Here is a 71,681-nt window from a genome sequence, read left to right on the forward strand (position 1 = left end):
ATATTTTTAATATCGTCATACACAATTCGAAAGTTTGTAATTGAATTTTGCTTATTTTTGTAAACATTTCACCAGTCTTATCATCATTAGCTATTAGGAATTTGACAGCACGTTTTGAACGTGTATGTGTATGTTGAAAAACGTAATTGTGTGATATATTTTTATGTATTTCTATGTAACTATTATTCAAATGTTAAAATGAAATTATACTGGTGTATTAAGGCACACAATGACGTTTCGATCTAGCAGTATATTGATACTTTAGTACACGTCTACGTTAATTATCGATTATTATTGTTATTTATGGATTAACATTCATTTCTTAAAAGACAACGAGGGCCAGCTATAGATGTTTATAAAAAGAATTTGATAATATGTACCTAAAACATACGTCTATGTTAAATGAAAAAACACCTTAATTAGCATACCTTCCAGTGGGGTTTTAATACAAATTGATGTAACAGGAACAATGAATCATCTGGTCGTATTGTTTAGGTTACAAAGAGTATAACACAAAAAAGTAATTTATCATACGATTAATCAACAACGAAAGATCATATTCTAAGTCATGACTTCACACAAACAACAAAATTCATTTCTGCATAAAGCAATATATCATCTGAAGACTGTAGTTTCACAGCTGTATGTTGTTCGTCAAATGGAGTACCTATTCTTGTTAAAAAGTCAATCGAGGCGATAAAGGTATGCAGTAAAGAAACAATATTTCACTACAGATCTGGCAAGGTATAGTATTCTGAATACACTAAAGTTTATGCATATGGATATTGTTAGTATCAACATACCGCCCAGTATATTTTACAGGTTAATTAGTGATACAGGAGAGACACGTGTCATTGTTTAGTGTACCTGACTTATGACAAATGCGTATAAATGAATATTTAAATGGTATGACACTTGTTCAGTTTGCATAACAACATTACAGCTTACCTTATATCCCATTCTTTCCTAATGTATTTAGAATATTCTTATTTATAGGCTGGGATCATTTACCGAGTATAATGCATCACAGAACATCAAGGTAAGATATCTCTACTTAGAACTTATATAAGCGGACAGATTTTTTTTCTGTGCTATATTTTATACTCTTTTGTAGCTTGCTTTGCTTTGGAATAGCTGTTTTAGCCAAGATTCTGTCCTTTGAATCTTATTAGTTCCGTTTACAAATTGAGTGAATATTCATATAAATGCATGTAGTTATACATTGTGATATTTTTACAGATATCTCTTTCTACATTTGGTTTGCCTGTATGATGTCACGATTGGATTTAGCATATTTAAAGAGAGAATACCGAACGGCGATAAAGTAGTTGACCCATGCGATAGCAATGAAATATGGACCGGATTGGGTCACCAAAACAAAGATGGTGGAGGACTTACAAACCCATTCGGTCAGGCTTTCAAGAACAATAACTTTGTAAGTAAGATGGCTACTACACAGTAACACAAAGGGGCATGTCAGTAAAATCCTTGTTCGAGAAATGAATCTAGATGAAGAAAAAATAATGATTTGGTTCTATTGTGTCTATTTCGAAGGTTGTTTTGAAATGTGCTCTTCTCTTGTAAGTTTTTGTACGATCATAACAATCCTCTCAGCAACGAAACGCTTGCAAATTTCGTCTGTTATATTTCATCAAAAGGTTGTTTCTAGTATTGGAGGTAAATCATAAATAAGAGTATTTAGCTGTGTAAAGAAAACTGGAAAAGACATTGATCAAGAGATTACGTAAATCAGGTTTGTTGGTTCTAAAGGTATGGAACAAGACTTTTTGCATGGAAGATTCGGACGGGGATGGAGCAACTAATGGAAGAGAGCTTGGAGATCCACTCTGTTTATGGAAATTTGGAACCAGTCCGATATTCCAACCCCTCGGCCATCCAGGTAAATTATTAACTAGTAAGGCTCAATAGAGGTTATTGAGGTCAAGCTGTAAAACTGACAAACAGTAAGACAGCAAACATTATCATGATTTAGTCTACACATGACCCACTAGGAAACAGATGACGTAACCGTATTATTTGAAAGTGTACGTAATTGCAGAATTACTATTGGCAATCATAATGGTTTCCATTGTTATATTTTGACATGGATATTGAGCAGAAATAATTTACGATAATCAACATTGATTTGAAAATGATTTTTTTTTGTCATGGAATCAGCTTCTAGATATCTGGAGAGAAAATATGAATAATTTTAGACAAATACACGAAGACGTCAAATTATACTGCGTGGGATTTATATCTAAGATGATTTTCCGAAGTTGATAAAAATGAATAAATAACCCTGTGTATTCAACATTATTTTCCTATGTAAGATGTCATTCTCGATACTCCAGGGGTAACAATCACTTTCGATCTCTCAAACATTTCATGGCAAAATTGGAGGCTTCGTGTGCGACACCTTGTGGATAAAACGAAAATGCTACTTTGATCTCCTGATGTACATTAAACGAATCTCGACGCGCTTAACGGTATATTGTACTAGCTTTCAAATTAGATATCGCTTCTTTGTCATCATCTCAGGAGCATACCAGTCTGTGGTTGGTCATTTTCTGTTCTCCTGAAACTCGCTCAAAGCCAAACAAATTACATCGCGTGTGCATTCGATTTTGCAAAGAAATGTACCAGGGGTGCAAGGATCGAAAGTGATCGTGACCTCTGGAGTATTGTGGATGGTAAGAATATAACAACACACAGTGTTTATAGCGGGATCATTAAAATTCGGGGCAGACTCAATTCAAGGACGTATAATATCAGGAAAATACACATAAGGTGTCATTAATAAGAATATACCATATAGACGAGTTCAAATCTTAACTTTGATGTAGTATTGTCCAACTAGAAAGAGCACATGTTCCGTAATTGATACTTTGTCCAAACATACATAATGTCAACTATTAACAGTAGTTGGTGTTTTTCTCATATGATGTAACACAACGCTTTAAACCACTTGTAAAACTGCAAAACATGGAGAAAAATCGGACTAGTGCTGGTTTCAACTTCGCCTTCTTTATGATTTATTAAATATCAAATCCTGCATCCAAGGCTTCATAAGCTTAGGATTTGATCTTAACCGCCATTACGTGGTCAGTATACTGTAACGAAGCGCAACAGAGAACGAGAGCATCAGGTACTGAAGATTGTTCGTTCATTCTTGTTCTCAGGCGTTTGTGAACCATGGAGCTCTCCCTTTTGTCGGCGGAAAAATGCAAATTGGCTCAACTGTGTCAACCTTCCTGTAGAATGTGAACATATTAGAATGCGAGGTAAGTAGACGGATGTACAGCCATATGAAGCAAATTCCGTTTAATTTCAAATTGACATTTCCCATTCCAATTTATTGAATCTTCCACCAATGTCTACATTTTACGAGGCTTTTTGAATAACGTGTCAATCTATTTTCACAGAAAGCAAAGTTTCAACACCTGTCACTTTCGAGCATTATTGCGACGAAAATGGTGTTGCCTTGATACCTAATGTAACTTTAAATTAACTCATTGCGGTGGTCATTACGTGTTGTCGATTTGATAGGACGTCTTAATACGATATAATCTTGATAAGTATGACAAAGTGTAGCGATCAATTCGCATGGCAACAGGACAAAAGTACATGGCATTTTGTTCTGTCCAGGTGTCCGAAACATGCAGCTTAGATTGCCACCGACAAATGTACCTGCACAAGAGACCACGTATGTGTGTGTGAACCTGGAGTTTCCGTCAGATAGGGATTATCACGTGATCGCAGACACAGCTTTCGTAAACAACAGCAATGTTCTGCACCATATGATGTTGCAGGGTTGCTCTCCTGGAGGTACTGTGTTGTACTGTGTTATGAAAATGATGTCAGTATGAGAAATATTCTTGTTTAAAAAGATCGATTTCAGTGCAAAGATTGTATCTACCTAGACACCCAAAGTTTACCTCAATCTCTGAATATAGCCTGAATACTCTTCATTCTTAATCAAAACGGATCCGTCAAACAACCCCATTTATCTAAAAAGTGAAGATGTACTCGGATCAGCTGTTGTTTGATCGCTACGATCATTAACATAATCAAACTTTGCATACAAAATTAATTTGATATCTAGGTGTGCACTTGACTTTATTTCTTGGGTCTAGCTTCAAAATGGAATTTTTTTTATCTCTGATTTGTTGAACCTTTAGCTTAGCAGGAGGAAGGAACCATGACAGCGTCGTTCATTTCTAAACAAAACAAAAAGAGATACATTTTCGTACAAAATGGCCGCCAAGCGCAGGCCTCTGATTGGACGAAATTTACACACCCTCCTATTTCCATGAAATTTGTTATATAGATGTAACTTTGACGATACAAACTACTTAAGGAGGACCAGGTGGTATTCGGTGTCGGCTGTTGAGAGGATCCGGTTTTGATCGATGTATATGTGCTGTGTGACTCGACGTATACAATTGTTACGCCTGTTTCTGATCAGACAAATTAGCTGACCTAGAGAGACGATTAGTTTCAATATGTGGGTTTTTATCAAATTTGCTATGTAGTCCCTCGAACACTACCATTAATCGCTTTAACATAATGATCACTGAGCGAGGTACTAATGTGGATTAATGTTGATATTGACCGATTCCGATAAATTTCTTTATGTTGCGGAGGCGTTTGGGGCACTTATGTAACGGCCCCGTTACAATCAGAACTTGTTTCCTATTATCCTGATATTTTGCAACTGAAAGGTAAAATCTGCTTTACGTTTTGTTTGTCATGGTAAAGTGCAATATCTTTTTGTTTCTATAGTAACTGCCGCTGCATTAGCACATCCTCTTGGTCAAGTTTATCCCTGCAGTATGTTGGCGGAACCTGAACTGTGTCCAGATTTAATCACTGGGTGGACCCCGGCCATCAGTGGAAACTGTCACCCTCTCGAAGCGGGATACAAAATCGGGCGGACAGGTTCTCGGTATGCTGTTCTACAGGTAATTCATTACTTACAACCATATGGATATAACCATTGTTTCTCTAAATCATAAAGAATAAACATTCGGTGAAGCAAACATGCAAACGATACACATGAAAGCCAAATCAAGAATGATTGATCTCTGGATCTTTTCCATTAAAACACAATATTTGATGGAAGAATATCCTCAAACCATGCTATATAACACCTCACAAAGACAGTTTCCCAGCAAACTATATGATAAACATAACAATTTCGATTTCCTTGTGAATTTTCCATTTCTACATAGTGAAATTCTGTTTCCAAAGAGCTAAATTACACCTCAAACGGTGAGCTTTCCATTAAGATATATGATAAAAGTAATGATTTCGAGCTCCTTGCTGTGAATTTTCCATTTCTATGCAGTAAACGTTTTGCTTCCACTGTCTACGGTGTTAAGAGAAATTTATCGACAACTGACAAATAAACAAAGGAGAAAGATGTAATGCCGTATCATGATTTCATAAGGAAATGAGTACAATTTTGTATACCTGCCGTTCATTGTTATTTATATTAATTACTTTGATTGGCCAAATGGCGAGTGTTGCCGATGAAGCTGAAGATGCTTTACCTTCCGGGATAAATATAAACTTCACATATCTGACAACAGTTAAGAATCGTTTACCTATCACACTTGTTGGCCCAGATTGAAGCGCACAAAGGAACACATTCTGGGAGTATCCAGGAAAGCCCACGTGGTCGGGCAGGTCACCCCTAACCTCTTCACGTCCGTTCAAGAACCGGACTCCGTACGTCTTGGTGAAAGGCGAATACATTACCGCCCAACCACCCTCTGGATTACCCGGTTTTAATCCTCTCGACCTTTTCAATGGTTGCTGTGAAATCTTTCTTTTGATAAACTTTTGCCCCTGTTTCATCGTCATTTAATTAGGATTCTGTCAACAAGCCGGTATTTTCTATTTAATAATGCATTACTTCATCATTTAGTTGAATGCTTCTCGCGATAAGTAGACCATGTTTATATATTTTATGATGACAGGTGATGTGGAACAATCCTACCATGTCAGCTGGTGAAATGGATAGTTCCGGGATGATTCTGTTCTACACATCAAGACTGAGACCTTACAACATTGGAACTCTTCAAGTGGGAACTAAAAGTATTCTTATTCCTCCAGGGGAAAAGGGGTTTGACATAGAATCAAAGTGCGATTCAAGTTGTACCAGACAGCAACTCTCAAGACCCATCTTTATCCTAAATGGGTACAACCATATGCATTATGCAGGTATGAAATTTATTTGCGTATCTTTCAACAAAAACAAGTATTTATTTGATTGAAATTAATGTTTGCGGGTAGTGATCTAAATCGGATCACAAATTAATATGGGAGTTTTAACTTTCGTTTCTCTAATCTTTAATATAAATACTTAACTCTTTTGGTTGATACAAAACTAAAGTGAAAGATTTATTTTAAATTCTTTGATCTCGCAGTTTTTTGTTTTTGTTTTTGTTTTTGTTTTTTTTGTATTTTTCTTACTTATCTTGAAGGTTTAATGTGTTTCTGACAAAATATTTAATGTAGATCCCATATCACATTAAGTATGTATTTCCGATCTGTCATGTTGTCTCTAATAAGTTTCTGTTTATATTTTGGCTGCAAAATTACATTACAGTTCTATTTCTTTTTTCTTTCCTTTTTTCCTGAAAGTGCAAATATTCGTTCGCGGTTTTACCAAACGCATGATGCTAAAGCCATATTCCCTTTGGTTTTCGTTACATTTTCAAGATCCCTTTTTATGATCGATCTATTCTGTTCTTGAAAATTTTGAAGAGTAGAAATATTTTTTACAGTATATTCATACTATTTATGAACAAATAGGAGTTTGGGTCATTACTCCCCTTGAGAGTTTAGATTCTCAAGAATAAGTCATTAAACTATCGACCACAGAAAATCAATGAAGGCATGGAGATTTTCACGGAGACATACAATTTTTTACTGCGCTAACATATATTCTATTCATCATAAATCAATAGATTCCGTGCATTAACAGAAAAGGTCGTGTAAATAAACGGGTTGATTTGAAGTTTAGATGTCACAGTACACTCTATATCTTGTCATGCACGTGATCAAGTTATAAACTGGTCAAAGTCATCGTGCTCGTATATATACATGTTACTTATCATAACTGATCCGAAAGGTTCGGGATAAATGTACGGTATTGTTATACCTACGGTATATATTTACTTATGTAATCTAGCGTATTGTGATGTCATTTTATATAATTATATGACGCATTCACAGATGGAAATTTAATGTAACAGTGTAGACCATAGGGATAAAGCGAGAACGATTTCGAGTTTCACGTAAAAATGTTTGTTTTCTAAAACATTTGCTTAAAAAACGAAACCGTGAATAAAAGAATCTTCAATTCATTTCCTTGCGATTTATGTAACTCTTATCTTATTTATTTATTTTGAGGATTTTTTAAATGAAAAAAAAAATTATTGGAAATTCTAAATTTCGTTTCATAAAACCATCCATTAAATGTTCTGTTCTGTAATATCCTACATATACTTAGAAGTTGCAGCATTCACAAGTATTCCCATTGTGTTTTTTTTTTTTTCGTATAATTTTTGACAGGTGCTGAGATGAGGATAGCCATGAGAAAGTTTAGGGAAGTTCAAGATCATACAATCACACAAGATATCGTTTACGACTACGACAATCCTGTCATACATACGTAGGTATAATCATCACAAATTCAAATGCGTTATAAAAAGGGTCATATCATTATCAGTTATGTTTTTTTTTCTTCTGAAATAGTAAAACTTAAAAATTAGGATATCATTTATTTACAGAATTTCAAATAACATATCATAATCTTATATCATTTTAATATGCAGTCCTTTCACTCCACCTACTTTAAATGTTCGCCTGTACTCAATATATGATCATAGTACATGTATTGAGTTTAACATAACAAGAGACCCTGTATAACAGATTGATTAATGGTTTTGTAAAATAAAACCATTGTAGAAATATTAGAAGTATAAAATATAGAAACCAGTTCACACGAATCAGAGAGTCAAACATTTTTAGTCACCACATCGCTACTCCAAATGACATTTGCGTCTATATTGAATTAATCAGAGGCCAAATTTGATCAAAATAATTTCTAAGACATTTGAATATACATACAAAGGGGACATTATAGTGTTACAGTGTAAAGGACACTGTCACAGCATATAACTATAAATTAGATTTTTCTTTTCCTTGCCAGAAGGTTTACAATTTAGGCGTTCCTGATTTGAAAACCTGTCTATTCTTTATTTAAAAATATTGATTTGATAGCCGTTGGTACCGTGGACATATGTAAGCTACATTCTTTACCATAACTGTATGCAATTATTGACAAAATGATATGTCAATTGACATCTCAATACTATAGCGTTAATATGGATTCTGGGTATATAAAAAATACTCGCCTTTGAACTTTTCCTGATATTGAAAGCAAGAATTAGGATACATGTAATATTTTCTCTGTCTGTCCCATATTCATTTAAGGTTACTATCACCAGTGGAAATTAAGCCTAGAGATGAAATCTTCACTTCCTGTTCCTATAATACAATGGTCCGGAACACCACGACGTCCTTTGGTCAGACACCGTCGGATGAAATGTGTCTGGGATTGCTTAGCTACTACCCTGCAGAGAATATGTCTCCCCGGCACTGTTTGTCAGAGATGGGGTTACCCCAGTGTGTTCTCAATGATCAAACTGCATTTATTGATAGGTGCCCGGTGGTCTCTTTCCCGTCCAGTCATGAGGCCACTAGCTTTATGCAGTTGGTAAGTCCAGAATACATAACTATCATTTAATTAAAGGGTCACTTAATTTAGTGTTGTGAGAGTATATACAAAGTAACGTTGCTTCAAATGGGAAAAGTCGGTTAAGAATGATAATAAATAATTCAAAAAACTTAATATGACTGTCTACTTGGTGGTAATAAAATAGACATTTCGCGCTTCAGCTTCTAGATGAGTCAGATCACACGCAAAAACTAAGAAAATGCAACATCTATAAAGTATATATTCGCCATGAATTTCCATTTTGTTCGCAGTTATTAAAACGCAATATAATACACAGCACTTAACTTATATTTATACACTGGCTGATAAAATCAATACTTACAAAAATATCTGTCTTCCGAAAGATAGAAGCTGCTCTAATGAAAATGTATTTATCACATAAGTATCATATCTTCAGTGTATGACCTTGAGTAAATTTGGTAGTCTGAAAGTTTCGATTGCTTCAATAGTGACGTCATAACTTCATGACATCATATACACTGTGACGTCACCTCATAAAGAAATGAACGTACATGACGATTGCCACTGATGAGTTTTGTAGTGTTTATTATATACAATTTTTCAAATAAATTTCGTCCCCATTTTTATTTCCCATGTTTTGCGTTTTTTACATCAACAAATATATTTTGCTGACGTAATATAATTCTGTTTACAGTTGGATGATAATTGCTTTCCTTTCCGATGCAATAGAGAGTGCATAGACGTCGTAAAGAGAATCAGGAAACATCCGTGTTTTATTGGGAAAGTGAAGGAATATACAATTACCCAAATAGAAAAAATCCACGGACTGGAATCTATAGCACGATTAAAGTCCTGTGACGTGGAGATCGCTAGACAAGAGGGACTCTGTAAAAAACCTGTGGGCACGTCATCGTGTTTCTGTAGCGATTTCCCGATGAGACGTGTTATATAGTCTGCATGCATAATTAACACACCTGCAATAATGACAAACGAAACGCGCATCAATAATCACTATTTGTGGGGATAGGATCTGATATCTGATAGAGGCACTGACAACTGTAGGAAACATGACTCTTTATTAAGGTTTAACTTCGAAGGAATGGGCGGCAACTGTATACCAGACCCAATGAATTATTACGTTACCAATAGTTTTCAGCGTTACACATCATGTATCGTGTAACTATACATAAAGTTTGTTGTAGCAGAGTTGGAATTCTATTGGTTTTGATGTTGAATATTGTTTTTTAAAAAAAATTTCTATCTGGTACAGTGTAATTTGGGGTGAACTTTGTCAATGTTTGCATGTTTTGATAAGCAAACTATCGTGTTCGTGTCCTTTTAATTGTAAATTTGTAACAGTGAAGTCTGAGGTGATTGATTTATCAAATAAAGCGGACGATATCAATTAATGACGATAGTGAACTGATAACAATATCGATATCTCCAAAACTATCTATTATATTGAAAATATACTTGTTTTTCGCTAAATTCATTAATCAATTATGCTACAAGACAATGAACACTTACATTACAGTTCAACATCAATTTATACTGAGCCAAATTTCGTAAACGGTTGATGTCTCTAAAAACTTAAAAACCAAAAAATACTATTTGCAGTTTACCTCTCCATAGAATAAAAACATCTAGGATATTCTTATGTTAGCCTTGGTGCAACCCTAATTGTAATAAATTGCTTATTGTAATATTTATTACATTAAGGTCAAATTTATTTCAATAAATCTAGAAATTAATATTTTCAGCTTTTGTTGTACAATGATAGCAAAATATATCATATACATTAATGTTTTCACAGAAAAAAATAGAAATTTATTTTCCAGGAAAATAAGCCAGCCCCGACATGCCATGTGTTACGATCACTTTCGCTCTCCGCCCCTCTGGAACATTTCCATGACAAAATTCCAGGTCCATGTGCGACACTTTTTGGAAAAGATGAAAAGACTAGTTTGATCCTTTGACGTACATCAAACGAATCTTGGGGTAGCATAACGGTATATTGTACTGGATTCGAAGTTGGATGTCGCTCATTTGTAATCTCCAAAGGGAGAGTATCAGTCTGTAATTGGTCGGATTTTTTTTCTTCCACTCTAGACCAACCAAATTACTTCACCTGTGCTTTAATGATCCTAGTCAGTGATTGGTAAGTTTTTTCCTCCTACACACCCGCTCTAGACCAATCAAATTACTTCACTTGTATCTTCAACTTTGCCAGGAAATGTTCAAAGGGTGCAAAGAGCAAAAGTGAGCCTAACCAAAGGAGTATCGAGAATGTTGTAAGCGTAGCCTCTGTAGTATGGAGGATGTAGTGAGCGTAACCCCTGGGTATAGAGGATGTAGAGAACGTAGCCCCTGGAGTATTGAGGATGTAGTGAGCGTAACCCCTGGGTATAGAGGATGTAGTGAGCGTTACCCCTGGGTATAGAGGATGTAGTGAGCGTAACCCCTAGATTATGGAGGATGCAGTGAGCGTAACCCCTTGAGTATGGAGGATGTAGGGAGCGTAACCCCTAGATTATGGAGGATGTAGGGAGCATAACCCCTAGATTATGGAGGATGTAGGGAGCGTAACCCCTAGATTATGGGGGATGTAGGGAGCGTAACCCCTAGAGTAGGGAAGATGTAGGGAGTGTAACCCATAGATTATAGAGGATGTAGGGAGCGTAACCCCTTGAGTATGGAGGATGTAGTGAGCGTGACCCCAGGAGTATGCAGGATGTAGATACATTTCATAACCTTAATGAAAATATTACTATTGAGCTGACGTCATGATACGTCATTTGTCATCCAAATGACATTCATATTGACAATAAATACAATTCGATCACCGTTCGATAGTTAAGTGATGTTTTGGTATCCAATCCATCTACACCCTCAGTTCAGAATATCATTTATGCATCATTGAAATTTATCGACTGTTGGTTTTAGATTGATGTCCTTCGTAAGTTTAACACAGTAAATGACCATTTGATGTCAGCCATCAAATGTAGTTACCATATGCGGTACACATCCTTTATAATCATGGCACATCGGTAATAAATCAAAAGGAATTAAAACACGGGATAATTGTTTCTGATATTACACCGGCTGTGGATATCGCCTTTCATTGCAAATCTAGAATTAGATAGAATAGAGGTAATTTATGAACTGAGATGCATCGCATTACATAGTATCTTCCTAGTAGGAGCCAGTGATGTTTAGGACGTAAATTGTTACCTTGACAGTGTATTACTGCTGTGTTACCTCCTGTTAACAACCAGAGTCTTTTTAGGAGGAAAGTCGTAATTCCAGGAGAGAGAGAGAGAGAGAGAGAGAGAGGAGAGAGAGAGAGAGAGAGAGAGAGAGAGAGAGAGAGAGAGAGAGAGAGAGAGAGAGAGAGAGAGAGAGAGAGAGAGAGAGAGAGAGAGAGAGCACCTATCTAGCCAGTACCTGCCCCATGTAGGTCTCGTTTTTTGGCTACTTGAGAAAAGCAATAAATCAACCTTATATTATATGGCATTTGAATCAAGACAGAGACATACACAAGAATATTATATTAACACTCTGCACTTTGGATCTGGAAAAAAAAAACAACCAACCAACCAAACAAACAAACATATCAAAATCTATGAGGCAGGTCATTCAAACTTTTCAAGCTTTTAAATTATACACAGTATGTATCGATAAGTATAAATGTCAAATTTCAAGACCTTATTAATATCAGAGACATATATAACACATATATACGTCTTTAGTAATATGCAAGTTAAACTGAGTGTCCATATATGGTCTGTAGCTCTGAGACGGCCTCCCCCTTCATAAATATCGGACTTGAGCAAGACGTCAACGTTGCTTTAATTTACAGATAACTAACATGTTGTGTAATTAAGTATGGCCTCGACAAAGTCAGAGAGACTATCTTAGTATAGCCCACACAATAGTGCAGAACCTTCTACACTGACGCAACATTTCTGAAACAGACTATAGATGGCTTCTCGATAGACAGCTTGCTGAACAATAACGGCTATAAATAGCACAGTCTTGTTTCCTAGTGTGTGCAAGTAGAGCTAGTTGTTAGTGTATGTGTGTGTAAAACTTAGTCGTATCAATAGTACGTGGCCATATTGTCAATATCATATGTTATGCTACATGTGGTAAACAGTCGAGGTACAACTGAATGGACCCGGCGATGACGGTGTACATGATGAACAACTACACACAAGAATCTGACAACCATTCACAGCAAGTCACCAACGACGACGACCGTAGTCTATACAAGGCAGCACAGCGGTTGGCTCTGCCAGACATTGGATTGATATGTGGCCCTCATATTCAAAAACTCATCAACACCAATGCGGCTGCTATCGGATGTCCTGACGATCACATCTTTCTCCCCTTCCTCACGTGCTGTGCAGGTAATTATTAGCATGATATAGAGTCGGATTTAACACAAGCCACATATGTACATTGTGATTATGTCATAATATATGTATATATCTAGATTTACCTGGCGATGTATATAGAAACTTTGGGGGAAATAAAAACATAACACGAGAAACGTACGTAGTTCCGGCTATCCTAATCATACAGAGGCCCTAACATATATATATATATATATATTGATAACAAAGAAGGAAAAAACGGACATTACTAAATACTTCTTGGCTACCATTGGACAATAAAACATGTACAGCTGTACTAGTACATGACTACTTACGCTATCACGTAAGTTCCGACGCCTCTCAGCTCCGCAGGAAATAGATGTAATGAAAATGCTAAAACAAGGCCTTACGACTTTACATATACTTTGTCATATATAGAGACAGCATTACAGATTACGCCTACAACAGTTGAAATTATGCTTTGTCGTAGAGCTGCAGTTACGAATATTTTTTTAAGTAGGGAGTATATATATATATACATGTATACAAACATGAATATATATCAACATACATGTATATACATACATTACTTACCATTTTACTCAATAATCAATAACGTTCCTGCCCCCGGACTTGAACCTGTAAAAATACCGTATTTGGTACAGTCAGTGCTATAAAATATAAGATAGGGTTCATACCTCGTTGACCGGGAGAGAGCTGTTTGGTCACAGAGAGATGGACTTTGGTCATCTGAATAGGAAACATACATTGAAGATTCTTTCTTCCTAACCTCTTGAATTACAGTGTTTGCCGTATCGCACTCTGTTTTCCCACAGTTCCTGTCCTTCGTTTCACTCTGCCAGCTTACCTTGATCTACTTATCGCAATATTGATTATCGATCGCGATCGAAGTATTGATAATTTAGACATCAGTATGCATTGTTATGTGTATTTAAGCATTAGATTACATTTACAATCAACGTGCATGTTTTTGTATTATACTGAAAAAAACACAACTTAAGATAAGTTTTGTTCATTTTGCCGCCATTGTTAGTCATCAAGTGGAAACCTATCTTGATAATTAACCCTTCACGTTTCTATATCCAAAATGATGAAGTTGTGACGTGCTGTCATAAATTGTTCCATAATCACACATTTTTCTGGTAGCATTGTCATGAAAATGTAAATAATCAATCTTATTGGTGTTGTTCATCTACCATATAATGGAATAAACTAAATTCCATAGAAAACAGATCAGTTCTGTATTTCTGTTTCTCTTGCAGCGTTGATGGGAAACAAGACGTGTATTAAAGTGAACGAGACATGGAATGAACCACCAATTTTATGGACCATGGTTGGGGCCGGCTCAGGATCCAAGAAGACGGCGGCCCTGAAGCTGATCATGGCGCCTCTGATAGAAATCCAACGGGAACAGAATCGCCAGTGGCAACTCTCCCGCCCTACCCCGTCTAATTATCCTAGTAGATCGTCAGCCCCTCAGATTCTAGCAGGAGCAATTGACATGCAGTCATTGGATGAAGTTCTGAACAAAAATGACGGCCAAATATTAAGTATTGTAGACAATTTGAAATGCTTACATAAATGTCTAGATATTGATTCTGAATGGTCACAGACGAAGGTGTTTGATCTCTATGACGGTGTGCCGAAATTCCAGGTTTGTTCGGGCGAAGTAAGCCTCCTGGAATCAACTTGTTTCAACCATACTGGCTTTGTGTCACCTGATTATGTTCTGAATATGTTCAGTAACAAGCTGATCGGGATGTCAAGTAGATGTTTAGTCTCATGTTCGCCAGACCATGAACTCCCGTCGATTTCGAGCTCACATCCTTTACCACTAGATACCCCTTCCTTCAAAGCGGTGTTTCAGACTCTACACACTTACCATTCACAACCAAGAAAGTACTCGTTCTCGACCGAGGCATGGAAGGAGTTGGCTCATTGCCATGACAACGAGTGGAGAAGCATGATGTCTCAATTAGATCTTGACCAGGACAAAAGGACAGTTATTGAGAAATCTTTAGGTCAAATAGTACGCCTTTCAGGTGTTCTCAAGGCTCTTGTGAATGCCTTTAGATTTTCTAAGCAACTTTCCGAGAACAAAGCGTTCCAATGGGATCTCACAATAGACAGGGACACGTTATGTCGGGCCATTGATCTGTGTAAGTACTTTGTTGACCAGAAACTCACGTTGATGCTCGGCTCCGGGGCTAGTTATGGTATGTGTAGTTATTCAGGAAGCAGTGGTAAAAGGGGAGTTAATGTGAAAGATGCTCTCCGTCAGCTTCAGCAACCGAAAGTACTCCATCAACAACTCAATCATGGTCAGCAACAACATATGCTTCTTCAGCAGCAACAACAACATCATCATCAACAGCAGCAGCAGCAACAGCAACAACAACAGCAGCAGCAGCAACAACAACAACAACAACAGAGATTACACCATTCAAACCAGATTATGAACTTGTCGGAAAACTCAAATTCGTCTGCGCCAGCACCTGAGGACTGGGTCGACCAGTCGCTCATTGATGAAGGGCAGGAGGAAACACAGACAGCTGATTTTGTCGTCATGGATAAACAGATGTTTGTATCAGTACACGCAAAACGAATCAAACGACTTTTAGAATGTTTCGATGACGGGAATGGTGTATCGGCCACAACCGCTTCGCAGAAATCCATTACTCCTCCCGTCAAAGTCCAAGGCACCAACAATCGTCACCCTGTATGGGCCTCCGCACTCTTCTTCCAGAAGTGTCAGGAACTGGGACTTGGTAGTGCTGAACAAGTGAAGCACCCAACGAACAGAAAATTTTATTGGCGTTTCAAAAGGAAGCCTATATCAGACATTGACGAAAAACTACAACAGCTGATAACATTCCTCCGTGTAGATATGACCTTATATTGTAAAATAGGCCCTCGGCCTCCCACAATTCCTCCCGTGTCCCCAATAATGCTCTTTCATACACCGATAGACGTTTCCGTTGACTACTCAGAGTGTCAAACTACTGACAATACCAGTGGTACGGACGCAACAAACGAACCTATGGAATCATTGCAAGACGAAATACAAATCGTGGTGAAGGATGAACCATTGTAGAGATTTTCGCTTGCATAATTGATACATTTTCATATCAGACAGTGCCATGATTCACACGCTGTTGAAAGAAATCAGATCATAAAACCAGTAAGTCATATTAAGGTTATGGAACGTTAATTTTGGCTAGAATTTTATTGTGGTTTTCAAACAATTAAACGTTTAGTTGATCACAACCTTTTGATTCGACGATTTTTTAACGGAACCGCCTCAGTGTCTTACTGTCATTTTTAAACGAATAAAATTCATTATCACTTACCACGATTTACCTTGTGCATTCTGCCATCTAAACCGGAAGTCAAAACACTGATTGTAGGTGTCGCAGTTCAGGGATATCTGTTATATACGAAATTAATCGCACTTCAAACGTTAACGTAGTACAAATGTAATTTTATATGTCACCACAGAACACAATACATCATGTCAATTGTACGCTGTCATATCAAAAATAGGGATCACCACAGTACACAATACATCCTGTCAGTTATACGTTGTCACTTCAAACAGGTCACTACATGCACAGCACGCAATTATTTCTGCGACTTGAAACTAATGTCGCCACCCTTTTTACATTTCACATGGAAGTCACCATAGTATACAAAATTTTCTTGTCACTTGTTATTTATGGAATGTCAATATTTAGACACCTCGAGGATGGTCCAATAGGTTAAACAATGATGTGAATATTTCGACACCTCGAGGATTAGCCAATATGTTAAACAATGATGTGAATATTAAGACACCTCGAGGATGGGCCAATATGTTAAACAATGATGTGAATATTTAGACACCTCAAGGATGGGCCAATATGTTAAACAATGATGTGAATATTAAGACACCTCGAGGATGGGCCAATATGTTAAATAATGATGTGAATATTTAGACACCTCGAGGATGGGCCAATATGTTAAACAATGATGTGAATATTTAGACACCTCAAGGATGGGCCAATATGTTAAAACAATGATGTGAATATTTAGACACCTCGAGGATGGTCCAATAGGTTAAACAATGATGTGAATATTTAGACACCTCGAGGATGGTCAAATAGGTTAAACAATGATGTGAATATTTAGACACCTCGAGGATGGGGCAATATGTTAAACAATGATGTGAATATTTAGACACCTCGAGGATGGGGCAATATGTTAAACAATGATGTGAATATTTAGACACCTCCAGGATGGGGCAATATGTTAAACAATGATGTGAATATTTAGACACCTCGAGGATGGGGCAATATGTTGAACAATGATGTGAATATTTAGACACCTCGAGGATGGTCAAATAGGTTAAACAATGATGTGAATATTTAGACACCTCGAGGATGGGGCAATATGTTAAAACAATGATGTGAATATTTAGACACCTCGAGGATGGTCCAATAGGTTAAACAATGATGTGAATATTTAGACACCTCGAGGATGGTCCAATAGGTTAAACAATGATGTGAATATTTAGACACCTCGAGGATGGTCCAATAGGTTAAACAATGATGTGAATATTTCGACACCTCGAGGATGGTCAAATAGGTTAAACAATGATGTGAATATTTCGACACCTCGAGGATGGGCCAATATGTTAAACAATGATGTAAATAGAGAGATCAAGTAGATTGTTTTGTTTATCAGGTGAATCTTTTGAATTCAATTTTGATAATCATTAATATTTTAAAATAAATTCGTACCTGATTGATATGTGTTAAATGCATGTTCCTGTTGATATTTGGTGCGATAGGAACATCAAAGCGATATAAATTAATAATTGAATATTAATTTTATTCAGTTTTCGAGTTATCCATCTTATTGAATTGGAAAATTCATTCAAATCAACGTTAAATATTCAAATTTATCAATAATTGAATATTAATGAACATTTATTTTTAATGCCATTAATACTGGAACGAGCCGTCCGCAAGGAGGTGTATATCAATCATTACCTATATTTACCTTATACGGAGCAGATAATTACCGAAAAATTATCTCTCCCCCGCCTCCCCTTTCCTCTTCATAGGTGTATGGTGTACGTAACACGTAACCAGTTTCACTGGAAGTCGCTATGTTTTTTCAGTGATTAACCCAATATGAGAATGTCCTTTTGCGCTTATCACCGCTACCGGCCTTATCAATATGTTCTGTTACGAAGCTTTTGTGTACTAGTATCTATCGATCATTCTGAACCAGTCCGATATTTGTTCCGACTGAAAATCCATCACACCATTACCTGTACAAATATATGGATCGGTTATAAACATCAATTAGTGCTTCGATAAAAACATAAATTGTACCTTTGAGTAGATAACCAGAGCGCATGCGAACTATTCCATCTGGAAACTGTTTCATATTATATCCATAATTTTATTTAGCAAATGATGAATTCATACAACGAAGCCATAGTTCAAGCTCTCAGTTACGTATCAGCTTTAATTTGAATTCTGATATGTGTTTGTACATGTGTACTTCCGGTGTGTGCAATCAATTTTCCTACCAATGTTTGCGTGTTCATTATTTGCTAATTGTATAGTGTTGAATGTCAATACAATGATGAATATGGTTTAGAATTATTTCAATACATCAGGTGTTTTAGACGAACTCATACGGACGGAGTTTCCCGACAGAACAGCAAGAATGTAATTTTACAATCAGGCTTAAATGTGATTAGCTGACGCTGTCGGTGATTCGTGAATGCCTATATTGTAAAAATCATCGGTGATATTTCATGCACCAAAGACCAGTTTGTGTACGAGCTAACTACAGCGTGATGGAGATGTGATTGGTCTTATTTGAAAAGAGATTACGTGTTCGGATATCTGTGCTTATTAACAAGCATTTGTTTATACGATACTGAAAAACGTCATGGCTGGAAGACAGGAAGGAAAAAGAGCGCTGTCCAGTCTTTTAAAAAACACTCGGTGTTATTTATGTCGGAATGATTTCACTGATCCTCGTGAACTGAACTGTTATCACGTCTTTTGTAAGTCCTGTCTGGACGGTTACATAAACACTGTCTGTCCTGAAGGGACTATAGAGTGTCCGCTGTGTGACGAGGCAACTCCCACACCACGGCGAGGGGCTGAAGGCCTCAAGAAAAATCTCTATCTCAATTTGTCCACTATTTCTGTGGGAATCATTTGTGATGTATGTAACAACGATCAAAACGCGATCGGAAGATGTATAGAATGCAGTCAAGATTTATGCGAATCTTGCTTCAATTATCATAACAACATCCGGTCTACCCGTGAACACCACGTTGCAACGATTGACAAGGATCACCTACAAGGAAAGCTGACACGTGATGTATACTGTGAAATACACGTGAATGAAAAAAATATGTATTACTGTATCGACTGTGAAAAACTTGTTTGTCAACACTGCAATATGACCAAACACAAACTTCATTTATGCCGAGTTGTTACGGAAATGTCCGACAATTTCCGAGAACAACTGACGGACCTGGTAGAATCTGAAGAATTTGCTAATCACTTGTTCTGGATGACTGATAGGAAAACCGAAACAGTTCAACACATCAAGAAACTCGAGGGCTTAGAAGAAGTAGCAGCAAGGGAGATAATTAACCACGCCAAAGTATGGCACGAGCTGATAGAGGACATGAAGAAATTTATGTTGAAGCGAGCCCGAGAAGAAGCGAGAAAGGGAATAAGTCCTGCAAAAAATATTGGTAAGAAATTGGAAAACAATATGCAGTCTTACGCAAATTTATACCTTGTGGCTCGTGCAGCTGTGAAACAATCTGATGATGTGGAGATTGTGGAAAGCGGTCTGAAGTTGCAGAGAAAGCTGAGAAGTTTAAGGATAGAAGGGCCAGTCCGGACTTTATCGAAAAATTCAGGTATTCAATTTTCTCCCAAGGTAATGTCTTTGGAAGAATTCAATCCTATGTTTGGTCTTGTCGGACCTACAGTTCAACTTGACTCAAATTCCCGTTTGATATCCGCATTTTGTATAAAGACGGCCGGGGCACCTGTTTCTTCTATCTCGTACGCCACAGACGGTCGTTCGTGGATCATAGAAGGAATAGATGGCCTGATTCAGTTGTACGACAATAGAGGCAGAGTCCATCAAACAATTAACCTGGGATTACCAGCGGATGATATAATCTGCGAGCCGGACAACAAGAAATATGTGTCATGCAACTCCGCCAAACAGGTTGTGACATTGGATGAGAATTTGCAAATGTCTGTTGTGACTAAAACGGATTTGTGTACCAGAGGCATTGCGTATGATCGACAACAAGGCGCACTTGTCATCTGTTTAACTGAGAAGAATGCTTTCTACGACTATGAACATCACCATAAAAACAGAATAGTGAAAACGATTGTGAACGGGGAAAAGAGAATGGAAACGCCGGACATCCTGTCTTTCGCTGCGTCACCTTTGGTCGAGTATCCGGCGCGTCTGACGGCTACAAAATCAGGATTTATTGCAATTTCAGATTGGAAGAGGAACTGCGTGACGATCTTAGATGCCACAGGGCACGTGGAAACGGAGTATTTTATTCTAAGCAAGGGTGCAAACTCGGAAGGCTTTTGTCCGAGAGGTATATGCTGCGATAACGATGGTAGGATTCTAGTGGCAGATTTTAACAACCATAGAATCATGCTTCTGGACGAAACAGGTCAAACATTCTTGGCAATACTGACAAAGGAGGATGGAATCCATCACCCATGGTCAGTTAGTTGTGGCAACGATGGACTTGTTTGGATTGGTAATAAACATGGTGAAGTGAAAATTTACCACATAAACTTCGCGGAAAGCACCAAGTAACGCCATCAACGAACACCGTCGGACCTTGATAGTCTTTGTATGCTATATGAAAATGGATTTGATAAGGAATTAACGTTAGTGTGTATAGACTGGACTTTCATATCTCTTCGCAAAGAAGTTTCGAAAAGCACAGCCTAGCGAACAGAAATTTTACTAAGGAAAGTAGTCATAAAACCATTTCACTAGCTGAGCTTACTCCGACTTGTCAGCTTCTGACTTTCAACTGGCCGCTGACTTGATCATATCAATCGTCGCCATTGATTCGATGTTGCTTCACGTGCCTTTTTACTTAAATAAATTCCAGGAATGATGCTGAAGAGCATTTCATGACACACAACCGATAAGCTCTTTGCGTGTAAATTAATTGTCCGAGCATGGAACCCTGTACTGTAGATGTGGTTCTTTCCTGAACCAACTAGAAATATACATTCTCCACTACTAGACTTAAAGTACAGAGAGGCCGCACGATAAACATTAGAATATTGATGACTGTGGTGTAACTGAACAAAACGGAACTAAATCATTATTATCATGGTGACATGTTGGATACTAGCAGCTTCAACTGTATGTTTACTCTACAGTAGAATCAATAATTTTCGAGGGGGTTTATTTTCGTTTGAAGTTTGATGTTCATGAAAAGATCAACAGGTCAAAGCATTGTACAGCATTACTTCATATTGTGATCAAACTTTATCTCCAATATAATATCAACGAAAATGAATTCCACAAAAAGCCACAAGAAGATATACAATTTTACACTATGACAAAACGTATTTGGACATGTTCCTTCATAAGCTTTGGCTAGGATCAGCTACGCGTAGATTTTATTTAGGATCAGTTACATGTTGATTTTATTTAGGATCAGTAACATGTAGATTTTATTTAGGATTAGTAACATGAAGATTTTATCTAGGATTAGTAACATGAACATTTTATCTATATAGTACTAATTACTCTAATGAAAAAAAAAAACGATTATAATTGATAAATGATACAGTAGGGAAAAATTTGTTATCATAGCCAACTACTTAATGTGTCTGTAGTACGGTATGTTATCATGGCCAACTACTTAATGTGTCTGTAGTATGGTATGTTATCATGGCCAACTACTTAATGTGTCTGTAGTACGGTATGTTATCATTGCCAACTACTTAATGTGTTTGTAGTACGGTATGTTATCATTGCTTACCACTTAATGTGTCTGTAGTACGGTGTGTTATCATGGCCAACTACTTAATGTGTCTGTAATATGGTAGGTTATCATGGCCAAATACTTAATGTGTCTGTAGTACGGTATGTTATCATTGCAAACTACTTAATGTGTCTGTAGTACGGTATGTTATCATGGCCAACTACTTAATGTGTCTGTAATATGGTATATTATCATTGCCAACTACTTAACGTGTCTGTAGTACAGTATGTTATCATGGCCAACTACTTAATGTGTCTGTAATATGGTATGTTATCATTTCCAACTACTTCGTGTTTGTAGTACAATGTTATCATTTCCAACTAATTAATGTGTCTGTAGTACGGTATGTTATCATGGCCAACTACTTAATGTGTCTGTAATATGGTATGTTATCATTTCCAACTACTTTGTGTTTGTAGTACAATGTTATTGCCAACTACTTAATGTGTCTGTAGTACGGTATGTCATCATGGCCAACTACTTAATGTGTCTGTAGTACGGTATGTTATCATGGCCAACTACTTAATGTGTCTGTAATATGGTATGTTATCATTTCCAACTACTTTGTGTTTGTAGTACAATGTTATTGCCAACTACTTAATGTGTCTGTAGTACGGTATGTCATCATGGCCAACTACTTAATGTGTCTGTAGTACGGTATGTTATCATGGCCAACTACTTAATGTGTCTGTAGTACGGTATATTATCATGGCCAACTACTTAATGTGTCTGTAGTACGGTATATTATCATGGCCAACTACTTAATGTGTCTGTAGTACGGTATGTTATCATTGCCAACTACTTAATGTATCTGTAATATGGTAGGTTATCATGGCCAAATACTTAATGTGTCTGTAGTACAGTATGTTATCATGGCCAACTACTTAATGTGTCTGTAGTACGGTATGTTATCATGGCCAACTACTTAATGTGTCTGTAATATGGTATATTATCATTGCCAACTACTTAACGTGTCTGTAGTACAGTATGTTATCATGGCCAACTACTTAATGTGTCTGTAATATGGTATGTTATCATTTCCAACTACTTCGTGTTTGTAGTACAATGTTATTATTTCCAACTACTTAATGTGTCTGTAGTACGGTATGTTATCATGGCCAACTACTTAATGTGTCTGTAATATGGTATGTTATCATTTCCAACTACTTCGTGTTTGTAGTACAATGTTATCATTTCCAACTACTTAATGTGTCTGTAGTACGGTATGTTATCATGGCCAACTACTTAATGTGTCTGTAATATGGTATGTTATCATTTCCAACTACTTTGTGTTTGTAGTACAATGTTATTGCCAACTACTTAATGTGTCTGTAGTACGGTATGTCATCATGGCCAACTACTTAATGTGTCTGTAGTACGGTATGTTATCATGGCCAACTACTTAATGTGTCTGTAGTACGGTATGTTATCATTGCCAACTACTTAACGTGTCTGTAATATGGTATGTTATCATGGCCAACTACATAACATGTCTGTAGTACGGTATGTTATCATGGCCAACTACTTAACGTGTCTGTAATATGGTATGTTATCATGGCCAACTACTATGTGTTTGTAGTACGGTATGTTATCATGGCCAACTACTATGTGTTTGTAGTACGGTATGTTATCATTGCCAACTACTATGTGTTTGTAGTACGGTATGTTATCATGGCCAACTACTTAATGTGTCTGTAGTATGGTATGTTATCATGGCCAACTACATAACATGTCTGTAGTACGGTATGTTATCATGGCCAACTACTTAACGTGTCTGTAATATGGTATGTTATCATGGCCAACTACTATGTGTTTGTAGTATGGTATGTTATCATGGCCAACTACTATGTGTTTGTAGTATGGTATGTTATCATGGCCAACTACTATGTGTTTGTAGTATGGTATGTTATCATGGCCAACTACTATGTGTTTGTAGTATGGTATGTTATCATGGCCAACTACTATGTGTTTGTAGTATGGTATGTTATCATGGCCAACTACTATGTGTTTGTAGTCGGTGGTCAGTAAACAATGTGTTGTTAGTTTGAAGTAATTGATTATCTATATCCTCATATTGATAAGGATATTAATTTATCATTAAATCATTATTAATTACATAGTGGGTGATCAATCTTGATATCCTTTAATTAAGAGGATGAACATTATCTAAGTGTTGATAATATAGATGTCAAATAACTGCTTGTATCTTGTTCTATATCTAGGTGATCATAATGGAGGAGTAGTGTTTCAACTATGTGCATGATTTCAGTCTAATGCTTGGTAACAGAGACTGTCATTAATATGTAACAATAATCCCAGGTGGTTGGCTTTCAATGGATGCTATACATGATAATAAATCTCCTATCCAACACATGCTACATGTACTGATATCACACCTGAAAATCAATAATAACAATTGGTGACATCATTCAATATTTGAATGTTAGTGGATCATTCATAACTGAAATCCTTGTCGACATATTTCCAATTTGAGGAGTTCATTTCACCGCTATGTTACCTCTGAATTTTCATTTTAACCATATGTAATTAATATGCTATTTTTTAATCTATTTTAATATTTATTATTCATTTGTATTTTTATTTGTGAATGGAGTGTTAATATGGAGGCTTAATATCATACCCTGGACCTTTACATTATGAGACGAAGTTGTTTAAGATTACAACACATTTGACCCCTTCGACCTTGAAAGTGTGTCATTTTAAAAAACTTGGTAGCCCTTTATCCCAGCATGCTACATGCCCATCATCAACACGCCTTTTGTTTATTAAGAAGTCGAAAATGTCAATTGTTCAACCACTTACGCACAGCGGACGTCTCAGGTGACCTAAAAATGAAGAAGTTTATATTCTAAAAGTGTTTGTCACCTACATATACCCCAAACTATGAAGTTATACTGTTTAATTGGCAATATGACAACTCTTCAAAAAAATAGCGATATGAGTTCTCCAACATTTGAATTTGTGAATGCATATTACATATTCAACTCAGTGATATCATCAACTTGATATTAAGGACAGATACCACACCAAAATGGATTTGATTGCAAACGTTTGAAGCACATTCAGCATACCTACAGACTCCACCTTAGTTACAGATATCTGTGAGTCTATCCTAAAGGTATGGAACAGATGGTAGATAAATAGATATCTGTAAGTCTATCCTAAAGGTATGGAACAGATGGTAGATAAATAGATATCTGTAAGTCTATCCTAAAGGTATGGAACAGATGGTAGATAAATAGATATATGTAAGTCTATCCTAAAGGTATGGTAGATAAATAGATATCTGTAAGCCTATCCTAAAGGTATGGTAGATAAATAGATATCTGTAAGTCTATCCTAAAGGTATGGTAGATAAATAGATATCTGTAAGTCTATCCTAAAGGTATGGTAGATAAATAGATATCTGTAAGTCTATCCTAAACAGGTATGGATATCAGATGGTAGATAAAGGTATGGATAGATGGTAGATAATAGATATCTGTAAGTCTATCCTAAAAGGTATGGTAGATAAATAGATATCTGTAAGTCTATCCTAAAGGTATGGTAGATAAATAGATATCTGTAAGTCTATCCTAAAGGTATGGTAGATAAACAGATATCTGTAAGTCTATCCCACAGGTATGGAACAGATGGTAGATAAATAGATATCTGTCAGTCTATCCTAAAGGTATGGTAGATAAATAGATATCTGTAAGTCTATCCTAAAGGTATGGATCAGATGGTAGATAAAGAGATATCTGTAAGTCTATCCTAAAGGTATGGAACAGATGGTAGATAAATAGATATCTGTAAGTCTATCCTAAAGGTATGGTAGATAAATAGATATCTGTAAGCCTATCCTAAAGGTATGGTAGATAAATAGATATCTGTAAGTCTATCCTAAAGGTATGGTAGATAAATAGATATCTGTAAGCCTATCCTAAAGGTATGGATCAGATGGTAGATAACTAGATATCTGTAAGTCTATCCTAAAAGTATGGTAGATAAATAGATATCTGTAAGTCTTTCCTAAAGGTATGGTAGATAAATAGATATCTGTAAGTCTATCCTGAAGGTATGGTAGATAAACAGATATCTGTAAGTCTATCCTAAAAGTATGGTAGATAAATAGATATCTGTAAGTCTATCCTAAAGGTATGGAACAGATGGTAGATAAATAGGATCTTAAATGAATTTCCAATTCATTTTGAAATGTCATGGAGCAAGTCTCTGAAGTATTTATTTTCACAAGCAAAAATTCTAATTTTGAGACTAGTTTAATAAAATATGGATGACAAATCTAATAGAGGCTGTCATTTTGTTGCACAAAACATCATTTCCCTTATCATGACATCACAATATATGAATATAAGTACAGTTTATTCAATTTGTGCACTTGTAGGAGAAAGAGTAAGGCCAGATTATATATGATCAAGGCAACTTGTTTAGAACTATCTAGATGTAGCCATGTAAAAGCCCACGGTTAACATATCATACAGAGGGCCTTGGGAGTAGATGAAACGGCTGATTTCAGGTTTCAAAATGTTTTCTTATTGAATTGCATTTGATGGCAAAAATCTCAATGAAAAAAAAATAAAACAAAAACAAAAGGAGAAAAAAACCCAAAAAAACCCAAGTCTAATCCCAATTTAACTGAAATCACCAATACAGAATATACCCAGTGACCATAGCTTAGAAATATATGTTAACTTTACTTATTTTTCCACAGTTGCAAAACAAATTATCAGCTTGAATTAATCATTCTTGTTGGCCTGTATGGATGTGTGCATTGGGTCTTATTGTAGGAGGAAACCAGGGTACCCCGGGAAAACCCATGTGACCCCATACCTTTTCACATCTGTTCCAGAAGACAAACTCCGGATGGCTAGGTGAAAGGTGGGTGCATAACTACTGTGCCACCCTACCATAGCCTAACTCCAATGAAATTTTGATCTTCAGTAATCCTATATAATCTTGCTCAAACGTAGCAAGTGTAATGGTATCCTAACTCCAGTATAACCTATGTAACTAGAGGATTAACCAACCTTAACTTCCATAACCATATAACCAACCACAATCTAACTTCATTGTCATAAGCCAATCCAAAGACTTCGACAAATGTTTTGTAAGTAAAAAAGTATGGACCTCTTATTAACAAAAAACTCATGCTTTTGACTTGCTTATACTCCATTACCAACAAGAGGCCGAAGGGCCTTAATGGTCACCTAAGTCACAATGCTTCTTGTAGCACATCATAGAAATTATTTTTTAACTATATTGTACACATAATGCAAATATAAATTGTGTATATATTAACTGCTGTCCCATGCTAAAGCTTCTAATCAAGTTTGAATTAAAAGACATTATACTCAATATTTGAATTTTCCCATATTTACAGTATTTGTTAATGAGATTTGCACATAAGGGGTGTCTGTCAGCATATCAGTTATCTCCCGTGGACCTGATGGGATATAACCGAGAGCTATGATCCCCATTGTGATGAAGAGTATAATGCTGAAAAGCTATGGCCAACAACCTTTGGTAAACATGACTTATCTTCCATCCAGGAACAGTACAACATCTTTGAAATTTCAGTGAATTTGACGCTTTTGGCTCCCGCCCATCAGTCCCTGGTAATCAGTCAAGGTCAATATGTGCATGTCATCAAACTGTCAACTTATACTAATTCTAATATAAACATTTTTTAAACAACTAACCAAGCCTGAACATTTTCTGAAATTATGCTCAAGAACGTAATTTTCCTATGCAAAATGTCGTAAATTTTACCCCTCCCAAAAGGGGTAATATCAAACCCTGTGGTCATGGAATTTACAATTTTTATAAAGCACCATAAGAAACTTCCATCCATGAAGAGTATTTAGTTCTACAATATCTAGGTATTGAGATGAAGATTTTTGAAATTTCTGTCTAATTTGACAAACAGCCACTAGGGGTCATCCGAGGTCAATATTTGCATCAATTCAATAAAAATAATCAAATAACACAGAAAATGTAAATTTACTATATCAACTATAGTAAATTTTACCCCCTCCCCTTGGGTCATGAAATTTACAATATTGGTAAACCATGTGAAGGCCTTTTCATCCATGAAGATTGCTTAACTCTACTTGGGATTTGAGATTTTTGAAGTCCTGAAGTGTCTTTAGCCATGGAGAAAAATCATTGAAATCGGTTCAGGAGTTTTCCTGAAGTCAAAAATGTTAAAAGCTTATGATGCATGATGCACAACACCGGACAAAAGGGGATCACAATAGGTCACCCTGAGACAAATTATACATTGCAAGCCTTTCCTGCATGTAAAAAGCCTCCCATTTATTTATCATAGGATGGTTAACTTGTACAATAAATGTGTGCACTGATTGACCTCATGATTGTTAACGTGTACTATGACCATGCCCACAAAATTACATTATGACAGTTAACCTGCACCGTAACTCTGCCAACTGACTTAAATCATTATTGTGGGTTTAGTTTAGTATTCTTATTGCTTTCCATCCTATTCACAGCCACGGTCATTTTAGGACATGCCCGGCAGGCTGAATCTCTGGAGAAAAACCACTGACCTGTGGCCAGTATCTGGCAACTGCTCAATTATTATTGTTGTTATCACTATTGTAGGTCCCGAACCCTGACCCATCACCATTACTATTGATACACATACACTGAAAAGCAGCAAGACGAAAATATATAAGTTGAATTTTGCAAAAAAGGTTTTGGTAAAAACATTATCTACTTCTCTTATTGATCATTATACAGGGAAAAACATTTATTGAAAAGAGGTTACTTCCCTTCATCAATATTTCAAATGACTGCAAGAAATTCAATCAAAATATTTTCTCAATGAAACAAATGAAGATTCTGAATGCTATTGGAGATTTTGCAAATTATACAAATGTATTTCATCAGAATCACATTTGATCCAATTACTGTCAATGAATAAGTGTTTAGTCAGAAACACATGATTTTGGTCATGTATATAATAAACTTTATTTACTTTCATACTTTACTTCAGTCATTGTACACTGCACATGCTCACTAACTTTCAGTGTAATTATATGTTACACAAACAAGTCATGTTACACAAACCAAATTCTGCAGTTTCAGGGCTGATTTTTACCCCCTTTCAAATCACTTCATAGATTAATAATGCTGAATATGACACTGCAGACAGACAGACAGATAGATTGACAGATAGATGGACAAACAGACAGGTGCATAAATTTGGACCCAATGAAAATAAAACAGCCAATTTTAGAAATACATATTATTGTGAATCGTCTAATATTTATGAAAGAAGTGTAATACAAGTAAAAGTACTGTGTTCTCTGTAACCTACATACATCCAGTTTCCATACTGTTCTGTCATTACCTCCTACAGTATGAATTACATGTTGTATTAAGTCCTTCATTCCTAAGTTGGTTTTATGTGACGGCTTCTAACTAAGTACAAAATTTAAAATAATTCCTTAGGCTGGTTCAAAGTGAAGACGTCATCTAGGGAAGATAAAAATTCCAGCATTGCCTTGTTTGGGTTGTTTGTTAAGTTATAACAACATACCCCCTTAATTTAAGTGAAGATTTCATCTAGGGGAGATAAAAAGTTCAACATTGCCCCCTTGTCTGGGTTGTTTGTTAAGATATGACAACATACTTCCTTAATCTAAGTGAAGACTTCATTTAGGGGAGATAAAAAGTCCAACACTGCTTTGTTTGGGTTTCTTATTAAGTTGTTACGACATATCAATCCATGCTTTCATTCTCTATTTCTGTTTCTGAAGATGAGATTTCATCATCATCATCTACAAGTTCATCCCTAGGTACAAAGTCCTCTATCGTTTGTGTTGGTTCAATATGAGAGATAGTTGGCTTTAAGTTGTAGCCTCGATCTGGTGTGCCCAATAATAGGAACTTAAGAAGAGTTTGAAGTACATTGTCATTGAATCCTACGATATTGCCATCCTTCACTCCCTCAAACATATCCATCTCTGTATGCCAAAACAGATTGCAGATAGGATTGCTTTCGTCGGTCTTCCAGAGGTGCAGTGTGTTCAGTTGGTAGGCACCAAACAAAAACTTCCTGCCATCTGTGACAATGGTCTGTGATGTTAAAGGATATGTCATATCATGGTAAGTACTGAACCCTGAAACCAGCGAGAGAAAATGTCATTACCACAAACTTACAGAAATATATAGCATTTTTTAACTGAATGTGCTTTTAAACTGGAGCTTTAGTGTTCTGTTTTTTATTTCAAGTGTACACAGTAAGCTTTTCAATTCATATCAATGCTGTCAGGCTAATCTTAAAATATTCTCTATTTTAGAGGTGACTTTTTGGGATAAACAAACTATCATGATAGTATTTTGGTAGTAAAATTACTATTGTAATATTATTACAATAGTCAAGTGACTATTGTAATAATATCATGAAAGGCTTTTTTTAAACCTCTAAAATATGTCAAAAATATGTTTTCTGACTCAGAAATAGCCTTAGTCACTATCTATTTAAATGTATCAGAATGCTTAATTTAGCAAATGCTAAAACTGAAAAAAATATTTACAGTTTTCATACAATGAACTAGGTTACACAGCGGTATTTGTTACACTTTATCATATTTTCATATTATTCATTCTATACATACGCGGTAATCTTGCTATTCTTCGATATTAGATGTGAAACTCAAGAACAGCTTGACTCAAAGCTATTATTTTCATATCATTTACATTAAATTTAGTATAATCCCTCTGTATTTCAAACTTGTTTTATGTTTTAAAAGGTGATTAATTAATTCAACAATCATATGTTTAATTTGTTTGACAATAAGTTTGACACCATATGTCTGTAGAATAAGTTTAGTAAAGGTAGGATAATAGAACTACATGTATTTATCAAATGAAGGTGCTGGTAATTTCACAAAAGTAGTTTAATAATTTACAAGACCTCAGAGTGAAGACCTAAGATTCTAGAAGCAACGTTCACAATAATACAAAACAATTGGATTCAATCATTCATCATAAATTTTCCTCAGTTGGGGTATAATTCAGGTTGGTGGGTCAATGCCAAACAAATGATATCTTAACAAATGAAGATCATTTTACCATTCCTTTGAGTGGAGGAAAAAAATATTGTGTACCTGACAGTCTTTACTTCAATAAAAGTAGAAATAATTTTGTTTCATACTTCAAGACGATATGTTTTGTAGCTGAATAATTTATGGAGTTCAAAATTTTCTCTTTATCAACCGAGATAAAGTCTATAATGGTGTCTTATCTTGGTAGCAATAAGTAGTCTTACCTGTTATTTTACCTTAACTATATAGTGGAATATTGTCTTAGCTAGATACAGACAGCATCTTACATTTGTATTGTCATGTTGTCTTATATCAGAAATGACAGAAGTGACTTACAAAAAATAAAAAATTGGAAATGATATGGTGTCTTATCTTTGGTATTCGCATGTTGTCTTATCTTAGAAATGATGTGGTGTCTTGCATTAGAAATAATATGGTGTCTTATCTTGGTATTCACATATTGTCTTATCTTAGAAATGATGTGGTGTCTTGCATTAGAAATAATATGGTGTCTTATCTTGGTATTCACATATTGTCTTATCTTAGAAATGATGTGGTGTCTTGTATTAGAAATGATATGGTGTCTTATCTTGGTAATGGCATGTTGTTTTATCTTAGAAATGACATGGTGATTTGCATTGGAAATAATATGGTGTCTTACCTGGCAGTTGACATGTTGTATTATCTTTGAAGTGACACGGTGTCTTATCTTGTAAATATTAGTGTGTCTTACCAAGATAGTGATACAGCAGTGTCTTATTTTGGAAGCGAGTCTGTATATAGCATTATATGATTTCTTACCTTGGTAGTGAGCCTGTGCTACAGTTGAAAGGAAGGATGAACTGAGAGCAAATCCTTGCCAGAGTTCTGGGATGATTTCAGGACTGGAACGGTATGCTGCAGCTGCTCTGTCTAACTTGTAGGAGTTCACAGTCTCAATTGACAAATACCCAAACTCACATGGAGAGCCAATGTTTACACCTGTAAAAGAGTCTTCTTTCACTTAAATCTGTATTGTGTAAATGTACAAAAGAATAATCAAATGAATCGAGGGTGAAGTGGTGCTTTGAGATCCTGACAATGTATATAGTGAACTGAATATAGGCAGAGTACATTAGCCAACACCCTTTCTAACTTTGCATAATAACAGATGACACAACACTTTATATCAATGATTCTCCCTTTTAAAACCAGGAAGCATTGTAATGATTCAGATTATATCTAATTCTGAAGTTGATGACCTTCATGACAATTCACAGCCAACAGTCAACCAATAGGGGCTTTATAACTTCCACCGCTTTCAACACAAAAGCAATGGTAAATAAAAATATTGAATAAATGAGTAACAACCATGTTGGTTTTGTTTTATTTATATAAAGAAATGTAAATGAATATAGCAGTTACGAAGTCATATTTTACTCCCAAGGCTTGAGAAGTAACAGTGTTTTACTCATTGGTTAAAAAATTACCCATTATTACAATAACTAAATTGTAAATGATTGCAAAGAAATAGTTAGACTGAAGCTGTCATTGATCTATTAGTTACTCACTAATGCATGGAACTCACCAGAAAATTTCTGACAGACATGACTGTTCTAGTTCCAATGCATAGTGCAATATCATTGTCTAATGAATTGGCTGAAGAATTCAAATGTGACCTTTGACCTTGACTGATGACCATCATGATATGGTATGGTGTAGAATTTGATCTTATAACACATGTATATATCATAGGGTAAATACAAACAAATCTATCAAGAAATTCTTGATAGGACTGCAAAGACATTACATTAGTTCACAATACCGTATGTATCATGGTATGCGGCTTACCATTCTGTATGTATCACAATACATGTGTATGTTCAAAAGTTCAACTTCATAATCATGCCATATATTTCAATACTAAATATTATCAAAAAAATTCTTTTTGTATGATTTCTGATATTTATGGGGTATGAAATGCACAGTGGACCAACCACATCTTTGCTGAATAATTAGAAAATATCAGTCTATTTCTTTTTGTGGGTATGATAAACCTGATTTAATCCGAAAGTACTTTTTACGAATCATGATGCAGATACACAAAACAAATTAATAGAATACACAAGAAAGCACTGTGATATGATACCAAACGTATGTATCATTGAAGCGCTAGTTCTCAAGATATAAATTGACATGGAATTTGACATGACAGGATAGTTTAACATGGGTAACACTGTATCTTCCTATATCAAATTGCATGGACATTAAATCGTATAAAAGAGTATTGAAGGACTTACCCGGTAAAAAGTGTGGTGTGCATTTCTCTTTGCATTGCCCCATTACTACAGGGTGATAAGGGCACTTTGGGTAATCCTGTCCAACGCAAGTCTCTGAATCTCGACCTACAAACTGCCAACACATAGAACTTTTAAACCTGACTTTATTCTACAACCACTGTACAAAAGGTGTACATGAAATAGACAAAGGGAAAACTTGGGTATTATTTCAAAAATGAGGTGGGCCATCCTATATAAATGTATATCTATGCAGCTCTCTATTACCCGGTTTCGGTGTGTAATTTTCAAACATCTACGGTTATTAATATTTTCTACCACAGTACAATGTATTTTGCCCAAATAATTTCATATACATATAGAAAGATTTATGCAATTTTCTACTGATATGATCAGGAAAGTATTGTACATATATCAAATATGTTTATTTCATGTGAATGACATTTTTGAAATGCAGGATTTTTTCTGTTGCTATCATAGGAAAATGTGCTGGGTTTAGCTATTCATCAACAGCTTTTGTGAAAGCTGTTTCCTATGAATTTATCTAATTTTGAACTTAGATTACACAAGGTAAATACTAGTATCTGACTCTTTGAATGATATTATTATTGAAATATTGTAAATATAAATATCAACCATAGTCTGATAAGAACACATAAGATATATGTAATGTAATTAAGTTTCAGGAGGATTATTAATTGTGTAGGAATAAGCATTTACTGGGGACATATTAACCAAGTCATTGGTACAAATGAGATGGAATAATCTGACAAGTTGTATGACAACTTTAGGAAGAGGTATTTACAAAATGTAGGAAAGCTATTTATCATGACATACATGACATACAACATGTTTAAGTATAACTGTATTAAACAGGTCACATGATATGTACAGTATTTACCACATCACATGATCTGCATGTGACTGAATATCAAAGCATTACTTACCTCTGGTAATGGCTGCATGGTCTTCAACTGAAAACTTGTCTTATATTCTCCCTGGAATTTCATCACTTTATTCTTACTTTTCTCTTTAAGTTTTTCAGCAACAAGCCCAGTTTCAGAATAACGATCCCAATATGCTTGTTGAAAAACGTCTTCCGAAAACTCTGATGTTAATAAGTGAGAATGAATACTGGACAAGTATGGCAGAATCTTCACAATCAAACTTTTTACCAACAGCTTTGAAATTTTTTCCTTGCTCATTCCAATAGGGTTGGCTAGATCTGATCTTCGTTTAACTCTTTCACATTCATTCAATATAATATCTTTAACAACTGGAGTTATAACTTCTAGTTCATTTTTTACATCAACATTGTCATATATACTAGGAAGTCCATCTATGGGAAGTGTCTTTGTCTTGTCAAACTGGTAGTTGAGCAGACGTGGCTCAAGACTTTTGCCGTCAAAGAACCATGCAAATCTTTGATCTCTTGATAACCACTTAGGGGCTCTCTGGATTTCTTTTATATGGTTGATACGCCCTTGTACTGATGGAATCGCCAACAACTCTTGTTCCCGCTCGTACATCTGCCACACATACTCTCGTTCCATTCCTGTCCAGTCACCTAAAATGTAGAAGTACTTGTTTTATTTTTCAATGACAAAGAGCATGAACTTACATACATACATACAAACATACATACAAAAATACATACAAAAAGATTGCAATTGTTTTGCTGAGTGAGTATGCTGGGGCTTCATTGCATAGAAACTCAGAATTCCGGAACATACATGTATACATCTGTCAAGTGGGAGAGCGAGAGAATGCTTCTACTAGGCAACCTGTTAAAATTTGGAAAACCTAGCTACTGTGGTAAGCGAAATAAAACTATAAATATTTCCTGTTTCCAATGACCCTAATATTTTCAGCCCACCCTAACTTTTTAAAGCAATTTAAAAAAGAAAAACCCAAGATCTCTCTCACAAATAAAAACCATATAAAACTTTTTTTTTTGGCCTACCAACCTTCCCAAAATTTTACAGTTGCAGGAAACTCATATATCTTTTGTTTGGCCTGATTAAGAAAAAATTGAAGCCTCATTGACCCCCCCACCCCCACCCCACACACACACACACAACTTCTGAAGTCATTGTGTTGTGTATTAAAATGCCATAACAAGTCAGGCTTTTTATTAATAACCCCCTCAAAAATGACATGTTTATTTACCATCACTGAGATAGGTAGCTAGGATATAAACTTTGTTTTTGGGGAAATTGAAAACGAAAAAGACAATGTCTAGTTTGTTTACAATTACATTTCAATAAATCAAATCATATACTATATATCTGATGGAAATGTATATACAAAGAGTAAAATAAAGCATGCTTCATTTAATTTTGTTGTAGAATGCAAGGAATGTACACTATTACCATAAACATGGTACAACAACAGTCCCCTTTATGAGGGATACGGTAGTTACTGCTTTGAGTATTCAGTTATTCACACTTGTACTCTAATGCTGGGTCATTTTTATAAAGAAACACATAAAGCTCTTTTAAAAATTAGCAACTCAAAAGGGTGTTATTCTTTAAATATGACCCAAAAGACAAATAGCTGACAATGTATATTTTTGCACAACAAATATATTAAATTCTATCACTTAACTTTGTGTTTTGATGACAACTTACATCAGAGACTTTATTTACCAATGACTATAGTGTAGAGCCAATGTTGCATTTAGTGCAAATGTCAATGATGAACTCTTTTTAGCTACACAAAACAGTTAAGTAATATAGAGACCTGTGATAAACAAAAAGTCAGACAATTGAATCATTCATACTTTGTGTAAAAATATCTAATGTTGCATTGGTTATTGGGCCTTGTCAAAGATATCCATTTTTTTTTGTTGCAAATGTTTAAAAGGACTTAACATATAGTTTGGAACATTTTCTTCACAATGTCAATATTATAGAAGTTCTTATAACATGATCAGTAGAAGATTAAAGTGTGATGTTTCAATGACTATACAGTCATCTTAATCAGACAAATGACCAGTGTGGAGTGTACTAGCACTGATGTACATAGTGTATGAGATGGTACGGAACCATTGCCGGTGCAATGCCATGACCAGGGTAAATCCTCCAAATTGTTTCTGACAGGCCTTTGATATAAGGGATGACAACTTGTCCTTTTGTTTTTTTTTCTTTTCCTTGGTGTTTCAGAGGATTTACTGTGGTCATGGTACTGCAGCAGCCTTGAAACCTCACAAGACACTTCGAAATATCCTAGTCCACTCTGATAACAAAAAATCCAAAGAACATGTCGCAGAATGTTCATACAGTATCAGATGCAAGAAATGTTACGCATCATATATCTGGGAAACAGGCACAACCCGTGTTCATCAATATCCATGAAAAACTAGACAACAGCTAAATTGAAACCCAAGATCAGGAAAGCACATATTAAAGTATCACTAATATTCAGTAACAGCGTGGGCATTTGAATGTGGCGTTGAAAACAATCCACGCAAAAATCTAATGTGCACCTAATATCTATATTCTATTTTCTGCAGGGAATCGTAGACAGGGCTGTGTTTTTCATTTTGGGAGTTTTCATTTCATATACATGGAGTTGTAAACCTGTAAACAATCAGTGACAGTTGCATTTGTGAACAAACTGAGCTACATGTATATTATATGCGTGTTAATCACCTGGAGGGTATTTTCCCTTAACCGGTGGATAGTGCACTTCATCATCTTGAATTTGTACTGCACTTGAAGAAAAACATCGTTCAGTGGACTTTCTATGGCGCAAAACTCTCAAATTATTTGAGAAACGGACCGGTGACCTCCACATGTTTGTCGCCATTTCTATTGATCCTGGTCACCATAAGGCTTACATAGCGAATATTGATCATAGTCAGAACACGCTTGAATAGTATGCGGGTTCTCAATCTTAACACAGACCCGGTCGTAGGTGAACGGATTCGATGTTCAACGACGACATTTTCATTAGATCAAATACATCAATTGTCATCGCAAATATTCGCCATTTCTTCAGTTCTGTGAAAATGCTTCACCTCTTTCGACCAGGTTCTACTGCAACACATACATTTACCAAAACCAGTAGTGTGAACAATTGAAATTATTAAAGTTGCAGTTTCTGCTCATTATAGTTCGGAAAAAAGAGAGAAAATAGGAGAACCTATTGACAATAGGATTATTTTTTAGAATCAATGCACATTAATGATATTAGACGATAAATCATCACGGTCTCGGATCTGTAGTTAAGTCGGATTTTATATGCCTGTCACAGAGTATTTTCATTGATTGTTACCAACTGAATTAAGATGTGTATTGCAATAGTCAACAGCAAATGTAAGATCGAATTAGCGATAAAAGTAAATAATTTTAACCGGCCGGTTTCCACCGCATGAACTAATGCTGTTATTGTAATGCACAGAAATATATATGAGAAATTAAATGTAACCAAGAAGTTGATTTTTTTTGTACTGAATGACCGTGAATGGCACTTGTTTTAGATTTTCAGAATAACACACTTGTCTGGATAGAACAGCATTTGCTCCATCACCCTCCCCTTTACCAACGACCAATCTCTACCCATTGGATGGAACAATAACAGCACTCCATTCCTCCTTCCCCTTCACCAAAGACCAATCTCTAATCATTGGATGGAACAGCACCCTCCTTCTCCCCCTTTACCAATGACCAATCTCTACTCAGTGAATGGAACATCACCCCTCCACCTTTACCAACAACCGATCTCTATCCATTGGTGGTAGTTTTCTTTTCATACGTCGTCTGTTTTAATTTGTAAATCCATCATGTAGTTCAACAACGGTGGGAAAACCAGTGGATATTTTGGGAATGGATATAGATTACAAAACCATTAGAGTTTCTGAGTTCAAGCTGAGGAAATTATGCCATCATGTCTTACTGAAAAAAAAAGTTAAGGGTGTCAGTTATTTGTTCCATTACACTTACAGACTTCAAGAATTTGATATGTATAAGAGAACGAGAAGAATCGACAGCCCAAATCAACGAAGAGAAACACCAACTGGTGATTATATTCCATTTCAAAGAAATTTTGATTGCATATTTAAACTACACAGACCAGGAATCGAACCCAGATCCCTCGGACTCTACATGAACTCTACATGACCAGATACATGAGTATCAAATTCAAATTCAGATCTTATTATACTGTGAACAATATAAGACCGAATTTTATTGCTATTAATCTGGACGAAAGGTTCGGTGGAAAATTTAGCATGGAGCGTTGAGATGTATGGCAAAGAAACATATATTTCTGCACAATTGACAGCAACGATAACGACTAAGATAAAAGTAATGTAAGAAAAATAAAGCTAGACAATACCGCATATTATAGTCCATTGCTGAAGGTCACAGACCAGAGCGGTCTTGTTTTGATACATGACACGACGCCAAAACGAAGTCAACCAATACCTTAAGAATGAAGTTCCAGTGATAAGTAGTGTAGATGTTAAAGCCAGGGACAGGGAAAACTATTTCCTTGAAATAGGTCAAACATCAAAAATGTAGGACAGAATGACCTACTTTTGATACTCTGAACACTGCCTCATTAAGGTGAACCCATACCTCAGCTACATGTATGAGATATCAATGTCTAGTAATGTAGGAGAGAGCCACATCAAATTATTGCATTGACTGTACAATGTACATATGTAGGCCAAAGGTCATAATATCGGCCAGAATTACCTAATTTTGAAATATGACACCACCACACCAAGGTGAACCCACACCCAAGTATGAAGTTCCAGTAACTATTAATGTGGGATATTTAGCAGGGAAAAACTTTATTTAGTAATTCAAATGTCCAAATGAAGGATGACAGACACAATCAAAAACTCAGGCCCCAGGTTGGAATTATTATTATTCATTCACCCAATTTTGGTTGAGATAGTGGGATCTCATCTCTTTGGGCAAGGATAATAAGTTGCAAACACCATACAAGCCTCCTGATTATTACCCCACTTTCTCATCTCACAGGGGATGAAGTATTCTCTTGGTCTCGCATCTGCTAAATATTTCTGATCTCAGATTATGTTCCATTCTATCTTAGATTTAGTACAATACCTATGAAGATAAAAGTCTTTAATCATTATGAACGGTTGTAGGTGATAACTAGATTTTAATTTTTGGTACAAGTAGAATTTGTTACCATTATCTAAAGAATTCATCTTGTTAAAAAAAAATGTTTTTAATAAACATACTCTTTATTGCTGATTTAGTGTTGTGCATAGGTCAAGAAGTTTTCTTCCAAACCATGAACACTGAAACTGTAAGTAGCAGTACTTAAAAATGTATACCAACTATATGTACCACTGTATCACTGTCACATGTACCAGGTTTTGTTTAACCAAAGTACGAGGGCTTCTACAGTGTATAAATACGCACTATCAGTGGAATAACGAGCTGGATATCAGCACAGTTGAAGCTGCTTTATCTGTCATCTTATCTTTCAACAAATTTTGCAATCATCTTTCCTATGAATCAATAAATCAGGACAGACAAAACTTTAAAAAGGCATTTAATTAACTTTTTGTTTCACAGTTTCATTAAAAGTAATCAGACATCAAATTTCTGGAATATTTCAATTCACATCACACAAAATCTGCCAGTCATGGACAAATATTGCTCATTTTCATTAGATTCATTCTCATTTAAAAATCCCAAACTCCCAAACTATCTTATCAAACTACTATTTTACTTGTATACATGGATATATTTCCTCGACAACATTCTCAAAAATGAAAGCGATAATCATGGACTTGGCTCTAACTAATTTTTGGCCAGCACACGTCACTGTTGTAATTAGGCTTCATATAAATATGCTTGAGTTGTCTGTCTCATATACCTACGAACAAAGAACTCAAGCATATACTAAATGTGCCTGTACATATTTAAAGCCTTACAACAGTGATGTAGCCCTGTGTTCTAATCAATCCCCATGCAATTTGCATTATGTGTATGTGCTACATAAATTGGGCATAGAGCAAATGATTATGCTCAACAATGTACAGTGTATGTACATAATAACAAGGTAATTGCCATAAGCATGAACTATATCTAAGTCTGTTTAAGTACCCTGGCAATGTATCATAGGTAAAGAAACAAAACAGAACTCGTAAACAAATATACTTGTACACTGATTTAATCAAAATACTTTTAATTGTCTTAGAATTAGCATAGTTCAGAAAAACATCATTTGACTACAAAATACTTTTGAAATGTTTGATATGACATAGAGGCAGTTCTTCCCTGCCCACATCTATAAATCACCTACATTTGTAATTTAACATAAACACGGGATCAGCATAATTTTACTTATCTATAGTTAGAGCACTATATCAACATTTGGAACAGAGACGTATGTAACACAGATCTATACTTATTTATATCTCTGTTTGGAGAGAGAGAAAACAGAGGTTTTTTAATTTTTACATTATTAATTAAATCTACTCTGTATTCCCTGTTGGTGTTTTGTAGTGAAGTAGGAAGTGCAAAGCATAAAAATGACATGACATCTAACTAAAATGCGAACACAATTTCTTCTGGTGGATTTCAGACATTCAAATCTTGCTTTAATATATATAGTATCTAAGGATACAGTTTTCATTCAATGTATGGCACACAGACAAAATACTTTAAATTCTTTATTCGGATAATTGTTGGAACCTGACGTATACATGTTTTGGCAAGAATGTTATTAAAAATACTGACAGAGATCATGGTGAACATGAACAAACAAAAATAGCATTCTGTGTGGAAATAATAGAAAGGTTTTACCTTTTCCACTTCAATAACTCTGAACTCAGGGATTTCATCATTATCATCTAAATAGGGTAAAAAGCTGAAAAAGCTGTTTCTATTTACTCTGTTAACTACGGATTTAAAAACGTATCTTCCAATTTCAATTATCAATATTGCATTACAGAAATATTTGACAGCACGGTGTTTACTAAGCAATACAAATTTGTGATCATGCATCCATTTTTTACAAAATTGAATGAATAAATTTCATTGATTTGACCTAATTTAGTTAGCATATTTTCAACAAATATTCATCATACACTTACCAAGGATGTATAATACAATGTATGTATAATGCTTGCCCTTGTTCCTTGCATTTATATTAAGTTAATTTATCACTAATATATACAGTCAACATATAATATTCAATTGCAGTATCAATAACCAATAGTCAATAATCAATATCATTTACCATAATCAAATGATCATCATAAATATCATATTACATACATACATAATCAATCTATGTGTATGTTTACTCCTCATGTTTACATCAAATACATACAGTATCCATACAATAACAGTATACCAATCATCAGTGTTATCCTTATACATTAATGCCATGGAAAAAATGAATTACACACATCAAACATTCATATCCCAAAATTTAAATCTGAACTCCATTTTCCCCGATATATGTGAAAAATTTGTATGACATCTACGGAATGTGAAAACACATGATTCGATCATGTTTAGAGATGGATTGTTATTGATATACAAAAATAATAAACATTTATAAAATTACAAAAAAAGGGAAAAAAAAGAAAAGAACACAATGTGTAAAGATTGAGGATATCTATAAACAAAGTCTCCTTTTCCCAAGGTTACTGCGGTCAGGTATAGGTTCATGTATTTAATATCTTAACACCTATGGAGGACTCAAAAATAAACAAATGTTTTGAATGATGGGTAGGTTACATAAAATTATTCTGCAAATATGGTTTGATTTATTGTTGTTTTACGTTCTATCAATAGCCAAGGTCATTTAAGGACGTGTCAGGTTTTGGTGGCAGAGGAAAGCTGGAGTTCCTGTTGAAAAACCACTGACCTGCAGTGCAGATAACATGTACAATATAATTATCTCTGTGGATGGTCCCTGTTTGATAAACTTTGGAATCTTCATTCTTGGTATTTTAAATTTTACACAAATAATAACAAGACATAAAACTAAGATAAATTTTGAGACTAGACTTTATGTTACCAATGCTTTAAACGGTAAAGATAATCACATATGTTTTCATTACGACACTTTCAAATTTTCCTACACTCAATGTGTCTTTACAGTAAGAAGTCAAAATGCAATTTGAACCAATTATGTTTATAAAGCATTTCATGATAGTGTAGGGTATGCCATGATCACCTGTCCACCAAGCTGCATTACATATTCCCATATCCATCCAGTCTCAAGTCCACACCTAACACGCATTGTAATGAATCCACACATATCCTATAGGCATCCTTGGATTTTTTTTATTTATGCGATGGTTGACTGGATTCAGTCCAAGATCAATTTAATGTACAAAAGAGCTTACTGGCTGTGATGCATATATGAAAGTCACTTTAATGTGGTCTGGTTTATTTTTATTTTCTTTCAATAAAAGCCCACAAAGAGAACTGTGGTCTATTGGCCAGTTCTATTGTTGTTCTTCTACAGTTGTGATGATTTGTTCTTGAAATGTTGATGTATGTAGTATTATAAAATCTATTAACTAACAAATAAAGAGATATGAGAAGATGGTAATTATACAGTCATGTTTCTCTAACCCGGGACAGGTGTATCCACACTTTCTCCAAAATCTGTGATAAACAAGTCTTGATTTTCCAAAGAGAAGACAGTTTAAGTATGCATTGTTTAAGAAAATGACATTACATATATAATAGGCAAACCTCATGTTTGGCACTTAAGAATCTTTAACCTCAGGTTGAGATCCTCCGTTTCTATGTTATCTCATTTACACTGATACAAATGTCCACTTCAATACAGCTGAGTCTACTTTATACATTGTAAGATATATCAATCACACTGCATATCCAGAAACAGCTCTCCTTATAGTAGGCCAACTTCTCTCCCATAAGACATCTATCTTTAGTGCTATGAGGGAAGGATGGAGAGAAGGCAGAACATATAAAGGGGAAGCACAAGATTGTCAATTTGACTAGTGAGGGCCTCAAGGAGTGAGGTCAAAATTACAGCTTGGATACTCTGCCAAAGCACCACAACAACACCTATAAATGAAGAAAAAAAATATATATATTTAAACAAATTCAATAAAGGACACATTCAAAGAAAAGCTGTTTTGTTTTTCGTATAATTTTTTCTGCTTTTGAGGGAGGACATTTCAAGTTTTACGAAAATCTGAAGCAAGAAGAATGCATAGGGTTTTCCTATAGTAGACATAAATCAGAATATAGTTTTCAAAAATGCAAAAAATTTTTTTGTTTCTTTTTTCGACAATGCATTAATGTTTTTTGCAAGTATAATGTTTTTTTTTTTCCATTTTTAAAAAGATAAAATAATTTGATTCTTGATTGAGGTGACAAAATAAAATAAACTTCAATGAGTATTTATATTTCATTATATATCACCATTATGGCTCTTGGATATAGATTTAATGATTATTCAGCATGAAACAGATAAAAAAAAATTCTGTGAATGTTAAAATACTGTACCTAATTTGGAAAGACCGTATAGAGCAGCTAGCTGTGAGATTACAGCAAACATGGTACCCTCAATGGTTTTCTTACTCCCTGTATAAAAGATGTAATAAACATTTAAATCCAATTTACCAGTAAAAATTAACATGGTAATTGGACAAATATATTTTACTATAAATATAAATACAATCATGTGTTTTAAGGGTAATGTTATTTTAGCACTTTTCATGCTGAAACTACAGTAATTATCCTCAAATTAGCCTCCTCCTTAGAGTAAAAGTTTAGTATTCCAGTTTAGGATGGGCTTATTTGTGAACCACTTTCAGCTTAATATCTTGATATTGATGGGCAGATGCTTATTTGCAGGCAGGTGCTCAAAAATACTGTAATTGTACAAAATAATTTATATTTTCATTAATCAACAGCAAAGATACGTTCAAATTATTTGAAAAATATTGTGTCTATTTACAAAAATTAATTCTAGTTCTGGCAATATCTAATGGGCATTTTTGAGTTATGCAAAGTTAGATACAAGATACAAAATTTAACTTAAAAGGGGAAATTCTGAACTTCGAGAATTGACTCCAGGAATATTACACTTTATATCAAATAAGCATGACAGAAAGGACTGGCTCCTCATCATTTCTTATTTCAATTATCTTTCAACTATCACAGTTTTTTTTACTTATATGTACATGTATATCCATTCTGACTGAATAAGGCAAACTTACAATGTATATAATATGATTTTTCTACCAGTTATTGTCAAATGTTTCTCTCTTTGGTGATAGAATATTTCTATACAGTACGTTTTACATTTTACATGCACACATATTCTGGATTGTCTTTTGATACAGACATGTATACAAATGTATTTTTCAAAATATTTGGAAAATCAACTTTAAGAAAAAAAAACTTTTAACTTAGCCAGAGCAATGAAACTTTTATTCTTTCATCATTACTACATTTTTCCCAACAAAAAGTTAACCAGTTAATTTTGGGACTCAAATAATCAAGTTCTGAACATATGGACTCACTATATCATAACATTATATCACTACACAAAGTGGCCTCAAAATTTTCACAATGAGACCCCTCGCGGGCTTACATCCAGGCCAACAAGAGTGATTAGTATAAGTTCAAATAACTTGTTGTAAAATAAATAAAGTTTATGGTTTTATAGTTATATCTAACTAGAAAAATGCCCTGCAAAACTGACAGAAAACAAACCTAGCCACTGGTGTTTTCCAAAATAGGTGCCTCCTAATGATGCCATTGTATCCCCTACTCCAAGGGAGAGAACTCCTGCATACAATCTTAAGTCAGAACCTGTGAGTGAAGAATTTAGAATTATCATCTCACTTAACACAATAAAATGAACATCAAATCATATACAGGTGATCGCTGGGAAATAACTGTATAAATTTCAAGCCACGGAAACAAGTTGGTTGCTAGGTGGACTTGTTATCGTTAGATACAGAAATAAACACAAATATGTCCTACTGGTCAGTGCACCGAAACAGTACACGCATGTAGATATAGGGGTCTCATCTGTATCTGATAGAAAAGTCCTATTTACAAAGATAATGATGTCTCCTTATATGGAATTTACAGAAGAGTATACCTAGAGAGGTAATGGATCAAACATTGCCATTGCAGGAATGGTATAGGGGTAAAACTGGGAGATTTTCACACATAATTTTGTTGTAAATCTTGTTGAAGTTTTCAGAAAGTAATACATCAAATAAAAAATTTCATTATCTTTATTCAGAATCATACAGTTCTCCCATGATATTAAAGTCTCAAGGAACCCCTGTGGATATGACATCTGTGCCAGTAACATTGCATATGACAAGAATTATATTTCCTACAATAACATATATCACTAATAGCCTACAGATGGCTGTTAGGCCTGATAACATCAGCAAACACAACAATTGTGGTATTCAGAGAAAATTTATTTATCAATCATATATATATAAAGTACTTACTATTCAATTTGTCCATTGGAACTATCCACATTGGCAAAAACATTCCAAGCAGTAGATACAATGGTGTCAGAATTATCTCCCCTTGATCTTGACTATCAACAAACAGTTTGTAGTTCTTTTTTAAAGTTGTTCCGAGAGGCCATATATGATTCATTCGCATCACCTGAAAAATGGATTTATTGTCATTTATTTGACTCATTCACATAAGTTATACATGTACATTGTACATTTGTATGGATTCAAATAAACAGAATGCACATTTTCTGGTTATGTATAAATGTGTGAAATCAAGGAAAATTACCTGAAATTACCGTAAAATCATTAATTTTTGAGGGACTCAAAATTCATGGATTTTCGAAACTATACATTTTTTATTCCACTTGATATTATGGATAAATCTTGATCACCTTATTCACTAAAGCTACAATAATCTATCATTTTGTGGTCATAAAACTTATCGGATTTAAAGCACCAAAGAAACCAATGAAAAAAAGAATTGATGATTTCACAAGAATAGACTGAAGGTTTTTTAAGCCAACCAGAAGAAGATTTTATTGTTACGTATCGATGACTACATGGTCACGTTAATAAGACAAATTATCAGCTGTGTGAAGCATACTAGCACAGATGTATGTAGTGGACAAGTTGGAAAGGAAAACAATTCAGCTGTATTATAATTCTATGTACACTTAGGTCAAAAACAGTGTGACAAGATGGTAAATAGATTACAGAAATGGAAAAAAAATCACAAGATGGTAACAGTGTACTTGTATTGGAGTTGATTTGGCTATAATTTGTTCTGAAGTAAGTAATGATTTTACAGTTTTTTTTCTCACCAGTACAGCTTTGTCTGATATATCTAAAATGTTTTTTACATTGTTTTTCAAAATATATTGAAACACCAACTCCAGTCACATTCACAACATCTTTATAGTTTTGAGATTTAGTTTTTAAAGAAGTTTGTCTTGGAATGATGGAAAGAAATACACATTTAAGTAAGAATCATTCAAAAGACATCATCAAGATTTCTTAAAATTTATAGTCTTGAATAGCAAAACTTTTTTTCAAATTGTTTTATTGGTTTGAACTTTGAAAAGATCCTGTGATCAGTCTGAACGTTGTAATAAAATAACCTCAAAGAATTGTACTTTATTCAAACAGAATTTGCAACTTTCTATATTTTGTCATTTACAAGCACAATAGATTTTAAGGTAACAAATCTATTTATAGGTGACCTCTAGCACTCACCTCTAGAATGACCATGACCCCTAGAGCTATGACTGAGGATGTCCACAGGAAGACTGGGTCCATCACCAGCCCAGGTATATAGACTGATAACATCACAAGATGGAATATTTTACGCTGATTTGACGATGCCTGTCCACTGTAGGTGTTCCTCAGATAAACAGTCAGAACACTGAACCCTATGAGGATGGTCCACAGAATCAGGAGCTTTTTCTATAAAATAATTTCCAATTGCTACATGTCAGCTGTACATGCAGATAAACATCTAAATAAATCATGCTGAAGTTGTAACTCGGTAAAATTTATTCAATTTTTTCTAAAATTTAGTAGATAATTTTGTATCTTATTTACATTTAAAATTACAAGTATGCATGTTTATTTTTGGGAAATTTATCTCAGTTGAACATCTGATCTGATTTTCATTCTATACATTTTACAGCGTACATACATTGAAAACATTACATGCCTTGTGAATCTAATGCATGCACTGAAACACCACAATGTTCTCTGAGAGAATCTTTCACCATAAAAAAAAGCAAAATGATAAATATAAATAAAAGAATGTAAGAAGTCCAAAATTTCTTGACCAAACTTGCAAAGAAAGTCAGACATATGAAAACAATGACAATGAATACACACTTACCCTTGTTGGAGTTTTTAAAATGAACTCCAGGACATTGGTCAACATGCTTGACCCAAATGCCTGAAACAGGAGAGGCAGCACAACTGTCAAAGCTGTTGTACAAAACATCAGGTAAAATAAGGGTGTGGATCGTCCATTGGTTAACTGTCTGGCAATCCAAAACTTGACTGTGCCAAATAACACTCCTTCAAAGGCCACCTGTACAAGCATATAACAAATTATTCCAATAATTCCAAATTTACATGTAACTTTCAATATACTGTATGCACATGTATTCTTCAATCGTTGTATCCACATGTATTAGTCAACATCCTGTATTCACATGTATGCTTTAATATACTGTATTCACATGTATCCTTCAATACATTATTTTCACATGTGTCTATGAATATGCAAATTTCTGGTAAGCTAATGCAAAGTCATTGTCCTATGGCAAACACATCCACTGTGCTTAAATATAGATAGGTTTGCTGCCTCAATTATACATCAAATTCAATAAATGATTATGATCTATGTAAATAGCATTAAGTTTTGTTGTTTTTGTTTGTTTGGTTTTTTTTTTTGCTTTTTTTAAAAAAATTAATTCTTTTTCTTTTTTATATATTCTGTTTTCCTTATATTTTCCGAAATTGTAGTTCAGCCTCAAATATAGGAAAAGAAGTATACCTTACCACAGCTAGCTTCTGACCAGGAAGTAGATCATCCTGTATGTCAACCTCTCCCTATAACACACACAATTATGCTCTAAATTGATTGATATATATTTACAGTAAAATCTGAACATCTGAGGGTAATAAAACTATTGGTCTATCAAAATAGAATGCACACCTTTTTTATCAGAAATGAATGACAATATACATATAAACTGCCACAGAACACAGATTAGAAAAACAAGGTGTCATTGCATATGTTATGTTTTCCGTTTTCCTTTTATTCTCAATTTCCTAATTAATATTCCATATTTTGGTAAAAAGGTATATATATGCTTGCCATTCACCAGATGTAAGAACAAGTAGTTATGTAACAATAGCTATCTCCTCTTTTACAAATAGGTGGGCACGAGGCAAATGCTGGTAGTTATGTAACTCAAGTTATCTCCCCTTCAACATGTACATTTTTTCCCACATGACAGAAATGAAATCATTTTAATGGTGCCGTTTAATTCTAAGAATGACAAAGACAATATAGCCAAGACTTCAAAAATGAATGTTGTATTTGTAACAGACTATCTATCATTAATATCAGCATTAACCTGAGACCAACAGAGGAACCAGGAGGGGAAATGTATACAAATATTTGAAAACAATGCTAGATGTATATCATCACCCAAGGTTTGTACATTTTTTGAGTACATTTGAGACAGCAACTCTCTTTCATTAGTAAAGTCTGTATTTCCATCTTAACTACCCAATGTAAGATCCAATCAATACTCTCAGGGGCAAGTATGAAATAAGCAACACTCTAAATTCTATCATCACTTTGACTTCTTACCTTTACAACACCCAACGTAAGGGAGAGCATAACCAAAAGAACAAGTTGTAGTACCAGAGTTACCTCCCCTTCTGTGAATGACTTCGGAAACAACTCTGGAATCTTTGACAGGAGCATGAAGAACAAGATGCAGATTGCTCCAAATAAACACAGACTCAACACATCTGCACATGAAATATGAAGATATATTGTATCTTGCTTGAGTTTCCATGTTATATGCTATTTATGAAACAAGTATGATGTACATATCTTAGCCCTGGTGAGCTCTAAAGAAGGCAAGTATCATACGTTGCATGAATAGAGAGGTATGTTTTATGTGTTACAAAAGCTATCATATCACAATATGCATGACAAGATAAGGTTTTCAAAAATAATGATTCAGCCTTCAAAGAAATAATTCAATATTTTGATTGTAAATTATTCATTAAAATGACATTCAAAAGAAGCCAGAACAATAACCCGTCAATATTGTCACTTAGTTTTCAAACAAGGCATCAAAAATGTTAATAATCCACTTGCAGTTCAATTCTACTAAAGTGCAACAAAGCAAACTATTTGTAGCCCTTAGTTTATGAAGCGATTCAAGTACTGACAAATATTTTCTAAATACAATAATTGTAACAATGTCTCTGACCCTAAAACCCTGTACATATAACTGATACTCATTTGTGATATTTAAGTCCTTTATATGATCAAAATCCCTTCAGAAGGAATGGAGCTAATACAATGTTGACAAGGATAAATGTTACATATATATATGTAAGCACATTTAAGTATGTAGGCAATATCCCCACCTATAATAATTGATCATCAAAAGCTGCTGACTGAATTTTCATAATAATAGTAGAGAAGTAGAAGTTACCAAGTAGATGGTAAAATGTACTCTTGACTTGCAATCAATGGTTAAAATATTGTATGTGAAAGTTAATGTACAAACCTTGCTGTATGAGATGAGATCGCAGCCATAGTAATTGGAGGGCACCTGTCATCTGGGTAAGATTTGAGGCATTGTAGTGTACCAGACTTAGAGGTATGGTAAACAGGAGAAAGCTAGTCTCCAGCACTGGCAAATTACCTGCTGTAGGAAGAAAAGATAAACTTCAAATCTACTTATATATTTGTTTAACTATGTTTAATCTGTTGATGTAAAAGATAAAATGTGTATCTAGATGCTACACTGGTGCACTACAACATAATAGAGAGCATTTGGCTCATACCTTCAAAAAATTTCCCACCTTACTCATAGCAAGAAGAAAAAATATGTCAAATTTACCACTCACTTTTGATAAAGCCCAGGTGATCATTTTAACTAATTTTGTAAAAAAAAATACCTTTGATACCATAGCCAATGTATGCCAAAGGCAATAAGGCACAGCACCAGATTCCTGGGTCTGCTTTGGTTCTACAAAACATAAAATACTGTGCATATATCACATAAATTATCTCCCTTTGTCATTCTACATATGTACATATGTGCAGTAAAACCTGTCTAATCAAACCTCTGAGTAGTATAAAATAGATGCAAACATGAACATTACAATTATTCAAGTGTCAGACTACACAGGCTTTTCTGTCTTGATGTTGTATCCCCACTCAGTTCTGTTTTAAACAGTCAATCAGACCAACCATGGTAAATGTTGTTTCAGAACGAATGTCATTTTATACAGGTCAAACTTATCTATGATACTTAATTATATTTCACTTGTCATGGGCTTATGACTTGTAAAGATTTATTCTAGAACATGAAAGGAAAACTACAACAAAGCAGAATACAATTGAATAATTCATTTTCTCCTGACACAATTCTAAGCAAAATCTGCAAGGTGATAACAAATTACTATAGTAACACAAATTATATCTAGTTCACTTTCAAAGTTTTATATATCAAAAATGTTTAAATACAGGTGTTACAAACAGTCATAGGGTCCTGTATACCTTCCTGTTGTGAAATACACAACAAAAAAAAAACCATGACAAAAATAGATTTCATTAGTATAGGATTTGGATTCGCTTCATAAAATTTGTTCAAGACCAACCTGTATAATCTTCTCGATTCATCTGTTCGCTTCAGGTCAGGATTAAATTGGGGCACCAGTTGATGTAACAGGACAAGAATATAGGAACAGCCAAGAAATCCTGTGCAAAATCAAAAGCAATATGTACACTGCAAGAAGATAATGTAAAAAAAATCTGCTTGTGAAATAAACACTATTGGAACAAGAAGGAAAAAAGCACGACCAGAACAGTGTTTGAACCTGTGATCCTCCAAACTCTATGCACAGGTGCTTTACAAATTAAGCTACGCAATTGCCAAAGATTGACCAATCACTTCACTACTATAATCATTAAATCTGCATATATCCTTGAGGAGTCTGAGGGTAAGATTTGAGTAATATTTCAAAATAATTAGTAAAATGTTTCCTTATCAGCCTAACCTGAAAAATCAAGTTTTCATGACATTAAATAAAAAATTTCTTTGGACAATAATACATATAAGGACTAACAGTCCTGAATAAGCGAAAATGTTTGATAGGAAACATCTATCTACATATGATAAGTCTTCCTATAAAATAATACTAGTATGAGTGTAGTAGAAGAATCAGAACACAGCCAGGAGGTTGAATGTTATTTACTGTATACATGTTTGGGGCTGCTAAGCCACCATCATCAAGAGTGCATGTAGCAGCCCAAAAAATGTAAACAATAAGTAACACAAAACCTATTGTGGTTTTGGGCTTTTTTATGTTAGGTCTTCTTAGTAAGGAACTTTATAGAATCCACCTGCAGGTCAACACTAAGATACTACTGCCTAGTTCAACATTAAGAGTGTTGTTCATCCTTTATTTATCATACAACTTTTATATGAGTAGAGATTTCAGGACTTGATCCGGGGGCTCTGTAGAGCTGAATATTGGCCACCTTCTATATTGGATTTATTTCATAATATGGCCAAATTCCCAAAACATTGTAGTTTAATCATAAAAATCTCCTTTATCATTTTTTTCGCAAATGAGATAAAAAGGCTGATTTCCAAATGAATGACACATAACCCTTGATTTGAACTTTACCTAGACTGTGGAACTGAAAGCCCTCATTGGCCGTATCCTGTAGGTACGTTCCAAGTGAAATGCACCCAGCAGTAATCACACCTGTCTCCAAAATGGCACGGGCCTCCATTTCCTTTTCTTAAGGTCGGATTTTAACTAATGTCTGATCGGCCTGTACTTTATTTTCACATCATAAACAACCTGAATGAAATTTGAAAAGTCACAATCAATATTAACTTTACATCAGAATAAATAAAGACTGACACAATAGATGAATATATACAATTATGGGAAAAGGTCTTAAATATCTTACATAAAATGGGAGTGAACTTAACCAATTTCCCCTCCCACATGTGTACATCATTTTATTTTACTTTCTCTGGTTAAAATGTCAAAATGACCAAAAGCAGTACTCCATTGGAGAAACCAGATGTTAATCCTTAAACAGTGATGAATTAGTATTGCCGGACCACGTGGGTTTTCCCCGGGCACTCCGGTTTCCTCCCTCAATAAGACCCCTCGCACGCTTACATCCGGGCCAACAAGAGTGATTAGTATAAGTTGACATAACTTGTTTCAACACTGGATGCACTTGATTCCGAGACTTGATTGTTGCCGAAAGCATGTAACATACATGCTACCAGTCATTCAAAACTAGTTTACATTTTCCGAAAGTGCATATTCGTTGAATGTGCACATGCACATGGAGGTATTTACAACTGCCAATTTGCCATATCCACCTGTTAACCAATTATGCTCTCAATTGTAAGACAAATATCAAAATATCAAGTTTTTGATCAACCTAAATGATACCAAAATATATATTAAATTTTTTTTTCCTAATTTGTTCAACATCTATGACTTCAATACAATTGTTTGTTTTTACTAAATGTTCAATACAAAATAGTAAATATTAACAAATGCTACCTACATATATATGATTTTTCTCATGCCCAGGTTCTCTTTTATTTTCTTTTTGTAATAACATTTTCTTTTTAAATGCACCGTTAATAAATAAGGCGTCTATCATGTATGATATGATGTGCATGTATTATGGTATGATAAGCAGATTTGGCTGCAGAACTGCACTTTAGGAGTCAACGGAGTTTCAGTACAGAAACCTAAATATCCCATGAAGGTAGAACAGAAGATTGTAATAAATATTGCGTTCCTGTGATAAAATGTTTCCTGTTTCCATTCGTGGAGGATATATTTACTGATTACTGGATTAGAAGTCATTGATCATTACACAATATTCTGTGACAGAACCCAGCACCTTGCATTTGCTTCCATGATGTTTTAGGCTGGACATGCACTTTAAATCAGTTTAATAAAAGTATAATAAACACAATCACTTATCATCACTTTAGAATCAATATTCATTCATGCTTCTTGCCAACTTGATGTAAGCGACCTTAGGTATGCGTGGTTATGAAAACCACAAGATTTAGTATTTCAAATGCCATTGGTTAAAACCTAGTCTACTTTCTTCACATTTCTGGCTGAAGTGGTATGATCAATATTAATATACAGCGCGACATTTCAGCTGTAGTCACAGGGTCGCTAAAATTCCAGTATGTAACCACAATAAAAATCTTTTAGAAAATGTGGGAATCGATGTTAAGAAAAAATGACATCAATACCTCAATTTCATCTATGTATTTAAGTTTCACGTCCACTATTATGGCCTATCACTGTATCAGCGGACGATACCCACTGGACTTACACTGAACCCCTGTGTGCAATATGCATCTGGATCCTATCTAAAATAGGCTGAGTCTGAGCGAATGTAAAACAAAGATTTAAACCTAAATGTCGGTAATTTTTGAATATTTGACAATGTCTCAATGTAATACGCCACCTCCGTGTTACTTTCTTCCAAACAGTCTCAGTGGCAGCGTACCGGCAAATGTTCATTCGGAACATTTTAAGACGTGGTTTCCGAATGGATAATGTAGGGAAGAAAGCTCGCCATCTGATCCATAGCCGCACCCCTCGCTATGAGCTCATTGAAATAGAACAATACATCACATTTGTTTTTGTCAAGATAAAATACTTTAAGAATCATGAAGTAATATTCTTTTACGTACATCCCAAAAAATGTCTCCTTCTTAATGGACATACACCATGTAAAAAATATGACATTGCAGGAACGTATGATATAATATAATATAATATAATATAATATAATATAATATAATATAATATAATATAATATAATATAATATAAAATATAATATAATAGAAGAACATGGTATATGTACTGCATGTTGTACTGTATACAATTCGAATATTTTGGAATCACATGCTTTTGAAAACTCATAAAATTATGTTTATATATATATATATAATTTGCAGACCTATGATATGTTTGTGTCCTTACATGTTTCGGGATTTTAATCACACATTTTACATTGTGACCTCGGACATCTCTGCGCGTGACTTCTAATGAATATTATGGACCCCGAACCTTGAGCTCAAACGTTTCTTCGACTGTACTTGAAAGTACATGTAGCTTGTTAAACACATTTATCACATAAACTTGAACCAAGTATGTTGTGTCATGAATGTTCCAGAAATAGTTATAGCAGAGACATATATAACATATATGTATGTGATATATACATCTCTGGTTATAGATCGGTCTTAGTTTTGTTGTTTAATTTAAATGATATCAATTATTGAATGACCTAATTCTCTGTTCTTTACTAAATTGAAATGTTTTTGAATGGGATTTATTATTCAGCAATATACATTATATAGACAAGCGGAGACTGACCATTAATAGAGAGTGATTGGGCTATAGATGCATTAATTTGTTGCTATTTATAGCACACTACATAAAAAAAGTTCACTGTCCATTGGGTCATGATCAGAGGCCTACGGACATAATGGAGGAACAAGGTCTGTACAATTTACTTATATTCTATAGATTTTCCACACATGTATATTTACAATAGAATTAAATTTTTCCCGATCACTGACTGTACTGACTGCTCGCACTTAAGTTGAATCTTGATATCCTTTATAGAACGTCATTTGTAAGTCAGAGCTGAAGTGAAGGCATCTAACAAATGCTTCACAGTGCTCATTCTTTCTACAGATATTCTCAGCTAAAAGGCAACAAAGGATGACGTTAGTTCATGTCACAAGCAGTCATCGAATTATTTTAGTAGGACACATACTGCGCTATATCAAAATGTTAATAATTTCAAATTTGCTGTTGTTACCACTTCTAAATACCGTTTACATATAATAACTGATGCCACGACTTCCCTAACGTATGGTGTTAGCATGTAGCAGCCTATTTGATTTTGAGATGCTTGTTTCTATTATTAATATTTTCATTACAGATGGCGAAAACGAACCTATGAACTTATAATATGATACAAGGTTTCGAATATTACGTGCTGAAGTATCATCATTTCTTTATTTCCTCCAAATATCGAAGAGTAATTACAATGACAAATATTGTAAATTTAGGTGAAAATTAAAGAAAAAGGTGCAAGAATGTATGTATATAAATATTGAACAATGAATGTGAATAACCAATCCATCAATAATTGAGATTTCTAGCAGAACACATCAAACATTAGATAGGAGATGGCCTTTACTGAAAAGTCATATTGTAGGCCTTTTCAGAAAACATTAGACAATCTTTAATAAAAAATGTAAACAAAGATGAATTGTCATAAAATGATTCATAAATGTCCTCACTGGGGGCACCCAACAGAGACGCTATCTGGACATCTCTGTCCACCTGGTCAAATGATACATACACATTAACTGGATATTTGTCCTCAAAACTGGTAAAAAGAATATCTCGCAGGGACTTTAATATGGGCTCTTTGCAGTCAAGTAAACAATGGGCGACTGCGTCTTCAAAAGTGCCTTTACATCGAGCACATAAAAGTTCACAAGTAGGAGGGGCAATCCACATTTTTGCCACAGTTTTACATGTCCTGTTAAAATTTGGATGGCGTTTAGAAAATGACTAGATTACTGAAGGAACCATATCAGGATGAAGAATTTTGAATCTATGAAATTCTAACGAACTGTTTATACGTAAACGCCAGTCATCAGATTCTTTACACAGAAGGACATTCTTTACAAGATATTTCCAGCCAAGTTTGGATGGAAATTTCCCAGAATTAAGAAAATCAAGTAAGATGCCTCGGAAGTTGTATTTGTGCAAAGCATCCCAAACTTCCTTGATGAAACCTTTCTTAGCGTTATTTACCCCAAGATGTTTTTGATGTAAACGCAACAAAAAGAGTTGCTTTGAAGTACAAGTTGTTTTGATATTACACAAAGCCCCGAAAAAACGAAGCTTACATTGCTCTACGTAAAGATGTATAGAAGATAAACCTAACATTCCCAATGCTTCATCAGACCTAGTACGAAGTGGGAAATTTTGTATTAATTTTGCACATAGATGATGGATTGATTCTAGGCGATGCCAATCAGAGATGGAGAGAGAGTTCCAGAGCTCACAACCAAACATACCTCTAGGGAGTACAACAGACAAATATAGATGGACTCCAGTCAAGGGATTGATACTAGGACCAAATAAATTACAATTTAGTAGAGCAAAACACTGACCTCGTAGTTTGTGGATAACATCGTCAACATCAGGCCGACCTGGTTTAAATTTATTCAAATTAATACCCACGTGTTTAACATTTGTGCTTTCATTAACAACATTGTCACCTAGATACCAAGTACGATACGATTGTGAGCGAACATTGCTACTTTCATTGAAGACAATAACTACTGATTTGGAGGCATTATATTTAAATCTCCATTTACAACTATACTTGTAGCAAATATCTATAAGCATATCTAAATTGTGTTTGGTAAGTGAAAGAAGACAAATATCATCTGCTTGCGTAGGGCACGTGACATTAACATCAGATATAGCTAGCGAGTATACAGAACTACTAAGATCATTTAACAAATCGTTGATATAAACAGAGTAGAGCCAAGGGGAGATGATACTGCCCTGACGTGTTCCCTGGCTTATCTCGAACACTTCAGACACAAAGTTTTGATACATAACAACACTATACATATCCTTGTGTAAAGACATAATCATACTAACAATTTTTCTGTCAAAACCCAAACGTGATAGTTTTCAAAACAGACCGTCGAGCCAGACACAATCAAAGGCTTTAGACGCGTCTAAAAAACAAGTGAACAATTTACTATCATGTTCAGAAGCGTACGCAATTGTTTCTTGCACGATATATGAAGTCATAGAGCTACTAGCTTGTTTTTGAAAATCATGCTGTAATGAATTTACATGAAAAAGGTTCATGGACTCTAATCTTTTCAAGAGTAGTTTTTCATACACTTTTAGAATAACGGGTAGAAGAGAAATCGCTCTGTAGCTATTTGGGTCATTCTTTGGCTTATCATGACCTTTATATAACGTGCAAGTAGGAAAAGAATCACATTGTAAAATATCTCATTTCCTATGGGATATGAATTTAAAGATGTTTTCGATTCTCGTTATTATGGGTGGTGGTTTCGTTATAACTTACATGGCTAAGACTTTGAGAGCATGACATTAGGTGAAACAGTTGATATTGAGCAGAAAACATTTACTCATCCGGCTCATCTGGTATTATTTTCGTTGTACGTTTTCAAGGCCTTCATGTAAATCTTTCATATGTATACAGTTTATCCGCATTCATGAATTTTGATTTGACTAAGGAATCTATAGTCGTATTGATAATTTTCTTGGTAATATCGTTGTTTAATTCTAATCAAATACGACAATGTTGAAAAGTGATATATTTAGCAGTAGTCGGATTTATTGAATATGTACATTGCACATATATACACAATTATAGTTCAGGCAGTTGCGACTGGTTTAGGTTTCTGCCTGCCTCCCGTATTAGCTTTGTACCACAACTTGAGTTCGGAGATCGTTGTTGGAAGTTCATGGCCCGAGGTTTCTGGTAGAAAAGACGTCAAGTATACCGTTAGGAGACACATAGCAGCAAAAATAGCTCCTGGTAACCAAACTACGACACCAGCCTGTGATATAACAAGAGAATACGGTTGCAGGTAGAAAAATAATGACGAGAAAAGACAGCTCCATGCCACCAAATAGCGACAACAGTCTGTAAAACGTAGAAGAGACAATTATTGGACTCCTGTGGTACATAGAAAAGACGGCTACCAATTGCCATGAGTAGAGCCAGCGATATACAAGGAAAAGATAGCTCTTAGTATAACTCCGAATGACTACAGCTAGTGATAAATTGATATTTCTGTCAGTTTTCACTCACCACGGACGTAGCAAATGGGGCAAGCATTCCTCCCGCCCGAGAGCACATCGATGCAAGTCCTAGTCCAGCACTCCTTTACAAGGTACGGAAACGTGTTTAAAACTTTTGCTTATAGCAACTTTTATTTTAGACAATTAACAATCAAAAAGGGGGAACAGTAACATTATCTTTTGACTTTAAGACATTTTTCGGCAGAAAAATAGTGCATGTCATATGTATTGTGGTAAATTTTATTATTCTCCAATGACTGAATTTGCATATAACAATTTGATTTGAAACAGTATATTTATTAACTAGTCACCTTCAGTAACTGAGCTATGGAATTCAGCCAGAACCATTTGAACTATTAGCCAACGTTAAACAAATCAAGTCTAGTAAACTGTTTCGTAGCAAATGTAGAGCAACCAGGGACGTGTTATAGAATTATACGACTCCAGCACTATCGCGAATTGTTATGGAGTTGCATACAATTCAACATTTCCAATTTGTTTTTTTTTACCTTAGGTTAGTGGGGTAAAGTTCCGGCGTATAAAGGAATACAGTGCTAAATGAGGCCGTGATAGCGTACTTTCCCAAGAAGTTGAAAACAAGAGAAACTGTTGCCAATTCGGGAATGTCATCTGCAAAACGGAAGCAAAATTCAAATATTTACCAGTGATAAGATATATTCTCCAAAATGTCAAGTAATCTTAATGTAGAATTTTTGAAATAATACTATCTAAGAACTCTTAGATTAGGTTTTTAAACAGTTCAAGTTATGTTTTTTTAATCTAACTAATCACAGATTGCGATATTTATAACATTAAAAATGGACTCATGTCTTTGATGATTTCTGTTCACTCTGCAATAGCCGAATAAACATGACTACACAAAATGATGTCTTCTATGTATGAGATAGGGTGGTAACATGAAATATTGACCACTGAAAATGCTCGTTTCATATTACGTATTATATCAGTTTTTATTTGATGAATCTGGTTGATTGGTTAAGCACTGATTAAATGCTATCGTGATGCCGATAGACGTATTTGTGCTTTTAATAATGACGTCATTTAATTTGCCTCTTGCGAAATATTCATCAGCTTAATAGATTACTAACACCTCATTTTAAGAGGTAAACATTTGGTAAGTTACATATGTATTGTTATCATATACCCAATGAACGCTAGTTAAAATGATATGAAGGAACAGTGGTAGTTAGGTCAGAAGATATTTGACCCACGTAACTTCAATTGGTTCAAGATCCGAGGTGTATGGTTCGGCGCTCACTGGCCATGGCGGTTTGTGTTTCTCATGAAGCTAAGAAACAGACAGGTATGTGCTGACGTAGTTGCGTCCATTGGCATTACTTAACTTAATGGTTCTGGGTGATATGTGAAGTAACTGTCAGCCATTAAAGGCGATCCCGTGTCAAAATGACCCTGGTTGTTCACCGGAATCCATCAAACACGCAACAAAGTAACACGAACGGGCTTTATAAAGTATTGCTTAAGAGTAGAAATGCAATGCATGTCTTGTTATTGTTTGGTAATGAGATTACAGTGAATCACTTAAATTTCATACTTTATTTTGCGAACTCACTTCTACATCTTTATTCGCGAATATATGATTTTGCACACGCTGGTCTTGAAATGACTAGAAAGATGAGCTATTTGAGGTATGGGCTCTGGGAAGCTCTTTATCGACAACTGATAGCGTCATATTGGCCACCATTTTGTTCATGAGAGTTATGTGACTATACCGTCAATATAATTCGCAACTGGCTCTCTCCGCGTATTAACGCGAAAATAAACGCGAAATATAAATGATAAAAGCGACTTTTGTGAATAAGGGATGATCCTCTTTCAAAACATGTTTGTTATTTTGATTTTTGTCTAAAACTCTATTTGAAATATCACGTACATGTTCATCTCGTTGGATAATCTAAAGTGGCAATGTATTGACACAGTCGAGAATAATATTACAATATTTCAACTCTATGTTAAAAAAGGATCTTACATTGTCACGCACAATGTTCATGTACTAGATAAAAGTTAGAAATTAATATATCTACCTTGGTATACTAAACACACTGTGGATACTGCTAGAGATACACCGGCAAGTGTATGGAATATCAAACAAGATTTTCTCCGTCCGTATCTAAAATAAAAGACAAAAAGGATTACAATAGAACTGACAACGCATATCATATTAACCTTCTATATCGAATTTTGGTGGATTTAAGTCCCCGAGGTTTGTCGTTAACTGCATGCTACGTTTTAATTCACTCGAAGCGTAGCACGAGCCATAATATACAATCTCCTTGACGCTTTTCTAAAATTATCTGATATATAAGATTGCGAAATTTATTTAATTATGGGGTTGCTGATGTATCTCCAGAAAAGTTCGGGTTTCTTAATGATTATGTTTATATTAAAATATTCAAAGGCAAATATAACCTATCATACATCAATGCATATATATATACCATGCTAATCTTCATTACATTGTCCAACACATTAGGTTGTACATGCAGTTGTACATGCAACATGGCAAACATGAATGGATTATAGAAAAGTCATAAGAAATAAAAAAAAATAATTAAGGATCAAAACGAACCGATCGCAAGCTGAATAAAAGCCCTTTAACAATATCTTCTTTCAATTAACTCGGAAACGACATATTGCGTAAGACTCGCAATTGTTTCATAGTTCACAGTAAAAGATGTCATATTTAAAAAACAAAACGAGATATTTTAAGATTTTCAAAAATAATTAATTTTATGCATATTCAGAATTGGTTTATTTTCAGGATACAAATTTTTAAAGAAATGCAATGTAACACCTTAATAGGAGTGACTCATTCACCTTTTAATGGAATACCACTGAGAGGCTGCAGCTGGGTACTCCACAAGCGCCATCAGGAAGTAGTTGATGTAGCGATCCCCAGAGAGGGACGTTGAACCCAGATATAACGCATAATACACAAGACTGTTCGTTGTCCTAAAAAAGATAGTTGTGCACTGCGGATTGAACATCACTTCATATTTTGTTTAAAACCCTAAAACCAGCTTGGGTCATCTAGGAACTGTTCAGAATATACTGTGGGTACTTGAAGGTTTCTTCAATTTATCAGATATATATAGAAATGACGAAATTGATTGAATGAAAGAGATTTAGCACCTCCCCATTTAAATTTGAACTTTGTTTCATTCAATTTTAAATTTCCTCGTGACATCGCCTGATCGGTTTCACAATTTAGAACTTTATCGTCCCTAACGAATCCTATTATAAGACTCTGGTCTTGGTCTTGATATTAGAAAAAAAACGTCTCTCGAATTTAATTTTAACATTGATTCCGATTCAAGCTAAACTTGAGTTACTTAATCAGCGAACCAGCATTAATATTTTGCATGATCTTCACACATAGTGTTTAAGAATTCTCACCATGTATACCAAATAATGAGAGAGTTGAGTAGAATCCTCTTGTGTTGGAATATAGTAAATGCATTGTATTTCTCCGGTTTTGTGGGTTTTAAATCATCTTTAGAATCGTTTACCACGCATGCCTCGGACGTCGGCGTTGTTACTGCAGGTGTGATATTGTTTGACAGAAACGTCTCCATTTCTTTCGCCTTGGTAGAAGCCGCTTTAATCACAGAATTAAAGTCTTTTCCGTTCATTCGAGCAGCCATCCTGATAATCTTCTCAGCTTGGTCTTTCTTGTTGTTTGCAAGAAGCCATCTAAGCGATTCTTCAAGAAACCTATTTATAAGTAGATGCAGTTTCTAAATGATCGCATTAATAAAAATGATCTAATTCAAAATAATTTATTCTAATATTGTTCAGAAAGATAACAATATCGGGACGCCAAATACAATACATTACAATTACCAATTCTACAATATATATATATATCTTGTCTTTAAATAAAACATTTATTGACTCGCCACAGTACAATAGGTATTGAAGACAGTTGCAAAACATACCAATATTCAAGAAGGCTGTAAGCAGATCCAACGGCAAACGCAATTTGCATAGAGCGCCATGACATATTCCGGAAGATGTAAGCGACAGGTGCGACGAGGATGCAGCCTGTGGTCCAACAAATTAAATCAGCAATTTCCCACAAGTATCTGGAATTCACTGGTAGAGATTCTAGTGCCGCAACAGCAACTGTTAAACCAGTACCCTATTACAACATGCATGATAAGTTATTGAACATGAAGAATGCTAATAGACACCTAGCGTTTAGGAAATAATCTATCATTGCGAAATGGAAATCGCAGTACTTGCTTACAAAATTTACTGATTTATTTTCTTTACTCTTGTGTCGTTTACGTAGTTGACTTTTGTTATACTAACGTTTATTTTTATGTCTTAAAAAAAATACAATTCAGGCAAAAACAAAATGTTAGAAAGAAAATGACATATACAGTCGAATCGTGTTATCTCGAACTTGTTTAACTCAAAGATCCTATTTACTTTTAAACATTTCGTCAGTTCTTTATTAACTTTGCACAAAATATTCGAAATCACTGAAATCGGTTATCTCGATGTTTTCCTATGATCCCGTTTAGTTTGAGATAACAATGTCCGACTGCAGATACATTTTTAATAGTATGGCATTTCTAAAATTGAGCAACTGGTCAAAATTACCGCCTGGAAAGCTCCTATTAAAAACCGCAAGGCCGTAAAGACAGCAGGATTTGGAGACCATGCAGCACACAACGACACTGCAAACATGGCAATATGACAAAGTATATGAACAGGTTTCCGTCCGTACATGTCTGCCAAAGTTGAGAATATCACTGCTCCTATTCCTTGCCCAAGAATCACTAAGGTTTGGGTTAGCTCTGCTTTCTCTCCTCCATCGCAAAACAAATTCCACTTTGAAGAAAAATAAAAATAAAACAAGTACTTATAATGTTACTTCATTGTAACTTATTCATGTCATTGGGATATTCTAGGTCATATTAACGTGAGATGAACTATAGAGATAATAATTGCGACAGGTAATGCTATTTTCAAAAACCTTAATAGTCAAGCTAGAGAATGACAGTTTCCCTTTAGTCGTGAATGAGGTACGGTGATAATGTAGAGATCAGGTAGATTAGACGTTAAAAAAATCTAGAAGGTTGTTCGGTCGAATGTTTCATTTTTGATGTAATCGGTTAAATAAAAGAACATGGTTTTTAAACCGATAACATTAAGAATGATAGATAGCAAACGAAGTTACAGGTTTGGTGGAACAAGATGTGCCATTGTTAAACATATATTTCGTTTCTTGAGAATCCAATATATATCATTCTAGAATAATTAATTATCACTTCTACAGAAACAATACCAGTTGAATTTAAACAACATAATGTGTATATAACTTTGAATGGAGAGTAATCATTTCTAGTAGGAAAGAATTTCAACAGTATACCAAGGGCTGATTCAGATATTCAGATAGTATGTGGTCATGCTTATTGAAAATATACATATTTGTGTACTTTCGGTATTTTTCAATTCAAATGTAACGAAACGAAAACCTACAAGAAGTTTTAAGTTAATTGGTTTTATTTTCTATAACATAAACCAAATGTTATATCCATTAAAGGACATTTTACATAACTTACTTCCGTTACTATGGAAACATCACGTGGCTCGTCATACGTGTATCCCGATACACAGTCGGTACTTGTTATGAGTGTGGAGTTGAAATCCGTATCATTGCTAAACACATCTATAGTACATTTGTTGTAAACGAATCGATATGTAGAGTTGTTCTGATCTTCATGAGGAAATATGTCACTGGCTGTTGTCACATTGCACTCAAAGGGAGGACGATAGACTGTGAAAAGTAATAATAAAAATAACAATACATTGATAAATGTAAACATACGCACAAAATCAGCATATTCGGAATGGTAAAAAGTATAGAAGTGTATTAGGAAATCAGTTTCACTAGCAGCCACAGGAAATAATTTCTTACAAAAATATTAGTTGTTTCTCAGCGGTATATACTGATATTTGTTCACTCTCATTCGCGCAACTGATTATATATATATAACCACAGTCGCTACCGGAGGAATGCAATGGTTATATATTACCAGAAAAAAGTAATCTGTCGACGATTCTAGAATATAACTAAAGGAATGAGAAAAAATCTTGACATTTCAAAACAAGTTGGTAAAGTGTTTATTTGAAGAAAAATAAGTCCTTACCTAAAAATACTACTGAAAGGAGTTGAAATGCTACAGGTACAACTGCAATTAAACACAGGAACATTTGTCCTCTTTGGTATCTACCCCATGTTCCGAGGGATTTCCAAATCTCATCAACGTCAAGGGGACCGTCCATTGCTTTAATATAATTCGCCGTACAAAACGTCTTTTACAGTGATGATACGAAGATGAATGGTGATTCTAGTGTGATCACGTGATTTTCTGAGTATGATATTGAATAAATCAATAAAGATTTGAATTAAGTTAATATGTAATACTGATACAATATTACCGCGATATAGATATTTCTTATCAGGGCGGCACGTGCGGTTACATAAGATTTTAGTCATTTGTATGTCTCATGTTTAAGTGAGACCTATTCCCATTTGAAAAAACGTGACATTGACGTCCATGTCTTCTTCTTGTACTTTTTCCGTCTCTATATAAGGCTTTTCTCATTATGGCATTTAAATTATGATTACAAATATTTTTTTTATGTCTATCTGAACAAAATGTTGAATAATTTAATTAAGTTATATATTAATTTTTAAAAGACAAGCTTATCATGCCATGTTACAACTTGTTTCTTGGTAAGGCCTTTTCTACCTGTTTCGATGAAGGCCTTTTCCACCTGTTTTGATGAAAGCATTTTCAATTGTTTTGATTAAGGTATTTTCTGTCTGTTTTTCTGGAGAGAATTTCTACTTATGTTACAACTTGTTTCTTGGTAAGGCCTTTTCTACCTGTTTCGATGAAGGCCTTTTCCACCTGTTTTGATGAAATAATTTTCAATTGTTTTGATTATGGTATTTTCTGTCTGTTTTTCTGGAGAGCATTTCTACTTATGTATCCGCTTTGATGAGGGTCTTTCCAACCTGTTTTGATGGAGGCATTTCAATACCAGTCAAAAGATCGTTGATGTACATGACATTGAATTCAATTCTTGATTATATTAACTAACATAAATGAGGAAGGTCCATAGTTTTCCTATCACACAGATCGTGATAATGAAACTCGATAAGCGCAAATTAACAAATTTCCTAATTAATATTGCATATTGTGGTAAAAAGGTATACTATATATTTATATATATATATATATATCATATACATGCCATTCACCAGATGTAAGAACAAGTAGTTATGTAACAATAGCTATCTCCACTATTACAAATAGGTGGGCACGAGGCAAATGCTGGTAGTTGTGTAACTCAAGTTATCTCCCTTCAACATGTACATTTTTTTCCACATGACAAAAATGAAATCATTTCAATGGTGCCATTTCATTCTAAGAATGGTAAAGACAATATAGCCAAGACTGCAAAAATGAATGCTGTATTTGTAACAGTCTGTCTACCATTAATATCAGCAATAACCTGAGACCAACAGAGGAACGAGGAGGGGAAATGTATTCAAATATTTGAAAACAACGCTAGATGTATATCATCACCAAGGTTTGTACATTTTTTGGGTACATTTCAGACAGCAATTCTCTTTAATTAGTAAAGTCTGTATTTCCATCTTAACTACTCAATGTAAGATCCAATCAATACTCTATTTGGCAAGATTGAAATAAGCAACATTCTAGATTCTATCATCACTTTGACTTCTTACCTTTACAACACCCAAGGTAAGGGAGAACATAACCATAAGAACAAGTTTAAGTACCAGAGTTAACTCCCCTTCTGTGAATGACTTCGAAAACAACTCTGGAATCTTTGACAGGAGCATGAAGAACAAGATGCAGATTGCTCCAAATAAACACAGACTCAACACATCTGCACATGAAATATGAAGATATATTGTATCTTGCTTGAGTTTCCATCTCATATGCTATTTATGAAACAAGTATGATGTACATATCTTAGCCCTGGTGAGCTCTAAAGAAGGCAAGTATCATACGTTGCATGAATAGAGGGGTATTGTTTTATGTGTTACAAAAGCTATCATGTCACAATATGCATGACAAGATAAGGTTTTCAAAAATAATGATTCAGCCTTCAAAGAAATAATTCAATATTTTGATTTTAAATTATTCATTAAAATGACATTCAAAAGAAGCCAGAACAATAACCTGTCAATATTGTCACTTAGTTTTCAAACAAGGCATCAAAAATGTTAATAATCCACTTGCAGTTCAATTCTACTAAAATGCAACAAATCAAACTATTTGTAGCCATTAGTTTATGAAGCGATTCAAGTGCTGACAAATATTTTCTAAATACCATAATTTTAACAATGTCTCTGACCCTAAAACCCTGTACATATAATTGCTACTCATTTGTGATATTTAAGTCCTTTATATGATCCAAATCCCCTCAGAATGATTGGAGCTAATACAGCGTTGACAAGTATAAGTGTTACATATATGTAAGCACATTTTAGTATGTACGGCAATATCCCCACCTATAATAAGAGTAAGTCAGAGCGGAAGTGAAGGCATCCAACAAATGCTTCACAGTGCTCATTCTTTCTACAGATATTCTCAGCTAAAAGGCAACAAAGGATGGCGTTAGTTCATATCACAAGCAGTCATCGAATTATTTTAGTAGGACACATACTGCGCTATATCAAAATGTTAATGATTTCAAATTCCCTGTTGTTACCACTTCTAAATACCGTTTACATATAATAACTGATGCCACGACTTCCCTAACCTATGGTGTTAGCATGTAGCAGGTTAATTGATTTTGAAGTGCTTGTTTCTAGTATTGATATTTCCATGACAGATGCCGACAACGAACCTATGAACTTATAATATGATACAAGGTTTCGAGTATTACGTGTTGAAGTAGGAAAATAATAACATTGTGAAATATCTCATTTCCTATGAGATAGGAATTTATAGATGTTTCCGATTCTCGTTACTTTGCGTGATGGTTTCGTCATTACTTACACGGCTATGACTTCGAGATCATTACATTACTTGAAATAGTCGATAATGAGCAGAAAACACTTAATCCACCGGGTCATGAATTTTGAATTGACTTAGGAATCCATAGTCGTATTGATAATTAATTGGTAATGTCGTTGTTTAATTCTAATAAATAAGACAATGTTGAAAAGTGATATGTTTAGCAGTAGTCGGATTTATTGATTATGTACATTGCACATATATACACAATTATAGTTCAGGCAGTTGCGACTGGTTTAGGTTTCTGCCTGCCGCCCCTATTAGCTTTGTACCACAACTTGAGTTCGGAGATCGTTGTTGGAAGTTCATGGCCAGAGGTTTCTGGCAGAAAAGACATCAGGTATCCCGTTAGGAGACACATAGCAGCAAAAATAGCTCCTGGTAACCAAACTACGACGCCAGCCTGTGATAAAACAAGAGAATACAGTTGCAGGTAGAAAAATAATGACGCCCGCAGAGAAAAGACAGCTCCATGCCACCAAATAACGACAACAGTCTGTAAAAACATAGAAGAGCCACACACAATTATTGGACTCCTGTGGTACATAGAAAAAACGGCTACCGGTTGCCATGATTACAGCCAGCGACATACAAGGAAAAGATAACTCTTAGTATAACTCCGAATAATGACTACAGCTAGTGTTAAATTGATATTTCTGCCAGTTTTCACTCACCACGGACGTAGCAAATGGGGCAAGCATTCCTCCCGCCCGAGAGCACGTCGATGCCAATCCTAGTCCAGCAGTCCTTTACAAGGTACGGAAAAGTGTTTAAAATTTAAGACAATTAACAATAAACAAGATGAACAGTAACATTAGCTTTTGACTTTGAGACATTTTTCGGCAGAAGAATTGTGCATGTCATATGTTTTGTAGTAAAAGTTAATATTCTCAAATGATTGAATTTGTAGATCATAACAACAGTATTTTTATTAACTAGTCACCTTCAATAATTGAGTTATGGAATCCATTTGAACTATTTGCTAACGTTAAACAAAATCAAGTCTAGTAAACTGTTTCGCAGCAAATGTAGAGCAACCAGGAACGTACATTAGAATTAAACGAGTCCGGCACTATCACGAATTGTTGTGGAGTTGCATACAATTCAACATTTCAAATTTGTTTTTTTACCTTAGGTTGGTGGGGTAAAGCTCCGGCGTATAGAGGTACACAATGTTAAATGTGACCGTGATAGCGTACTTTCCCAAGAAGTTGAAAACAAGAGAAACTGTTGCCAATTCGGGAATGTCATCTGCAAAACGGAAGCAAAATTCATTTATTTACCAGTGATAAGATATATTCTCCAAAATGTCAAATAAGCTTAAAGTAGAATTAAAAAAAATATCCAAGAATTCTTAGATTTTTTTTAAAAACAGTTCGTTATCTTTTTAATCTAACAAATCACAGATTGCGATATTCATAAGATTAAAAATGGACTCATGTCTTTGATGATTTCTGTTAACATCTCATTGGCTGAATAAACATGACGATACAAAATGACGTCTTCTATGTATGCGATAGGGTGGTAACATGAAATATTGACCACTGGAAATGCTTGTTTCACAAAGGATGAAATTTTTACGTATCATATCAGTTTTTATTTGATGGATTTGGTTGAATGGTTAAGCACTGATTAAATGTTATCGTGATGCAGATAAACGTAAAAGTGGTTTTGATAATTATGTCACCTAATTTGTCTCATTTTTTAGACGTAAACATTTAATTTAATTCTTTATTTCTTTAACGAGGATTGTGAACAGCCTTACGGCTACGAGTCATTTTCCTCACATTTAACATATAAAACGTACAACGTAATACATTTGTAGACAATGACATGCAGCAAACGATAAACAATATTAATAACAGACACAATACTGTTACACTCACGCATACACACATATTCTCATTCAGATACACACTATCAAACATTAACACTCAACCAGTAGATTCATTGGAATCTATTAGTTGCTTTAATGTACTCGAATACAGAGGAGAAGATTTTAGTATTTGTTTCTCTTTCAAGAGTGTCAGACCCATAAAGAAGGATTCAAAAGAGGTCTCGTATCAGGTGTAGAACGGCTAGTGGATTGACATTTGGTGATTGTTTTGCACATGCTTCTCTAAAAGACATCTGTAATTTTGTCTCCGATCTTAAAGCGATTGCAAGCCTAATTCAAGAAGTAGATTCAAATTCTTGGTAGCTCTGTATGCGCCAGTACATAAAGTACGGTTAACTTTTCCCAACATGTCTGTATCATATTGAAAAAGTTATCGAAGAGAATGTCGCCATATTTAAGCAAAGGCCTTACAAGAGACTGATATAGGACTTCCATGCATGATCTGGGAATGATGTAACAGAATGACTGAAGAATATCTGATATTGTATCAGTTTTGGAAATTATTTCAGCGATATGAGATGACCAAAAAGATTTTCAAAGAGGATAAGACCTAGATGTTTATGTGAAGATACTCTCCTGATTACAGAGATGTTAAGAGTGATCAGAAGTGTTATGATATTGGACTTTTTAGAAAAGATGACAAATTCGAATTTACATGGATTGAAGGTGATGAGCCATTCGTTGTCCATGTCGTGAGTTTGTTAATGTCGTTGTTAACTGAGGTTACAGAAGGGTCATTAATTAATTCTTTTGATAGGGATGTGTAATCTGCAAAAACGAATAATATTGCACTTTAATTTTTTGTTAATATCATCAATATAAATAAAGAAAAGCAGAGGACCTGGCGTTGACCCCTGAGGGACACCAGTATCAATGTATACATAATTTGACAATTGACCGTTTAAAACAACAGATTGTTGTCTAAGACTCAAGTAACTGGTTAGTCAACTAAGGAGAGGTCCACTTATACCAATACTTTGGAGTTTAAAAAGAAGTCCATCATGCCAAACCTTGTCAAATGCTTTGGATACATCAAGAAAAATTGTACATACGTCCTTTCCACTATCTTGATAATGAAATAAATTATGAAAGATTCGGAGCAGTTGGTTAATAGTGGAATCTTTATTTCGATTAGAATGTTATGATCAAGATCAAGACAGAATTCATAAATATGTTTATAAACAATTTTCTCTAGACATTTAGAGGTGTTTGACAACAAAGATATAGGTCTGTAGTTACTTATGAGTTTGTTTATTCCCTTTCTAATGCACAAGATAAAGAAGCGACTTTTTCCAAGAAGAAGGAAAGATACCGCTTTCCAAGGATTTATTAAAGATTGCTTACCAAATGTTACTAAGGGGTGTAGCGCAGTGCTTTAGTATGAAGTTTCCTAGTCCGTCAGGCCATGAAGAGTTTACACTCAGGAATATAGTTAGAACTTCATCAGAAAATCGTATCTACATAACTATTGTATACTGTATATTTCAGCAGACATATCATCCCAAATATCTCTGACATACGACTGGGGTTTCTTCACTTTAAGATTTTATTTGCAGTATATTGTGTTATGATCTAAATTAGACAATGGGTCGGGAACACCACTTTCAGCAACAAAACTGGGGTTGCGGATAGAAATAAGATATAGTATGTTTGAAGTATTTTCTGTGTAACGGGCAGGATCAGTTATGAGTTGATGTAGGTTATTTTGTACATGTATATTGTAAAGTTTCAGACAAAGTTCACCAGTTGTATGCAAGTCGTCCCACTTTTTGCACCTATCGTTGAAATCACCAATAAATAAAAAAACGTATCGGAAGTTCCTGTCTGACATTTTCAGTATTATCGATAAAGTGTTTAAGAAAGGCATTTCGGTTTTCGACACTTTGATTAG

At 34.8% G+C, this 71,681-nt stretch overlaps 6 protein-coding genes across 6 annotated transcripts; 3 read left to right on the plus strand and 3 right to left on the minus strand.

The window, feature by feature from the left end:
- Positions 1 to 1,019: 1,019 nt before the first annotated feature.
- Positions 1,020 to 9,725, plus strand: LOC132543326 (dopamine beta-hydroxylase-like). The gene is made up of 10 exons (XM_060206815.1): positions 1,020 to 1,039; positions 1,240 to 1,435; positions 1,771 to 1,900; positions 3,183 to 3,284; positions 3,649 to 3,828; positions 4,786 to 4,964; positions 5,985 to 6,228; positions 7,585 to 7,684; positions 8,509 to 8,791; positions 9,468 to 9,725. The coding sequence occupies exons 1-10, from the start codon at positions 1,020 to 1,022 to the stop codon at positions 9,723 to 9,725; spliced, it is 1,692 nt and encodes a 563-aa protein (XP_060062798.1).
- Positions 9,726 to 12,971: 3,246 nt separating this feature from the next.
- LOC132543336 (uncharacterized) lies at positions 12,972 to 16,303 on the plus strand. The gene is made up of 2 exons (XM_060206826.1): positions 12,972 to 13,182; positions 14,433 to 16,303. Exons 1-2 carry the CDS (start codon positions 12,972 to 12,974, stop codon positions 16,262 to 16,264), a joined length of 2,043 nt encoding a protein of 680 aa, XP_060062809.1. The 3' UTR covers positions 16,265 to 16,303.
- A 2,813-nt stretch (positions 16,304 to 19,116) lies between these two features.
- On the plus strand, positions 19,117 to 21,045 carry LOC132543327 (E3 ubiquitin-protein ligase TRIM71-like). Its single transcript, XM_060206816.1, has one exon. The coding sequence runs from the start codon at positions 19,117 to 19,119 to the stop codon at positions 21,043 to 21,045; it is 1,929 nt and encodes a 642-aa protein (XP_060062799.1).
- Positions 21,046 to 29,197: 8,152 nt separating this feature from the next.
- Positions 29,198 to 37,403, minus strand: LOC132543292 (large ribosomal subunit protein mL65-like). The gene is made up of 5 exons (XM_060206781.1): positions 37,259 to 37,403; positions 34,553 to 35,172; positions 33,609 to 33,720; positions 32,131 to 32,310; positions 29,198 to 30,402 (listed from the first exon to the last, which is right to left on the minus strand). Exons 1-5 carry the CDS (start codon positions 37,401 to 37,403, stop codon positions 30,002 to 30,004), a joined length of 1,458 nt encoding a protein of 485 aa, XP_060062764.1. The 3' UTR covers positions 29,198 to 30,001.
- Positions 37,404 to 42,481: 5,078 nt separating this feature from the next.
- LOC132543329 (dolichol kinase-like) lies at positions 42,482 to 52,688 on the minus strand. The gene is made up of 12 exons (XM_060206818.1): positions 52,516 to 52,688; positions 51,484 to 51,583; positions 50,779 to 50,849; positions 50,385 to 50,525; positions 49,448 to 49,611; positions 48,628 to 48,678; positions 47,957 to 48,154; positions 47,317 to 47,526; positions 46,069 to 46,231; positions 45,308 to 45,406; positions 44,093 to 44,170; positions 42,482 to 43,648 (listed from the first exon to the last, which is right to left on the minus strand). Exons 1-12 carry the CDS (start codon positions 52,622 to 52,624, stop codon positions 43,515 to 43,517), a joined length of 1,518 nt encoding a protein of 505 aa, XP_060062801.1. The 5' UTR covers positions 52,625 to 52,688; the 3' UTR covers positions 42,482 to 43,514.
- Positions 52,689 to 58,350: 5,662 nt separating this feature from the next.
- LOC132543274 (organic cation/carnitine transporter 2-like) lies at positions 58,351 to 65,116 on the minus strand. The gene is made up of 10 exons (XM_060206757.1): positions 64,981 to 65,116; positions 64,393 to 64,607; positions 63,428 to 63,658; positions 62,758 to 62,960; positions 62,216 to 62,533; positions 61,637 to 61,771; positions 60,844 to 60,929; positions 59,290 to 59,410; positions 58,791 to 58,863; positions 58,351 to 58,536 (listed from the first exon to the last, which is right to left on the minus strand). Exons 1-10 carry the CDS (start codon positions 65,114 to 65,116, stop codon positions 58,351 to 58,353), a joined length of 1,704 nt encoding a protein of 567 aa, XP_060062740.1.
- Positions 65,117 to 71,681: the final 6,565 nt, after the last annotated feature.

The sequence above is a fragment of the Ylistrum balloti genome, unplaced genomic scaffold, assembly GCF_031769215.1.
Source record: "Ylistrum balloti isolate Yb309-2 unplaced genomic scaffold, AGI_CSIRO_Ybal_v1 Utg369752, whole genome shotgun sequence".
In the NCBI taxonomy this organism is placed as follows: Eukaryota; Metazoa; Mollusca; class Bivalvia; order Pectinida; family Pectinidae; genus Ylistrum; species Ylistrum balloti.

Excerpts from the sequence above, each read along its gene's own strand:
- LOC132543329 (XM_060206818.1), bottom strand. The coding sequence starts at position 52,624 with ATGGAGGCCCGTGCCATTTTGGAGACAGGTGTGATTACTGCTGGGTGC. Across the intron at positions 50,526-50,778 it reads CATTGGCTATGGTATCAAAG|CAGGTAATTTGCCAGTGCTG; the intron begins GTATTTTTTTTT and ends TTCTTCCTACAG. Across the intron at positions 46,232-47,316 it reads GGGTCATGGTCATTCTAGAG|GTGATGCGAATGAATCATAT; the intron begins GTGAGTGCTAGA and ends TCCATTTTTCAG.
- LOC132543327 (XM_060206816.1), top strand. The coding sequence starts at position 19,117 with ATGGCTGGAAGACAGGAAGGAAAAAGAGCGCTGTCCAGTCTTTTAAAA.
- LOC132543336 (XM_060206826.1), top strand. The coding sequence starts at position 12,972 with ATGAACAACTACACACAAGAATCTGACAACCATTCACAGCAAGTCACC. Across the intron at positions 13,183-14,432 it reads CTTCCTCACGTGCTGTGCAG|CGTTGATGGGAAACAAGACG; the intron begins GTAATTATTAGC and ends TTTCTCTTGCAG.
- LOC132543292 (XM_060206781.1), bottom strand. The coding sequence starts at position 37,403 with ATGTGGAGGTCACCGGTCCGTTTCTCAAATAATTTGAGAGTTTTGCGC. Across the intron at positions 33,721-34,552 it reads CCATGCAGCCATTACCAGAG|TTTGTAGGTCGAGATTCAGA; the intron begins GTAAGTAATGCT and ends ATGTGTTGGCAG. Across the intron at positions 30,403-32,130 it reads AGCACAGGCTCACTACCAAG|GGTTCAGTACTTACCATGAT; the intron begins GTAAGAAATCAT and ends CGCTGGTTTCAG.
- LOC132543326 (XM_060206815.1), top strand. The coding sequence starts at position 1,020 with ATGCATCACAGAACATCAAG. Across the intron at positions 1,901-3,182 it reads CCAACCCCTCGGCCATCCAG|GCGTTTGTGAACCATGGAGC; the intron begins GTAAATTATTAA and ends TCTTGTTCTCAG. Across the intron at positions 4,965-5,984 it reads CTCGGTATGCTGTTCTACAG|GTGATGTGGAACAATCCTAC; the intron begins GTAATTCATTAC and ends TTATGATGACAG.
- LOC132543274 (XM_060206757.1), bottom strand. The coding sequence starts at position 65,116 with ATGGACGGTCCCCTTGACGTTGATGAGATTTGGAAATCCCTCGGAACA. Across the intron at positions 64,608-64,980 it reads CCTTTCAGTAGTATTTTTAG|TCTATCGTCCTCCCTTTGAG; the intron begins GTAAGGACTTAT and ends TACTTTTCACAG. Across the intron at positions 61,772-62,215 it reads CTCATTATTTGGTATACATG|GACAACGAACAGTCTTGTGT; the intron begins GTGAGAATTCTT and ends TATCTTTTTTAG.